This window comes from Zingiber officinale, chromosome 9B (assembly GCF_018446385.1).
Source record: "Zingiber officinale cultivar Zhangliang chromosome 9B, Zo_v1.1, whole genome shotgun sequence".
Lineage (NCBI taxonomy): Eukaryota > Viridiplantae > Streptophyta > Magnoliopsida > Zingiberales > Zingiberaceae > Zingiber > Zingiber officinale.
The window spans coordinates 6196045-6265605 of record NC_056003.1 but is presented as its reverse complement, the minus strand read 5'-3'; the positions used below and the strand labels follow the sequence as shown (position 1 = coordinate 6265605).

General features: G+C 41.7%; 7 protein-coding genes across 12 annotated transcripts in view; 4 read left to right on the top strand and 3 right to left on the bottom strand.

The window, feature by feature from the left end:
• LOC122023539 (probable inactive receptor kinase At5g10020) overlaps positions 1 to 3138 on the top strand; it is a 7653-nt gene extending 4515 nt beyond the window's left edge. The window contains exons 2-3 of the mRNA XM_042581682.1: positions 1 to 88; positions 2369 to 3138. The exon at positions 1 to 88 is cut by the window's left edge and continues 1556 nt beyond it. Coding sequence (XP_042437616.1) covers positions 1 to 88; positions 2369 to 2949 — 669 coding nt within the window. The 3' untranslated portion in view covers positions 2950 to 3138. The remainder of the gene's footprint in view (positions 89 to 2368) is intronic.
• A 14045-nt stretch (positions 3139 to 17183) lies between these two features.
• On the top strand, positions 17184 to 21302 carry LOC122025735. The gene is made up of 7 exons (XM_042584602.1): positions 17184 to 17339; positions 17563 to 17648; positions 18546 to 18686; positions 18784 to 18946; positions 19731 to 19839; positions 20406 to 20610; positions 20863 to 21302. The coding sequence occupies exons 1-7, from the start codon at positions 17219 to 17221 to the stop codon at positions 20962 to 20964; spliced, it is 927 nt and encodes a 308-aa protein (XP_042440536.1). The 5' UTR covers positions 17184 to 17218; the 3' UTR covers positions 20965 to 21302.
• An 880-nt stretch (positions 21303 to 22182) lies between these two features.
• On the bottom strand, positions 22183 to 28276 carry LOC122023776. 3 transcript variants are annotated; one of them, XM_042582091.1, is made up of 12 exons: positions 28038 to 28276; positions 27863 to 27950; positions 27569 to 27668; positions 27391 to 27464; positions 27214 to 27285; positions 26954 to 27031; positions 26146 to 26267; positions 24652 to 24724; positions 23909 to 23970; positions 23454 to 23837; positions 22680 to 22779; positions 22183 to 22595 (listed from the first exon to the last, which is right to left on the bottom strand). In XM_042582091.1, exons 1-12 carry the CDS (start codon positions 28121 to 28123, stop codon positions 22395 to 22397), a joined length of 1440 nt encoding a protein of 479 aa, XP_042438025.1. In that variant the 5' UTR covers positions 28124 to 28276; the 3' UTR covers positions 22183 to 22394. The 3 variants fall into 3 exon arrangements, 2 of the variants coding, with proteins under 2 accessions (XP_042438025.1, XP_042438026.1); XM_042582092.1 differs by having other exon boundaries at positions 22454 to 22595; positions 22680 to 22774; XR_006123229.1 differs by lacking the exon at positions 22183 to 22595 and having other exon boundaries at positions 22995 to 23837.
• A 190-nt stretch (positions 28277 to 28466) lies between these two features.
• On the top strand, positions 28467 to 38628 carry LOC122023777 (40S ribosomal protein S16-like). Of its 3 annotated transcripts, none has more exons than XM_042582093.1 (2): positions 28467 to 28986; positions 38488 to 38628. In XM_042582093.1, exon 1 carries the CDS (start codon positions 28540 to 28542, stop codon positions 28975 to 28977), a length of 438 nt encoding a protein of 145 aa, XP_042438027.1. In that variant the 5' UTR covers positions 28467 to 28539; the 3' UTR covers positions 28978 to 28986; positions 38488 to 38628. The 3 variants fall into 3 exon arrangements, with proteins under 3 accessions (XP_042438027.1, XP_042438029.1, XP_042438028.1); XM_042582095.1 differs by lacking the exon at positions 38488 to 38628 and adding an exon at positions 34412 to 34427; XM_042582094.1 differs by lacking the exon at positions 38488 to 38628 and adding an exon at positions 31018 to 31034.
• Positions 38629 to 41366: 2738 nt separating this feature from the next.
• On the top strand, positions 41367 to 42765 carry LOC122025018 (50S ribosomal protein L7/L12-like). The gene has a single exon (XM_042583775.1). It carries the CDS (start codon positions 41951 to 41953, stop codon positions 42497 to 42499), a length of 549 nt encoding a protein of 182 aa, XP_042439709.1. The 5' UTR covers positions 41367 to 41950; the 3' UTR covers positions 42500 to 42765.
• Positions 42766 to 44462: 1697 nt separating this feature from the next.
• On the bottom strand, positions 44463 to 55220 carry LOC122025146 (18S rRNA aminocarboxypropyltransferase-like). Of its 2 annotated transcripts, XM_042583913.1 has the most exons (11): positions 55044 to 55220; positions 54734 to 54771; positions 54097 to 54146; positions 53927 to 53992; positions 48071 to 48111; positions 47735 to 47871; positions 47149 to 47239; positions 46054 to 46125; positions 45080 to 45192; positions 44795 to 44928; positions 44463 to 44698 (listed from the first exon to the last, which is right to left on the bottom strand). In XM_042583913.1, exons 1-10 carry the CDS (start codon positions 55121 to 55123, stop codon positions 44798 to 44800), a joined length of 819 nt encoding a protein of 272 aa, XP_042439847.1. In that variant the 5' UTR covers positions 55124 to 55220; the 3' UTR covers positions 44463 to 44698; positions 44795 to 44797. The 2 variants fall into 2 exon arrangements, with proteins under 2 accessions (XP_042439847.1, XP_042439846.1); XM_042583912.1 differs by having other exon boundaries at positions 44463 to 44928.
• A 933-nt stretch (positions 55221 to 56153) lies between these two features.
• On the bottom strand, positions 56154 to 58804 carry LOC122022536 (zinc finger CCCH domain-containing protein 15 homolog). The gene is made up of 3 exons (XM_042580563.1): positions 58648 to 58804; positions 57115 to 57261; positions 56154 to 56413 (listed from the first exon to the last, which is right to left on the bottom strand). Exons 1-2 carry the CDS (start codon positions 58753 to 58755, stop codon positions 57127 to 57129), a joined length of 243 nt encoding a protein of 80 aa, XP_042436497.1. The 5' UTR covers positions 58756 to 58804; the 3' UTR covers positions 56154 to 56413; positions 57115 to 57126.
• Between the last annotated feature and the right edge of the window lie 10757 nt (positions 58805 to 69561).

The following is a 69561-nucleotide window of genomic DNA, read 5'->3' as shown; positions in this document are numbered from 1 at the left end:
AGGGGCTATTATTGGGGTCCAAGGGAGCAAGAAAGATTGATCATTTCTGACTACGTTAATGGAGATAGTTTGTCGCTTTATCTTTACGGTATGAGTTTCTTCAACTTTATTCTATGTCAGCCGTTTTTTGGATATTGATTATTGACATTGGTTGCTAGACTTTTATATGATCTGTGGGAAGGATTTTCCCCCTAGTGTTATGTGAACAATCTACCACTGAAACTTGTAGTAAACTTCTTCAGATAATGCCTTCCATTGTTTTGTCAATGTACCCTGTCATATAAAATCAATTAACTCAGCCTTGAAGCCTAGCATTAATCAATTATCAAATCATAAGCAAATATAAGACTAGAGGCGTCAGTATAATTTACTAAATCATTGGAAGGGATTTTGATCAACTTTGAATGAATAAAATAAAGGATTGTTAATGCACTTTTAGAACTTGTATAATTTGGTGACATTCTTATTTGTAAAGGACTCTTTTTTCTCATTAATACTTCACCTCCGTACCACAGTTTCAATAAGTTCATCATAAGGGTACCCTAAACAACACTCCATATCATAAGTTCAAGAAGTTCATCATAAGCGTACTGTCAATAACTCCCCATATTACTGGTTCAATAAATTTATCGAAGTAGTACTCTAAGTACCAATCGATATGAATATTTTGACACTTGATCAAATTTGATACTATGTAATAATACAACAACAACCAAGCTTTTTCCCACTAGGTAGGGTCGGCTGATACTACGTAATAATGAATATAATATTTTCATGGTAGAATTTTCAGTTGTTTGTCAATTGAAATGTAGTTTGTGTTGGTCCTTGGTTGGCTAATAAGAGGGGGTGAATTGCCTAGAAAAAGCAGACTGAGCTTTCTCGATCTTTTGAAATAATTTATACAAACACTTGTATAAAAAAAATAATAAACTAATTAATAAAAAAAAGAGACACATAAATTTACTTTGTTTGTAATCTTCTAATCCAAGACTATGAAAAGCCCACTTAGAATTCTCTTTCGGATGGAGTAGCCTCTTACAATGTCTACAACTCACAATTAAAGTAGTAGAACAGAAAATGAATTCGTGTACAAGTGAATGATCGAACTACTGAGATCAGGCTCTATTTATAGCCTGCTAGTTGAATTTGACCATTTGCTTACGTGCCAGCTCTGGGCGCCCAGAAGGGCTCTGGGAGCTTGAGTGTGGATAAAACTTTATCCACGCTGCAATGTTCGCAACGGCTCGATCAGGATAAAACTTATTTGCTCCGAGCGCCCGAAGCACCTCTGAGCACTCGAACCACCTTCGGGCGCTCAGACCGTACTGACATGACCCGTTCGAAGCTTGCCAAGGGAGGCGCCTTGGGGCTTTCCCAGGGAGTTCGGGCGCCCGGAGCATCCGGGCACTTGGAGGGTTGACTGCTCGTTTCTCCTTCGTTCCAACTCCGTTCGTTTGGGTGATTTCGGCCATCCGAAAGATGGCTCACCCGAATCCATTTTTCGGCCTTCTCCTCGAGCAAGCTTCCGCTTCTGTTTCTCGTCCCTCGGAAATGTTATATGCTTCCTTCTCATCTGCCAGCGTACTCTTCCGCAGCACCTCGTCTCTCGGACGCACCGAGCCCGACGACTCTCCTGTGTCATCCTTCTTGCTAGTTGCGTCTTTCGCTCGACTTCTTGTTCTCCTAAGTTCCTGCACACTTAGACATAAGACATCAAATACACACAGAATCTAACTTAACTCGGTTAATCACATCAAAACTACCTCGGGCTACCTACAGTTGGTTCCTTATCTATCTGGTGCTAGAAAATGAAGATTAATCGTAGACTAGAAGATGGATCAACATTATATTTTTGTTCAGTACTTGAGCTAGTTTTTCCATTCTTCTAGTGCATTATCAGCAACTATCACACAAATTACTGAATACAAAATAATTGAAAGAACAAAATCAGGCCGCAGATGGTCTAATGAGGGAATTTCAGACTTGTGAGATGGAATGTCGTAGACAATCTCGAGCAAAATGTCAGAATGGCTAAACATGGACATGTAAGAAGGTTGTTATAAGAATAGGCAGTTAATGAGAATGGTCAAGCATGCAGATTGAAAACACAATTATTGCTGTGAGTTTTCTTTTCCCTTGTGCTATATTGTTTGGTCTTTCACTTTTAACCAATTTTGTTTGCGCTTCTGTTTCCAAAGCACATTTATTTGGCCTTGTTACCTTATCTCCATTGGCTGTAGCTTAAAACTAGAAATTAGGTTGGTGATTGTGAAGTTGAATTGTATTTCACTGAATGAGGTTATCAAATATTTAAGCTTTCAAACAATGGGAGCATCTAATGTTGTGGTTAAATTGTTTCTTTATGCAGAGTCAACACCTAGAAGGTACTCCCGTCTCTCGGTTAGCCAAAGGCTAAAAATTGCCATCGATGTGGCTTGTTGTTTGTATTACCTCCATAATGAGAAGGGCCTAGCTCATGGAAGTCTAAAACCAACAAATATCCTCCTCACTGGTCCAGATCTCACTGCTAGGTTGACAGATTATAGCCTTCATCGTCTCATGACACACAATGGAACAGCAGAACAAATTTTAAACTTGGGAGCACTTGGGTACCGGGCACCTGAGCTGCAAACTGCAAGCAAGCCATCCCCATCTTTCAAGGCTGATGTGTATGCATTCGGCGTAATACTCATGGAGATGCTAACTCGAAGAAGTGCGGGTGATATCATCTCAGGCCAAACGGGTGCAGTTGATCTTACCGATTGGGTGCAAATGTGCAACAGGGAGGGAAGGGGAACTGACTGCTTTGACAGGGATATCTCAGGTTTGGAGGAAGCTCCGAGGGTGATGGACGAACTGCTTGCAGTATCGCTCCGGTGTATTCTTCCAGCAAATGAGAGACCAAACATCAGGACGGTCTTTCAAGATCTCTGTGCCATAACAATATGAAAATTTCTCCCCTAATTTCCTCCTTCTGTACATGTAGCTGGAATTTAATTTTTTCCCCACATTTTTTTTCGGGTTCAAAAGCCTTGCAACCCAAGGCACCTTCAAAATTTAGTGCAAAGAGCTTATCATTTGTTGATTGGATCAGTGCGAGTGTGTTGAGTTGAATTGCAAAGGATGATCTTTGTTTTACCAATTCTATGTCTAGATCATGTGGCCCTTTCAAGGGATCTCTTTCGTATCCATTTTGACAGGAACCACAAATCTCTTAAAACATATTGATATATTTTATTTGACATAGTTACAACTTTGTGGATTTGTTAGGCTTATAAAGAGTTTCTTCTAGTTCCCTTGCTGCATTATATGGTGCGAATCTTGAAATCTTATTTTTCACTTGTCAGATGTCGAAATTCATAAGAAATGGCATGAGTATAATCAATCATGTCTTCTTGTATCTCATTGCAAAAAATTAAATTATTTAAATGACTTAAGGACACTGCTGTTAAGTGGACATTTCCATTTAACACCCCTAAGTGTCTATTTAACACTCCTTTTCACTGTGAGTGGGCACGGGAGAGTGGGAGGTGGCCTGTGAGTGTGCGAGGTGGACGTTCAGAGGGAGAGGGATGAACATCGCCCTCTCCCATCTTTTTTTTTTTATTTTTTTATTTTTTTTGTTAAACTGTAATAATTTGATTTTAAAATTAATATTAAAAATAAGATTATTATTAAAAATAATAATAATAAGTTAAATATTTTAAAATATATTTAATTAATATGATATAATTTTAAGATGATTGAGTGGATCATGGAATCCATAAATAATGAGTGTTGATATTAAAAGGAATATGAGTGAAAGAGATATGCTCTTATAATGAATATGTGACAGTAAACTCCATGAATTTTGATGAAATGATGGATGTTATAATGGGAGTGGGTTGTGGATGAACATCCATATTGTTGTTAATATGTGGATGCTATAACATCTGATCCTGTCCGAACGCTGAATCAACGGACGCTGGACACGTGGTGCTCTCCGGACTGATGACGTGGATCTCCGGCCGATCGTAGGGGTCCCCGGCGAACCTGCAAGGAAGTCGGGCCGGGAAGGGGTTCCCGGCGACGACCCTCCGACGCTCAAGTCAGGCAAGAGGAAACTAGGAAGTGGCTTCGAATATCAGAGAATGCGTACCTCCGGTGAAGTGTGAGGACCCTTATATAGAGCTGTGAAGAGACTTATGCACACATACCGAGGCGAATACGTGTCCTCTTACCATACCTCAGTATGAGATTGTCAGAGGAGCTTGCCTGACACCATACTGCTACAGTCCGAGCACCTCTCTGATGGGACAGTAGAACCTTCCATCATGGGCTTCTGCGTATGGGTTAGTCGTCGAACACGCTTGTTGTCAGAAGATGTTCCCCGATGTTTCCCTTGTCCTTTTGTCTCTTCTGTCCCTGCGCCGAGCGTCCGGCCACTCGGCAGTCCCATCACGTCCGACCGGACATAGGTACTGATCCGTTCGGGAGATTCTAGGTCATGTGCTCGGATGAAACTGTTCACAGCATTACTGCTTTACGCCTCGGCCGAGCGGGCTACCCGCTCGGCCCGGCGACCCTATTCACCATGAGCGTCGGAGACCCGACTCCCCGTTGGGTTGTCTTTGCTTCCGCCTATACCCCGCTCGGCCGGTCGGTCCCCCCTTCTCCGGTCGGCTGAACCTCACACTGCCCTTGACTTTTGTCCTCCACGTGGCGTTGATTCCCCTCAAAGGGGGTCCCGCGTCCGTACCGCCGGATCACTTGCCTCCCCTTCAAGTCTAGTCGAAGGAGGCGATTAGTCCGACTGACTGGACCATCAGTCACGTCGAGCGGTGTCTATATGCAACTATCCTCCGCTTGGCCCCCATGGGGGTAGCTATAACGCCAGTCAACGCCAACATTCCTCGGTATCTTTTCGAAGTGTTCGCCAATCTCCATCATTAAGGTCGAGCACGCGCTCATTAAATGCGCCCCAGTAGCTGAACGCCACGTGGCGATGCTGCCGTCATCGTACGGCGACGGCGTGGTGTCCGACGGGATCGAGGCGGTTCGAAATGGATGGTCCGATGCGTGCTTCGATTCCCGTGACCTGCATCCGACGGTGGAGGCCGCTCGGGCTCAACCCTATAAAGCCTTCGCCTTCTCCCCCTTCGCCGCATTTCTACTCTCGCGTGCCCAGAAGCTTCCTTCGGCGTTTCAGTGCTCCGGCGGCTTCAGTTCTCCTTTTCCGGCGATCCCGCGTTCTTCGTCGATCCTCCTTCTTCTCTATAAGGCTCTTTTTCTGTTCTATCTTTGGTTAGCCTCGCGTTTCTTGTCGAGTTCTCGTCCTTTGCGCGCTGTTTCGTCTATCATCTTCTTCCTTCTACCATCTACTTTTCTTTGCCTTTTGTGATTTCGTCCGCTCGGACAATGGCTAGTTCCTCTCAGCCTCAAGAACAAACTCTCGGCCCATGGTATACTACCCTGGAGTCGTGCTTCGATCGGCGCGACGCCGATATTCTGATGGAAAATTTTGATATCCCCTCTGACTTTGAAATCATCCTACCCTCCCCCTCCGTCCGGCCACACAAACCGCCGCGCGGAGCCTTCTGTGTTTTCCGCGACCAGTTCACAGCCGGTCTGCGATTTCCAATCCATCCCTTCATCGTTGAAGTTTGTAATTTTTTCGGCATTCCGCTCGGAAGCCTAGTCCCTAACACTTTTCGCCTTTTATGCGGCGTTGTCGTTTTGTTCAAAATCCACAATATCCCCCTCCGACCGGAGGTCTTCTACTATTTCTACTACCCTAAACAGTCCGAGCTGGGCACTTATATGTTCCAGGCTCGGCCCGGTTTAGTTTTCTTTAATAAATTACCCTCTTCCAATAAGCATTGGAAAGAATATTATTTCTACCTCCGTCTTCCCGAGCGGGACTCCTTCCGAACCCAGTGGCAGATCGGACCGCCCACCTCCCAAGAGCTCAAAAGGTTCAAGACCCGACCGGATTATCTGCATGCTGCCAACATGTTAGCCGGTCTGAAGTTTGACATCAATAAGTTCCTGCCTGAAGGGGTGATGTACATATTTGGCCTGAGTCCGATCAGGACCCCCCTTCCGAGCGGTTTCGGTAAGAATTTTACTTGTGCATTTGTCTTGATTGCTAACTGATTTTCTCCTTTTTTCCTTTGCAGCGGATATCGTCATGGAGTCCGTGATGGCCGGCATTTTGAAGAGGAAAGCAGCGGCGCTCGAGGCCACGGCTGCCAAAGAGATGGAGGTGCTTGGCATCGAGCCGGTCGGCTCGCACGAAGGAGAGATCGACACGAATGCGGGGGAGTCAGCCGCTCAGGCTTCTCTCCCGGAGGCGGCGGCTGGCGTAACTTCCAGCCGAGGGCCTTCCGCTCGGGAGGAAGGCTCCGCTTAGGAGGAAGAGCGTCCTCTTCGACAAAAGAGGCGCCGAGTGGAGACACCGCTGCGATCAGCCACTTCCGCGGTGCAGCAGTCCGAGCGGGCCACCGCCGATTCTCGCGGCAAAGCCCCAGCGGTTGAGGCTATTTCGTCCAATCGGACTCCATCCCAACTGGACGCGTATGCGGACCCCCTCGAGGCCGTTCCAGTCAGCGTCCTTCCGCCCGCTCCACGCCGAGTCGAACGCTCGGCCATTTTGTCCCAGATGTCTGCACCGGCCTCCGATCCTTCCCCGGCTTCCGCCCAGACGACTCCCGGTCGGCACCGTACCATCAGGGTTACCCTGCATCTTCCCACCGAAGAGCTGCTGCCTGAATCCGATAGGCCAACCGCGCCCGAGCACCTGAACACAATGAAGGGGCCCCTAGCCGAAATGTGGGCTGACGCTCGGTCACGCGTCGCTATGATTCCGCTCAGCAATTTGGCCAATAGCCACATGCAACAGGCCACCGGGGTAAGTGTATTTTCTTCCGAAATTTTTTATGCATTATTTCCGATCGGCCATTAACAATTCTTGTTTATGCCAGAGATGGGTGGAGGAGATTGCGGTCTCCAATCGTCTGGCTATGGTGGACGAGGAGCTAAAGATGTTTAAGGCTTCGGGTGGCCCGGTCGGCTTCCAAGGCCCCTCTTACGCCGAGCTGCAGAAAGAGCTTAAAAAGACCCAAGATCTACTGACGGCCGAGCAAAAGAAGACGCCCGATCAGGCCTACACTCTGGGAGAACTTGAAAGGCAAGTGAAGACGCTTGAGCGGAAGAAAAACCTCGCCACTGAGTGGAAGAAGACGGCAATCTCCGATCTGGAGAAGAAGAATGTCGAGGCTCGGGGCCTGGAGCAAAAAGTCAAGGAGCTGATAGACCAGCTGGCCGGTGAGAAGGTGGCCCGATCGGACGTAGTGACGAAACTTGAGGCTGCCCTGCAAGAACACCAGGCTGCCGCCGACGCCTCCCGAGCGGCCCTCAAAGAATACCAGGAGACTGAGCCGAGTCAGGTCGCCGTCTTGAGGCAAAATTACATCTGTTCGGTCGAATTCTCCAAAAAAGTCTGCGAACGGATGTACACTGCCTTCGAGCTTGCTATGAATGCCACCACGACCTACTTGAAGTCCAAGGGTCATCTTCCCGACTCCGTCCTCATCCCGGCCCAAGACCAGGCGACGCTCATCGGCACCATCCCGAAGGATCTCTACGATTATCTAGAATAGAAGTTTATATGTAATTCGGTCGCTCGGCCAGAAACTATCCTTGTTTTGTAATTCGGCCGCTCGGCCTTAATTTCTTTAATGATATGCTTTTGTGTGCTTTTTCTTTTGCTAATCAACATGAGTGCTATCCGCTCGGCTCGCCAACTACCGTTGTTTATGTTCCTTCACTTCTCCTCGCTATTCGCTTTTCATCCCACCTTTCTTGTGTTCGAAAGGGGTTTTTTACGAAGTATTTTGTGTAGCCAGTCCGCTCGGCTGAATATATCCTGTTTCGCAAACGGGATTTCCGCCAGATGTTCGCGAAGTACTTTTGGTTACTTGGTCGATCGGCCAAACGACTTAAAAGTCGACCTCTATATTGTCTTCTTTCGGCCGGAGGGTTTATAGTCGCCGGGGCGACTCTCGATTTTTAACTTCGGAGCTCGACGGTCTTCCGGCCGGGGGGTTTATAGTCGCCGGCGCGACTCTCGATTTTTAACGTCGGAGCTCGACGGTCTTCCTGCCGAAAGGTTTATAGTCGCCGGCGCGACTCTCGATTTTTAACGTCGGAGCTTGACGGTCTTCCGGCCGGAGGGTTTATAGTCGCCAGCGCGACTCTCGATTTTTAACGTCGGAGCTTGACGGTCTTCCGGCCGGAGGGTTTATAGTCGCCGGCGCGACTCTCGATTTTTAACGTCGGAGCTCGACGGTCTTCCGTCCGGGGGGTTTATAGTCGCCGACGCGACTCTCGATGTTTAACGTCGGAGCTCGACGGTCTTCCGGCCGGAGGGTTTATAGTCGCCGGCGCGACTCTCGATTTTTAACGTCGAAGTTCGACGGTCTTCCGTCTGGGGGGTTTATAGTCGCCGGCGAGACTCTTGATTTTTAACGTCGGAGCTCGACGGTCTTCCGACCGGAGGGTTTATAGTCACCGGCGCGACTCTCGATTTTTAACGTCGGAGCTCGACGGTCTTCCGGCCGGAGGGTTTATAGTCGCCAGCGCGACTCTCGATTTTTAACGTCGGAGCTCGACGGTCTTCCGATTCGTCTGACGATGCCTTATACTTGTGCTAATTTCCCGATTTTTTACTCCTGCATTTCAAATATACAGCCGAACGAAAAATATACAATATTCATTACATTGGCGCACCTTTCACCCCTCCCGGTAAGGTTGAAGGTGGTTCGCGCTCCATGGTCGATCCAGTTGTCGTCCGTATTCATCCTCCAGATAATAATAGGCACCCGAACGGAGCTTTTCGATGACTTTGAAGGGGCACGCCCAAGGAGCCTCCAACTTGCCAACGTCTCCGACCGGCTTTACTTTCTTCCACACTCAGTCGTCGACCTGGAACGCTCTAGGGATCACGCGCCGGTTGTAATTCTGCTTCATCCTCTGCCGGTACGCCATCAGCCGGACGGACGCCTTGGCTCGCTCTTCGTCAATTAAGTCCAGCTCCACGTTCCTCCGCTCGGCATTGTCATCATCATAGTTCTGGATCCCGATGGACTCTACGCCGACTTCAACTGGATAACTGCTTCACCGCCGTACACTAAATGGAATGGCGTGACTCTCGTTCCCTCCTTTGGGGTCGTACGGATAGCCCATAAGACGCCTGGCAGCTCGTCCACCCAACTTCCTCCTATGTGGTCAAGTCGAGCCCGAAGAATTTTGAGTATTTCTCTGTTGGTTACTTCCGCTTGGCCGTTGCTTTGGGGATACGCCACGGAAGTAAAGTGTTGCTCAATGTCATAACTTTTGCACCATTCTTCGAGCTGCTTCCCAACGAACTGTCGCCCATTATCAGATATGAGTCGGCGAGGAACGCCGAACCGACAGATTATATGCTGCCAGATAAACTTTTTGACCATCTGCTCGGTGATCTTGGCCAGTGGCTCGGCCTCCACCCATTTGGAGAAGTAGTCGACCGCCACCAGTAGAAACTTCCGCTGACCGGTCGCCATAGGGAACGAGCCCACAATATCCATTCCCCACTGATCGAACGGACGGGATACCGTAGACGCTTTCATCTCCTTTTTCGATCGGTGGGAGAAGTTGTGGTACTTCTGGCAGGAGAGGCACGTCGCGACGGTCCGAGCGGCGTCTTCTTGCAGTGTTGGCCAGAAGTACCCAGCCAGCAGGATCTTCCTAGCCAGCGATCGTCTGCCCGGATGTCCTCCGCACGATCCTTGGTGCACTTCCTGGAGTATGTACGCCGTGTCTTCCGAGCTCACACATTTCAAAAGTGGGCGGGAGAAAGCCTTCTTGTAGAGTTGGTCTCCAACGAGTGTGAACCGACCGGCTCTCCTCCTCAATAGCTGGGCTTCCTCCCGATCGGAAGGTGTAGCACCCGAGCAGAGAAACTCCGTGATGGCAGTCCTCCAATCGCTCAGAAATGTGAGGCCTTCCATCCGGTCGATGTGCGCCACCAAGGATACTTGCTCAATTGGCTGTTGGATGATGACCGGTGATATTGCACTTGCGAGTTTGGCTAACTCATCTGCCGCCTGGTTCTCCGCTCGGGGTATCTTCTGGATAATAACTCCTCTGAAGTGGGTCTTGAGCTTTTCGAAGGCCTCAGCGTAGAGCTTGAGCTGAGCATTGTTAATCTCGAAAGTGCCCGAGAGCTGCTGAGCGACCAGCTGAGAGTCTGAATGGATTGTTACCCGACCGGCTCCCACATGCCGGGCTGCCTACAAGCCGGCTATGAGGGTCTCATACTCCGCTTCATTATTTGTGGATTTGTGGTCCAGCTGGATGGATAGGTGCATCCTTTCTTCTTGGGGAGAGAGTAATAATACACCAATCCCGCTCCCGAGCCGAGTGGACGATACATCCACAAATATTTTCCACATGGCTTCGGGCTCGGAATTTTGCACTTCAGTGACAAAATATGCTAAGGACTGCGCCTTTATTGCCAAACGGGGTTGATACTGTATGTTAAATTCACTCAACTCCGTTGTCCATTTAATGAGCCGGCCGGACGCTTTTGGGTTCAGCAGCACTCTTCCCAATGGGCTATTTGTCCGGACTATGATGATATGTGCTAGGAAATAAGGGCGAAGTCTCCGAGCGGCGAGGACCAAAGCAAAAGCCAGCTTCTCGAGCCCAGTGTAGCGAGATTCAGCGTCTTTTAAAATATGGCTCAAGAAGTACACGGGTTGTTCTTCACCGCTCGTCCTCACTAATGCCGAGCCGACTGCCCGCTCGGTTGAAGATAAATAAATACAGAGCGGCTCACCCACAGCTGGCTTGGCTAGCATGGGCAAAGAGTTAAGATATGTTTTCAGTTCTTCAAACGCCCGATCGCATTCCTCGTCCCAATGGAACTTAGTAGCTTTGCGCAGGATCTTGAAAAAAGGGAGGCTCCGGTCGGTGGTCTTAGAAATGAATCTTGACAATGTCGTTATCCGACCGGTCAGGCGCTCTACTTCCCTCAGATTTCTTGGAGGCGGTATATCTTGCAACACTTTTACTTTGCTGGGATTTGCCTCTATACCCCGCTCGGTCACTATATAGCCCAAAAAACGCCGGCCTTTTGCTCCGAATAGACATTTCTAAGGATTCAGCTTGACTCCATACTTCCTCAGCGTTCGGAAGGTCTCCTCCAAGTCCGTAAAAAGATCAGCCGCTCGGACGGACTTGATGAGAATATCATCTACGTACACTTCTAGATTGCGTCTGATCTGCTCCTTGAACACTTTGTTCATCAAGCGCTGGTAAGTTGCTCCCGCGTTATTCAGTCCGAACGGCATTACATTGTAACAGTAAGTGTCGTCGGCTGTGACGAAGCTGACCTTTTCTTGATCTTCTCGGGCGAGCGGTACTTGATGGTAGCCCTGATAGGCGTCTAGCATGCATATCAGCTCGCAACCGGCTGTGGAGTCCACCAGTTGATTGATCCGGGGCAGAGGGTAAAAATCCTTTGGGCATGCTTTGTTGAGATCCCAGAAATCGATGCAAACCCTCCACTTGTTGCCCGGCTTGAAGACTAGCACCACGTTCGCCAGCCAGCTTGGGAACTGGACCTCGCGTATGTGGTCGGCCTCCAGGAGCTTCTCGACCTCCGCTCGGATGATGGTATTTTGTTCGGCACTGAAGTCCCTCTTCCTTTGCTTCACAGGTTGAGCGTCCGGTCGGACGTGAAGCTCATGCTGTGCGATACTTGGCGAGATTCCCGGCAGCTCGTGCGTCGACCAAACGAAGACATCACAGTTTCTCTGGAGGCATTTGATCATCTCCTTTTTCTGTATTGCCTCCAGATCGGCCGCAATAAATGTGGTGACCTCCGATCGGGTCAGGTGAATCTGCACTTCCTCTTTTTCTTCATAAACCAAAGAGGGTGATTTTTCGGTAATGACATTTACCTCGATCCGTGGCGTCTTCCGAGCGGAATTAGCTTCGGCTCGGACCATCTCGACGTAGCATCGCCGAGCCGCCAGCTGGTCTCCTCGCACTTCTCCGACTTTATCTTCCACCGAGAACTTAATCTTCTGGTAGAAGGTGGAAACGACCGCTCGGAACTCACTGAGCGCTGGTCGCCCCAAGATAACATTGTATGCTGAAGGAGAGTCGACCACAACGAAGTTGGCAGTCCGCGTCCTTCTGAGTGGTTCTTCTCCCAGCGAAATAGCCAGTCTGACTTGTTCGACCGATAGAACTTCATTGCCCGTAAACCCGTAGAGGGGGGTTGTCATGGGCAGCAACTCGGTTCGATCGATTTGCAGTTGGTCGAAGACTTTTTTGAAGATAATATTGACCGAGTTGCCTGTATCGATAAAAATACGGTGAATAGTATAGTTAGCTATTACCGCTTTGATGAGGAGGGCGTCATCATGTGGCACTTCAACTCCCTCAAGGTCCCTGGGGCCGAAGCTGATTTCAAGCCCGCTTGCCCGTTCTTGACTGCAGCCGACCGCATGAATCTGGAGCTGCCTGATGCTCGCCTTCCTTGCTCTGTTGGAGTCACCTCCGGTCGGCCCGCCAGCTATTATGTTGATTTTGCCGCGGGACGTGTTGCTTCTATTTTCTTCCTCCCGTGCGGACGGCCTAGGCCACTCCTTAGCTACCCGGGGATTGTCCTCGTGCCTCTGAGGATGATACCGCTCGGGCAACCGTCGTCGATCGGCTTCACAGTGTCGTTGTCGCCTGTCGGATGATGGCGATCGACGGTGGCCACCCCGGGGAACGGGGTGGGCGATCAGGGGAAGGTTTCGACAATCTCTTGTGTTATGTGTGTCCGTCCGGTGGAACGAGCAAAACATCGGGGTCCATATCTTCTTTTTTGGTTTGGGCTACTCGGCAGCTACCTCTTGAACGACGTGGGACCTTGCGTGGTGGGGGCGGACTACTTCAGCTCGAGGTCCTCTGGGCGGCCGGTGGCCAGCGAGCGTCTTCCGCTCGGCGGGGGCTGGCCGCTTGGTTGGAGCTTCTTTTCTTCGGGCCGTCTGGGCTTCCTCCATATTAATGTATTCATTAGCCCGGTGTAACATATGATCGTAGTCTCGGGGCGGATTCCGAATGAGTGAGCGGAAGAAGTCACCGTTCACGAGGCCTTGTGTGAACGCATTCATCATCGTCTCTGAGGTGGGCGTTGGAATATCCATGGTCACCCGGTTGAACTGCTGGATGTAAGCTCGGAGCGGCTCCCTGGGCTCTTGTTTGATGGCAAACAGACTGACACTGGTCTTCTGATAACGTCGACTACTTGCAAAATGGTGGAGGAAGGTCGTGCGGAACTCCTTGAAATTTGTAATGGATCCGTCCGGCAGCCTCCGAAACCACCGTTGCGCCGATCCCGAGAGGGTGGTGAGGAACACCCGGCACTTTACTCCATCTATCTGTGTATTGATGTAGGGTAGCTGTGTTGTCGAACTTACCCAGATGGTCGTCCGGGTCGGTGGTTCCGTTGTATTCCCCGATCGCCGGTGGAACATAATGCTTTGGCAGAGGGTCCCGCAGGATGACCTCTGAAAATTGCCGGTTGATCCGCTCGGGGGATGCGTCCGTTCGGGGAGCCTTGCCTTTTTTGTTGTCTAGTCTGGGCGCCTCATCGGACGAAGATCCTCGGTCACGGTAAACTGTTGCGGCTTCAGGAGGAGTACGAAATAGGGCCCGATGAAATGGAATTGTTGCCGGTGGTGCTTCCGCTCGGCCTCCCGACGCAGACGTCGCTTGTTGCTCCATCCGCTCGGCTTGCACCTTCTGTTTCTGTTGTTCCACAAGCTTAGTTGCTCTTGCTTCGATCAAAGCGTCGAGCTCCTCCGTGGAGAGCATCACCGTATGCGGTCGTCCAGCTTCGTCCATTGCTTCCGCCCGGATGCAGGTGCGTTCCCACAGACGGTGCCAATTTGATCCTGTCTGAACGCTGAATCAACGGACGCTGGGCACGTGGTGCTCTCCGGACTGATGACGTGGATCTGCAGCCGGTCGTAGGGGTCCCCGGTGAACCTGCAAGAAAGTCGGGCCGGGAAGGGGTTCCCGGCGACGACCCTCTGACGCTCAAGTCAGGCAAGAGGAAACTAGGAAGTGACTTCGAATATCAGAGAATGCGTACATCCGGCGAAGTGTGAGGACCCTTATATAGAGCTGTGAAGAGACTTATGCACACATACCGAGGCGAATACGTGTCCTCTTACAATACCTCAGTATGAGATTGTCAGAGGAGCTTGCCTGACACCATACTGCTACAGTCCGAGCACCTCTCTGATGGGACAGTAGAACCTTCCGTCATGGGCTTCTGCGTATGGGTTAGTCGTCGAACACGCTTGTTGTCAGAAGATGTTCCCCGATGTTTCCCTTGTTCTTTTGTCTCTTCTGTCCCTGCACCGAGCGTCCGGCCACTCGGCAGTCCCATCACGTCCGACCGGACATAGGTACTGATCCGTTCGGGAGATTCCAGGTCGTGTGCTCGGATGAAACTGTTCACAGCATTACTGCTTTACGCCTCGGCCGAGCGGGCTACCCGCTCGGCCCGGCGACCCTATTCACCATGAGCGTCGGAGACCCGACTCCCCGTCGGGTTGTCTTTGCTTCCGCCTATACCCCGCTCGGTCCCCCCTTCTCCGGTCGGCTGAACCTCACACTGCCCTTGACTTTTGTCCTCCACGTGGTGTTGATTCCCCTCAAAGGGGGTCCCGCGTCCGTACCGCCAGATCAATATCCAAATAGTATTATAAATCAATGTGTATAGGTGTTATAGCTCGCACACATTAACAACGTTCAATTGAACGCGGTTAATGGATGGATTTTATATAAAAAATTTAAATAATGAAAAAAAAAATGGATATAAAGAATAAAATGAATAATGGATAATGAGACCTATAAATAATTAATATTAATATTAAAATGAATATGAATGTATATTGATTAAAAAAAATTATTAATATAACATACTATTTAAAGAGGTACATATATTAACTTTCAAATGCCTTAGTACAATTACAATTTGACAAATGCCACACTCTTCAATTGTAAAAATTTAAAAGAAATAAGACTATTTTAACTAATGATTTTTTATTATATTCTTACGGTAAATCAAAGTATCTAAATATCATTGTATTATATTATTAAAAAAATAATTCACCAACCAGAAAATGCATGATTATAAATGATCCATAATATTATTAAGTTCTTCATGAAAATTAGAGCATTTCAACCTATTTATGAGTAGAAAAAAAAATATTTTGATATGAATCTTATAGAAAAGTATAATATTACATTGATTGATAATTCAGGATAGAAATATGAAGCCACCTACCGTACACTGTCAATGAAAACTTTCTTCGGCAAGGATACTTCTGTTTGGTATATGTCATGAACAAATGGGACCAGATCTTCGGTCCATTAAAAAGGTGGACTAAGGAATAGTCTATTCTTAAGTGTAGTCGGATCATAATTATAATTCAATCATAATTATTTGTAATTTTTTCATGGATTCATCATCTCCAATAAATTATAGTTTGGATCGGAACGGACTGTCGAATATCACTTGAAGGTTGCCCCCGCTCAGCGTCGATAACTTGGACACTTGCCCATTTTTGATGGCCTTCATGCGACTTCCAGCTGTCCGTTCTGACCTAAATTATAATCTAATGGAGATGATAAATTTATGAAAGGATCATAACTAATTAGGGTTAGATCAAAATTACTATCTGATTAAAATTGAGAGTGAAGGATTGATTTTTTTTATCAGGGTTAGATCAAAATTACTATCTGATTAAAATTGAGAGCGAAGGATTGATTTTTTTTATCAGGAGTTCTTCTCTCTCAACAAATCTCAGAATTATTAAAATTGTAAAGAATTAGGAATTTTATGTCCCAACTAGTGTTTTATTGAATGTTAATCCGGTTAGTTGACAGTTAAATTGGTTAGTTGATATATTCTCATTTTAGACGTGAACCATATTTGAATTAAAAAGTTTATGATTGAATTGCACCAAACCAACACCTCCACTCTCTCCCTTCTCAAACTTTGATAGTCAAATTAGTCAGAGTTTCTTTATATGATTACGAATTGATAAATATAATTTATAAATTTTATTTACTGATATTATTCATATTTTTTATTTATAAATATTATTACATTTGTTTAAGGAAGTAAATGAATCATGCCTCTCATAAGTTATTTGAAGATAGATTCGATATGAGCTCGTTTAACAAGGCTCATTAAGATAAATAAATCAAGCTCAAATTTCATAATATTCGGCTCGTTAGCTCGTGAACATGTTCGTTACATTCATGAATCAATTTTTAAATAAAAAAATAATTTTGATATTAAATTTATAGAAACATATAGACAAATATATTAAATTTATTTATAAAAATAAAATTATAAATTTTAATAAGAATATTATAATTTTCTCTAAATATATAATTTATTTTTTATTAAATATTTAAATTTAAATTTATTAATTTCATTTAGACTTAATAAAAATTCGAGTAATCTCGTGAGACATGAATATTAAATAAAATTTGAGTTCGACTCAATTATAAAAAAATTAAACTCAAATATTCAAAATTCGATTCAGTTTGCCTGATTACACTCCTATCTTTATTGTGGATAACAATTTTCCTTTATTTTCCTTTATTTTCCAGCTGGAAACATTACGACGGGAATTAATTGACGTGCAGAAGAAATGCAAAGGAATTGTTGGTTTGACTTGCTGGCCTTTACCAAGTCAAAGCATTTCTTACGAATTGACTTTTGAGACCAAAACTTATCCGACCATATATTATAAATAATAAATAAATAATAATAATTGTCGTAATCCTACGTCAAATCTGAACTACTGAATTTACAATAACCCCCTCTCCGTTTTGGAAATGCAAACTCGTTGGGAATGGATCGTTACTTTCTACTTGAACTAATTTGCAATTGAACCCTTTTATCTTTTACATATATTTAGATGAGTGTTTAGTAAATCCATTTAGTTTAAGTTATTGAATCGCACGACCTTTTATGAAATATTCTATGGCAATAGTTTGTAACGGCAGCGACCCAAATTTCAAGGGGCTAATTGAATATTGCTTATTTAAATCTATATATTCGGGTTTGAGCCGGGGAGGCTCTTTGCTCTTGCTCTTCTTCGCTTCTTGGTTAATGGCGGAGACGAAGGGCTCCCTTGTGGCGTCCGAGCCCCTCGATGCTCCCGATGAGGTAGACCAGCTGGAGGCTGGGCGGCTGAGTCAAATCCTTTGCCGAGTCTGCCTCAGAAGTGATGGTGATTTTCTTCCCTCAAATCCCTTCTCCCAATCTTTTCTCTCTCCTCTTTCGGTTTTTCGATCAGTCTTGGTTCATCCACTTGAGTTCTAATGGAGATTGAAAAAAGAAAAAAAAAATGATAAGCCAGAAGGGGGTTTATCTTTTGTGGTTTGGATGACGGGTTTTTCGAGAAAAAATGGGTTTCTGAATTGTTTCGGATTCTTCTTTTGTAAATTTTTCAGGAAGGGATCTCATTTCACCCTGCAAATGCGAGGGATCTTCGAAGTTCGTCCACCGAGAATGCTTGAACTATCATAGGGCTGTAAAGGTGAGTTAAGAAAAGTACTAATCCTTCTTTTTTCCTAGAGAGATCTGATTTTTATTTTGGTTGAAATTAAAGATGGTTATTTGCATGTTAAGCTGTGGTGTTTTTTTTATGGATATATTAGCACACAATATGCTCGCTTCTTTGATAAGCCAAACACTTGAAAAGATGGAATTACATACGGATAATCTCATGGTTAATTGTGAAATAATTTTTTTGGCGGAATTTTTCAGTGCTTGAGGTGTGAAGAATACTCGAGGGGAGTGACAATTAGAAAAATTTGAGAGTCATCACAAAAGATATCAAGATTGGATGAGAAAGTTTTGAATTTCTTTTTTCTCAATGGTTGACTGGTTGCTTTATGCAAGACTATTAAGAGTCATATTGGCGTAGACTAAATAATAATTAACTTTGATTCCAAACAAGGGCTTTTAGTTAGTTTTTTTTTTTGATAATAGGTAGATGGCCTTTTCTCTTAGTTCCCCTAATTGGAGCACAACTCATGCACACTCAGAAGTCAACCTCTAGAATATTCGTACCTAGTGGGAACAAGTGCTTTTAGTTGATTGCTTGGACTATAAACATATTTCAAGCAATAAACATAGTCATGCATTTAAAGAGAAATAACTTGCATGGAGCATGGGTGTTGACATTTGGGTATGAATAATAGTTACAGTAGTTTCTCAGTCTCTCTGGTGTTGTTAAGGGAATAGACTTGCTGATTAGTCATGAAATGTCAAATTCAAGAAGGAATATTAAGTAATGAACTAGATCTTATTTGACAAAAGCCATCTTAGCAATTTTTGTATTTGTGTTATGGTACACATTCTCTGTTTTATTTCTTTTGTAAAAAAAATGTTCTCCCATTATATCTGAGTGCAGAAATTTCTTATTGTTTAGGAAAGATATGCATTTGCCAACTGTACAGATTGCAAAGCTCCCTACTATCTAAGGATACATATTCATCCAGAAAGAAAAGGGAGAATTCTCCAGTTCCTCAAGTTTCGAAATATACTATGCTTATTTGCAATGATTCAAATTGTAGGTTTGCTTTCACTTGGTCCTATTAATTCATTATTATGTAGAGAACATCATATCTTGTTTGTTTTTCTCACATGACCGCATTGTGTTACTCCAGACAATCTGTTTATTGGCAAGTATCGGGTATTTGGTTTGTGGAACCCAGACTTATTTTGGCAGATTCAGTTACTCTCATGGTAGAACTTTTTACGACTATTTCTACTATTGGTGGCCGTTAGGCAGGGTTTATGCTACAGAATTCAATGTCTATTATGGTCTTGGTATGTTTCCTCTATCCATTCTAATGCAATTGCTGATGCTGATGATTATGATGACGAAATCATAATGATAGTTAACACAATCCAGTTCTGAATTTTTGGTGAGACATACATTTTTTTCTAGGAATAGAGTGATGTTATTTTAAATGTATTTATAAATTGGAATTTTGTTCGAAGGAAGTGCAAAATCAGATCCAAGAGTTGGTCACTCTTAATTTAAGCAGGAATTGATGCTAATTAACCTGCAAACACCTAACGGAAATGCCCCTCTGTGGAAGGGAGAGTAATCAATAGTGTTTGTTGTGATAGCTGTTTTGATCTTGATGTTCAAACAAGAATTAGATGGGAGCATAACTGGCAAACAGGATGAAGCATATACCATTTCTATGATAGAGTATGCTCGTTTAGGCCAAATAGTTAATGATTTCAGATCCATGGAAATCAAGATGCATCTTTATATGTAGTCAGTCAAGTCAACAAATCACTCTTGAAGACTCTTGAAACAATGGATTGTGTTGCATTTAGATCACTTTTTTTCTTTAAAACTATGAAAAGAATACTACACTAGCTGATTTTAGATTTATTATTGCTGAACTTTCACTAAAACGAGCCATAGAAAATTCTCTAACTAATTTAGTCCTTTAGAGGAAAAATCTGTCTCTAGAAGATATATATCTAGCATATATTTATGAATTGGAATCTATTGGACTCTTAAACAAATGTTGTTTTAGAGAGTACTGCTCTATTTTTGTAGTAATGTTCTTACTATTTGTTCTTGTATTCATAGTGGTGCTACTGTGTTGCCTTCTTCTTGGATTTTCCGGATTCTTCATGGCTTGCTATAATCTAGGAATACTCAAGCGCAACCCTCAATCATATCAAGACAACATATCCTGGTATTTATCTGACTTTTTTTTTTACTTATTTCTGAAGTCAGACATTCATCGTAGATGGAATTCTATCTTGGAATTTCTCCTGTAAATCTTTATATCCATGTTCTGCAATTTCTGAAAGATTCTTTTATGGGCAGTAAAGTCAAACCATGGTTGATTTAGAATTAAATTTGATCTGTAAATAACCTTATTTATTAACTTATCTAAAATCTTATTTCATTATTTCATGCAAATATATTAAAAATATTATACATATCGCACAATTTCTATATTTTTATATTATTTACAATATATTAAAAGTGAGAAAATAATAAAATTTATTTATTAGATCATTATTCTGACTAACTTTTAAGCACGACAATGACTAATTGAGCTTTGATAACAAGCTCAATTTTGATAAGTATTTTGCTAACCAAGCTTGAGCTCAGTCAAGCTTGGCTCAGCTCATTCATTGCCCTATCCTTAAGACCTTAACCCATCTGATTGCTACATCAATTTGTTTACTTGTTTCCCTTTTCAGCTATATACATGTCTTTGTTGTTCAAGGATTTATTGGACATATTCTGCAGGAGTGAGTGTATCAAAGCATTTTACTATGGATCCATGGCAGAAGTTGATCGAGCTTGGCTAGAGTTGATGTTCATTATGGAGTTTTTTGTCATAGTGATTATCCCCTTCATGAGCATATTGTACGCCATTACCATCGCATCAGTTTTCGGCCGACAAATTTGGAAGCACCATTTTTACACACGCGGAAAACAATTGCTGATGAGAGTGAGTCACCCCTTTTGCATACTAATTAGTTCGCCTATCACCTTTGATCATTTACATTCAACAGTGATATACAGACTCGTTGCTTTAGTAGTTTCCAGCATAAATATTACCTAATGATCAAACTGTTTTATATTATATTTTTCCAATTGTTGCTTCCAGCAACAGTTTTTGTGACCTTAAAGCTATGTTTTTGATTCTTTTTTAAGTTCCTTCACGATGCCTGATCATTTTTTTTCCAAACATAAAAAACAGGAGTATGTAGTCGAGGATGTTGATGGTTTAGTTAAAGATTGGTGCCCACCACCCCTTCCACCTGCTCATGTCAAAGAGCTAGCAGGACTTGGATTTCTTTAGTTCGATACACCAAAAACCGTCGAAGGCTACTAGTGTTGGATAGAAAGCTTCTGAAGGCAAAACAACACTTCTTCAGCTCTTTTTTGAGTGCAATTAATGTTCTATAGCCAACTATTTCAAAGTGTCGTCATGGTACTTCCATGTTTCCAATTCAAAATAAGGTTGTATAGGTTTTAGAGCAACCAATAGTGTTCTATACTAATACCTAGATCCTTGAAATGCCGTATATGTAATGTTGTGTAGGCATTTGTGTACGTATGTATATATTGCAACTTATACCAACAGAAGGCGATGGTGATTGTAATAGATAAATGATGAGCATCAATTTCGTTATTTTATATGGAACATGTTTCGATGACAAATGTCTCCTCGGATGGGTCTAGTGGCTAGCACATGAAGTGTTGTCACAATGAGGTCTAAGGTTCGAATCTTAGCAAAATCGAGATAAATATTTTCTTTGTGCTAGTCACTATTCTAAAAGTTAGTAGCCGTCCGTGATTTATCTCCTTCGTATTGACCTTGGGACGGGCTGACAGGAGCGCTGGGGACGAGCGTATTCATTTTTTTTGCCACAATGTTTTGATGACGAACTGTCTAATTGATCCACGAAATATTAGTGTAAAATAATAATGATATTATTATTTTTAAATTGAGTATTTTATAATGAAAATATTTTCTCCTTTTAGTATTATTATGAAACAATTGATGATGCCAAGACCATGGATGACATTGATCAACACAGCCCCCTTCTGCCAGGTGACAAATGATGAAAAGTATCGAGCGACCTTAGCGATCAACAAGGTGTCAATTTCGACTTAATCTTGACGAAGAACAGTACGTTGTTATTCTGCATCATAGCCGAGCGAACAAGTAGAATTCAATGGTCTGTGAGGAGTAAGCTATGAAGAAAATAACTTCCACCACTGCCTCCAACTAAAAAGAAGTTAATTGATTATGATTTTCCCAGAAGTCAAATACTAGCAAAAACCATTTTTTACGAAACAAATTCCACTCATTTCCATTACATGACCAAAAAGTTAATTCACTGTGATTTTCCGTGAGGCCAACCAGTACAACACTTCAAACAAACATTTTTACAACCTATTGCAAGAAGCTTCACTACGTTCTTTACTTCTGTACGTGGATGAAGGAGTTCAGTTTACCATATCTTCTACTATGCACACAGTGGCAAAGCAATTGCAACTTACCAGTGAGTTATTTTATCTACATGATTGGTGATTTACTTCATAAACCATAAACATTTTACTGTGGCCTGACGATTCCAGTTTCAGAAAATGCCACAAACACGGCCATCACCTAATCTAAAGATCACTAGCTATTCACATGAATGTAGAATATTTTTTTTCGGTTGGAAAAAATGGATACATGAGATAATAATGAAGATTATGGACAGCAGGACAAAGATACCTCTATTTCTTTGTGACATCTATGTACATAGCCCGCAACCAGTGCTCAACGTCCTCGGTCTCTGATAGGGGTGGGGAAAATGTAGGATGTTCCACGATGTCCCACCCTTCCTCGAGGCTTTTGGGCTTTACGTAGTCAATCATCTCGGCTGTGCAGATGAAACTTGAGTTGGAGTTTGAGAGGTCGTTATCATCAACAGTTGACTGATCAGCAGAGAAAAACAAAGTTAGACATCTTATCTATGTTATTAGTGAAGAACACAAAGTTTGCATGTTACTAAAGCTGACCAGTATGGACTGTTCGCCCTCGACTACGCTACTTGAGGGACTAACTGTTGAGCTTTCGTTCCACATAGAACTCTTCAGCTGCTGAGCTTGTTTTTCTGAGCTGCATAGAAGTGATGTCAATAATTATTTAAACAACTGATTGTAATTCAGATTAAAATATCAGTTCTGTCAACTTCTCTAAACAGCATTTTGCAAATCTTTCGGTTCTGTCAGTGCCTCTAAACAATAATAACTTGGACACAAACTACCTACAACTCAAAAGGGGCTTGTAAGTTGCAATTGAAACTAGAGAAATGATGGCCATTATAACTTAACATGAAGGGATAAGCTTTGCTGAGTCAATTTCTTCAATCATGCTACCAATCATCCTAATCTTCCCAAGAAAAAGCTGTGATTCCTAAGAAGAAGAGCACATCAAAGTATAAACCACGGCGTTTGGTTTGCCTGCTAAAACAGCATAATAAATCATTTGACTTCAGCATTAATCTGCATCTCCTCATCTCAGAAGGATTGAAATAATGGTCAACAGCAAACATCCGATTAAGACTGCTTCCACAGTGTCACTACCTAATAAGATGGTTATTGTACAATGAAGGCAAAAATAGCAAAGTTATATACCAGTGAGCAAAATAATCAGAGATAGGCAAACTATTTGTAGATGCAACCATTCTCTTAGCTATGGTGACTACAAAAATTAACAGGGAAAAAGCCGAATGAGTTCCAAAGACATGTATAGTCCACAAGATCATGGTAATTAAAACATTGAACTCACACCTTGAGCAAGCCATCTTCAAAGAGTTTCTGATCAACTGTAATTCCTTTGAAGATGATAGAAGAACCAACAATTTACCAAATGTTTCAAAGGTAGAAGCTTCTGAAGGCATATCCAGATCCAAGATATTATACCAATATGTTGTGATGCCTGCCACACTTTTCTTGAGTAAGGAAATTCCTTTCTGCAGGTCCGTGTGATTTTCAACAGAATGTGGTGAAGCAAGGGAATAATTAAAACTACTACTTCTGGAACTCTCTAAATAAGGTCTGCTTTCAGATTCTACTGAAGCAACACCGAAATTTGAGGAGCTTCTATCAGACCACAAATTTTCTCCACCTGAAGTGCAGAAACTCTGTCGTGGTATGAAAAGTGGATATTCCTTGCTGCAAAATAGAGAAATCAAATGTGTTGTATAGTCAGTAATATAGGATAAAAATTCCTTCAAATTTAGTACCTCTGTGAGAATGGGCAAGCATCCCAATATGAGGCTCGTTGCCATATCCGTGAACATGACCCCTGTAGAAAGAGATAAGTTTACACTGAAGGAGATATGATGATATACAGTAGCAGAAAGTGTTGTAATTTTCTTTTTACTTTGGTCCAGCAGAAATGATATAGCATTAACATACTAAGATACTTCAAATGTACAAAATATGCTACAACATCTACCATTTGATTCATCAACTTGCAAGCGGAAAAAATAAATCATAAGTGTTCGATCAAAAGTAAATTTAGCAATGATGAGCATAATAAATCAGGCAAGCACTACGTTTTGTCACACTTTCACAAAGGGCAGCCTAGTGCACGAAGCTCCTGCTAATATGGGTCCTGAGGAAAAGTCTATTATATGCAGCCTTACCCTGCTTTTTCTAAGAGTTTGTTTCCGAGACTTGAATCCGTGACCTCGAGGTCACACGACAACAACTTTACTGTTGCGCCAAGACTCCCCTTCTTTTGCCACACTTTCATATTAATTAAATTTTATATGATTCTGAAGAAAACCATAAATAGTATTTCAGGCATTAACTTCATCGTGAAAAAGAATGTAACAATTGTATAGAAGTATCCAACATTAAGTAGTCTTTTCCAGGAAAAAAAAAATGTTAGCTTGTCTTTCAGGTATGAAGCAAGAGACCTGAATAAAGTTACTGGATCTTGGTTATTCATTGGTAGTTGTAATGAGATAATATAGCTTACCGCAAAACCAGAGTTATGAAGAACTGGAGCAGCCAAAATTGGAACAATCAGATTCAGCAATTGAATCATGTACCTGTTTGGAATGCAAAACAATATCTAATTCAGAAAAATAGAGCTATGCACCATCAAGAATACGCAAACACAAATATTTGAAGGTAGATAAATTAACACCACCTGAAGTTGGTAAGAGCAGGATAAGTTGATGCAGCAACCGTGTGCAAGCATGTAATACTAATTATTTACCAGAACTTAACATAGCAAATGCTGCAGATTCTCTACATGTAACAGTTAACAAGCAGATGTGTTTTCCTACTGCAAGAGTTTCATACTGTAAGAGGAAAGATCAGGGATATTTCCCAAGTTAGTCCCCTCTGCTGATATATATTATCCATCAATGTAAAAAATTTACAATCCTCTACTATTAATTGTAATTACATAAGTGTATAGTAGTAATGGGATTTATAATAAGGTTTATAAGGTTCTCTTGAGGCTCTTTCAGTATAAGTGGAAACTTAGCTTGTCATAAATGCTCTCAATTTTAGGATCCTTTAAGGATTTTAAAAAATACAATATAGCCAATATTAGAGCAAACAAATGAGAATGGCACTTCTATTAGACTACACTTTCCCTCACATGAAGTGGCCGTTGAGCTCTATGTGGTTTGTTCAGTTCCTTTAATCTTAGAGGTTATGTGGATTGCAACTTGACTATCACAATACAATTTCATTGGCTTTAAAAGAGCATGTTTAATGTCCCAACTTTTAGTCATCATCTTTAACTCACATAAAATAATACGTAGCTAGGGTCTTACTTATATTCTACAATTGCACTCAATCAAGTTATGATAGTCTGTTTCTTGTCTTTACAGATGTTAGATTACCTCATGAAAGAATGGAGTAGCCCGATCTTGATCATCTAGAGAAGAATTTATTAGATAATCCTGAAACATGAGATTTCTAATGACTAATTGCTCGTACTGACTGAAATATCAGGTCTTGTAACTATGGTAGTTCAGCACTCTAATTATCTTCTGTACTTTCTGTAATAAATTAGTGGCTTCTATCCTCGTACCAATCTGCCACTAGGACTCATAGGAATGTCAACTAGTTTGGTTCCTAGCATGCTAACCTTCTCAAGTATATGCTTCCATTGAGAAATGTAAATGCTTTTCCTTTAGTGTAACAAGCTCTATACTGAAGAAGTTAAGGTTATTCAAGTGTTTAATCTTGAAAGTCCCAATAGAATCATCACTAATAGTAATGATAATATCATCCACATATATAATAAGAAAGATACATTTTCCTAACTAAGTACTTAGGTGAAATAGTGAATGATTCTACAAGCTTCTTTTCATGCCATACTAAATAAGTGCATAGCTAAATTTTTTTAAACTAATACCTTGGGAATTACTTCAATTCATATATATATTCACATAGAATAAGAATCATGAAAAAAGATACGCATAAAACTTAACATGAATTCATGGAGAATTACCCTAAAGAAGCTGCAAGCTGTTCAGGAGGTACAGAATGTGGATCCAATCCTCTAGGTAAGCGAGCATTGCATATTTGGTCACACATGCTATTTGATCCATCTTTTTTTCCATCTGAGCTCACCTGTAAATCAATAAAAGAAACACTATCAGTCATTTGCACATTAGACATATTAAAATTGTAATAAGTAATAGGAAATGGTACACCTGCACATGCTCAGATCATTACAAGAGAAAGAACCTATAACTAGATCTTCAGAAATAAAATATATATATATTTTTAAACAAAATAGCAATGAAAGAAAGATGTGAACCGAAATACAATAGATAAGATTAAAAAACAAATGTTGGGCATCATTGTTCAAAAACTCCATGCAATTAAATAAACACACATCCTGCTATAGTAGAAAAGAAAAAGATACATATTGTAATTGGTTACTTCATTCAAAATGTATCACTTTAAAATTAACAAAAATGTCATTTATTGTCTTGGTAATAGATTCTATATGCAGTTTTCTGATGCATAAATGATTTTGTTCATCTTTCTAAATGTAAACTCCTCCAAGATGTTTACTTTCCATTTGTGTTACTTGGGCAGATAATAAGACAACCAAATATATTATAATGTAGATAGCAAAATGAAAACTTGTTAAATACAAGGAAAACTAAAATAACATCATGTTCTCAATAAGCACTTCATCAAAGGACAAGCACACGAACATCCATTTAGGGCTATATCTCCCTTAGCAAATGAAGCCAATCCATCACATCAACAAAAGTCATCATGTCAAAGAGTCAATTAGTACTTGCCTTGCGCAGAGGGAAGATCTTGCAAATCTGTTTTACAATCACTGACTGCCGATGAAAAAGTTCAGAAGTGATAGCCACCTGCAAAAAAAAAAAAAGTTCTTTCATGTCAGCTAAAACAATAATAGGCAAAGAGACAATGAGGATAAAACATACGAGAAACTAAGAATAGTGAAACCACAGAAGCAACATGTTGTGTTTAACTTTAGAAGTCTAAAAATGCATTTAAATTTTAAACATCACCATTTAAAAATGGATCTTACATAAGCTGACCGCTGGCTGTATATCAGATCAGTATTGAATTTATCCAATACATCTGTGCGCTTCTTTTTTATCTAAAAATGGTAAGTCAGAAGTAACGCAAGGTTCAGACAAAGCTTCATATCAATGCAGAAAATATAGAATCAGAGGGCGCAAACAGTAAAAGGTCATTATCTCACTATTTCAAATGCTAATTCTAATGACTCGTATTTCGACTTCAGATCATTTGATTGTTCAGCAACCTTAGCCTTATCTGTAACAGCAGTAGAAAAGTTCAAAAAAATAGGGTGTGAGATAATGAAGCATCCTTGACACAAGCAAGGATGCTTGACGTTCATTGCCTAGAGAAAGACCAACCTTCTACACGTTTCGCCTTTAAGTAGGTTAGCCGCAGCTCCAATTTCTTGAGTTTCTCATTTTGATCCGATATCCAATTATTTTGCTCATCTGCTATTCTCTGTTGACCAAATATGAAAACAAATCAAACCTAATTATCCACCAAAAGAAAATTAAAATAGAAGATGAATTTATGCTGCCAAAAATAAATTTTTAAAGTGAGACAATTATTTGCATGATGATATAATTAAGAAGGGCGAAATGATCAAAAGTAAACTGATTCGAACCACAATATCAATAGGCACGATAACGAACCTTCTTCTCAAGAAAATCGAAGAGCTTGGAATAGTAAGATTGACGGACGATATTCAGAGATTTCATCAAGGCACTGTACTCATTTAATCTGAAATTTTTCAAAGCAAAAGCATAAGCATAGAACGACAAATTTCCATAACTGCCCAATTATATGTGGCCAAACTAGCGCAGTCACCTATAGTTAACGCAGGGCGCACAAATTGACGCAAGATTGGAACCCTCGCAGATGGCGCAGCAGCTGTTGCTGGATTTCCTCGCCATGAATTACCACCACCAATGAAAATGATCCTAAAAATGCTTGCTGGCAACCGGAAGGAGGCTTCGCTTCTGGATTCTGCGAACGCGATGTAAACCTAGGTTTTCTTCAGGCATTGAGATCGGAAGGATTGTGATTGGAAGAGGGAAAATATGGATCATCTCAGGTTTCGTATTTTAATGATATTGCATTTACCGTTTACACAGCACATGGAAGCCCAAGTATTAAACTTGGGCCGTGATTGAGTCCAATAAATCGGCCCACGAAGTATTTTGTTGGCTCGAATTAGGGCTTCGCCGAACACAATCATCTATATATACACGTGGATTTGTTGAGCACTTTCTCTGCTACGCGAGGCGCCGCGCCGCGCCGATCTCATTTCTCTTGTTGGTTTGCTTTTACTCGAGCTCGTGCGGCGAAGATGGCGTCGACGGCAACTGAATCCGTGCAGTGCTTCGGCAGGAAGAAGACAGCCGTCGCGGTGGCGCACTGCAAGCGAGGCCGTGGCCTGATCAAGGTGAACGGCGTCCCCATCGAGCTGGTGACGCCGGAGATCCTCCGCCTCAAGGCATTCGAGCCGATCCTCCTCCTCGGGCGGCAGCGGTTCATGGGAGTTGACATCCGCATCCGCGTCAAGGGCGGTGGTAAGACTTCCCAGATCTATGCCATCCGCCAGAGCATCGCCAAGGCCCTCGTCGCCTACAACCAAAAGTACGTTGACGAGCAGTCCAAGCAGGAGATCAAAGACATCCTCGTGCGCTACGACCGGACCCTTCTCGTTGCTGATCCCCGCCGATGCGAGCCCAAGAAGTTTGGTGGTCGTGGCGCTCGCGCTCGTTTCCAGAAATCGTACCGGTAGATCCACAGGGTCAGCAATTTCAAACCTTTCCTTTTTTTCTCATGCTTGTATTTGCTGTTGCTTCTTTGAACGTTGGTTTTGGATCATGTTTAGTATCTTGATTTTGAACTAGCTTAATCATTTTTTTTGTTTGATGTTGTTAAAATTAGTTTAAACAAACAATTTGTGCCTTAAAAGATTTCTACAAGTTAGGAATCCGTTTTTGTGTGATCATAAGCGGATTAAAGTATAGCTGTTGCTTTTTGAAACAAGGGGAGGGGATGCCCCCAAGAGTGTACTCTGGTTAGCAGTTTCTGTGAATTCTGGAGCTAAAAACTCTTACATTGTCCTTGCTACATGATCCATAAACTGCCTGTTTTTGTTGAAGATCAAAATACATTACTATCTTTAGACATTTCTAGCTTTGACATCAGTTTTCTGCGTCCTCATTCTTTGAGCGCAATAGTATTGATTGCATAAATCAAAAGGGGTATTTGCCATCTCAAGTGACTAGTTCAAGATCTTTATCCTTGTATATCAGGATGATCTTATCACTTATATAATGTTTCATATAGGTTAATGTTAAAGAGTTGTCCATTTGATGATGATAATGAAACAATCCGTTTGACTGCATAGTTTTTGGCTATAGTGTTGTTAAAGATGTACACATATCTCAGTTCAGTAGTCCAGTTTCAAAACCTCTGATTGGAGTAGACCAACCGCGGGCCGGATTCAATGAGTAAAAGCAAATTCCGATCGCTAGATTGATGGTTTTGATTGTTGGGGTGAGGTGAGTTTTTATTTTTTAAAACAGTTTTTATAAATTTATAATTTTTAAATATTTTTTAAATAATAATACTCTCAAATCGTGAATCGAGCCATGAATCGTAATCGTTTTGGACAGTTAAAGTTAAGGATCGATTTGTTAGGATTTGTTGAACCATCAATTTTGAATTGTGATACTGTCGGTTCTGAACGGTGGAACTGTTGATTATGAACTGTGGTCGGGTGTATGCTAGGGTCAACCGACCCATATTCCAAGGACCTATGTTAGGGGCTTGGAGAGCATTCTATGATGATCATGTTAGAAAGCCTGAGGTGTTTCAGCAATGTTGGCAAAATGGTTGACAGCATGCCCTCCTAGGCCGCGCCTAGTTAGGAGGCGGAGGTCATCTGTCTCGCTTTTACCAGAGGCGGCCTTAAAAGGCAGGGTAAAACATAGGTTAAAAACAACCTTTATCTTCATTGTCTTATGCCTTTTGCCTTCTCCTCCTTCCGCCTGTAGTCGCTTTGCAGCTGCCGCCGCCATTGTCATCATGTAAGGTTTACAAAAACTTAGATTTTAAAGTTTCTCCGAGATTCCTTCGGAGGCTAGCGCGAAGAATGCCACGTTGGACCCGTCGCAAGGGCACAGACACGTCGCCTGGGCCCAGCGAGGCTTCCCTACACACATGACGAGTCCGATGAGCGTCTGTCACGCGTTCTCACGTGGAACAGAAATCGGGCTAGGGATTTTTTTTGTTCTGTTTTATTTTTAAACTTAGGATTTAATTAAATTTAATCAAATATTTTTATATTAATAATTCTAATTGAGATAATTTATATAAACATAATTAAAACCTAATTTACACTGCATATCCTGTCTAAACCTAAACTATATTTGTAGTTAAAAAAAAGTTAATGCTTAATGCCATAATCTCTAACCTCTAAATTCTAAAGATAAAAATTCTAAATGGCAAACCCACAAAATAAGAAAAAAAAAATTTAGAAAAAACTCAAATGCAGGGATCACATATTCCTAACTATTAGTCTATTATATGTTTAATTTTCTAATATTTAGATTAAATTGTTGCGCTAACTTTTAATTCTAATTTTTTTTTTATTATTGAAGATTAATGGTGGAAAATGAGAAACAATAGGAGGTAGAATTGAAGCGGAAGTCTAATGATATTATTTGGGATTATGGGGTACTTTATTGTAAAGAAAAAAAAAATCGGTTCACATACAAATTATACAAGAGGCTTATCAAAGGAGTTTATTGGATGAAACATCATATTGCAGGTATTGTAGGACAAGTTGAAGTATGCCCTAAAGCATCTGATGAAGACAAAAAAGAGTAAGAGCTTATCTTGAAAATAACAAGAATAAGAAGTGAGAAAGGGTGGAAGAACTAAAAGAAAAGAGGATGTAAGTAATATAGGTGTTGATGTAGAGGATGAAGATTATCCAAGTGAGAGAGATTCTTTTTTTAAAAAAAAGTGAAAGCATCTCGGGCCTATTGATAAGTGGACATTTGCAATCGATCCAGCAAAGGCAAGACAACAAAACATAAATGATGCATTAAAGTTAAAGTTTACAAATAATGTGCATGAGTACCTTGCAAGATGGATTTATGAGACGAGGATTCCTTTTTATGCAATCGATAATCAAGGCTTTAGAAAATTTGTAGAAGTGGTTGGTCAATTTGGTCTGGGCTACAAACCTCCAAGTTAATATTTTCTAAGAGAACCACTTTTGAAACAAAGAGTTAGAGAACCAAATTATCTTTTAAAAAGCATGAAGAAGAGTGGATGGAAAATAGATGTTCAATTATGATTACTGTATGGACTGATTACAAGAGGAGAAGCATTATGAATTTATGTGTTAATTGCAAACTAGGTACTTCATTCTTTGGTTCTACTGAAGAATTCATGGAGGCACGCTTCGGGGCTTACATCTTTGAGTATGTGGAAAAATGCATCAATAAAATCGGCCCTCAACATATGATTCAAGTAATGACAGACAATGTAACAAACAATATGGCAATCGCAGAGTTGTTGAAGGTTACACAACCTCAAATTTTTTGGACCTTTTTTGCGACTCATACAATCAACCTCATGCTTAAAGTAATTGAAAAGCTACTCAAGTTTAGCAGAATACTTGAAAAAGTAAAGGCTCTAACAATATTCATCTATGCATATCATAGAACTTTTTTGGCTATCACGAGGAAATATATCAAGAAAAGGGATATTGTGAGACTTGAAGTGACTAGATTTGTTACTTTTTTGACATTATAAAGTCTTAAAGACAAGAAAGATCAATTGAGACTTATATTTACATCTGAGGAGTGGAACAACACAAAATTAAGGAGTAGTGTGAAGGGGAAAGCAGCAGAGGCGACAGTAACAAGTATTTCTTTTTGGAGTGGTGTTTCTTTAGATTTGAATGTTTTCACCCCTTTAGTGAAAGTTTTATGCCTTGTTGACGGTGACAAAAAGTCCTCAATGACCTTTTTATTAGGTGCGCTTAAACAAGCCAAGGAAGAGAATAGAAAGATTTTCAAAAAAGAAGAAAATGTCATTCATATTTTGAAGATTATTGATGAGAAGTCTAAAGGTAGACTTGATAGTCCTTTGCATTATGTCGCTTACTTGTTGAATCTAATTTTTTACTTCAAAGACATTGATAAAATGATAATAATGTTATGAATGAGTTCTTAAATTGTATTGAGAGAATTTTTCTCGTTGATGAAGATGTACAATGTACCATTTCTAATGATGAATTGTTGAAGTATAAGAGTAAATCTGAAAATTTTGGAAGAAAAATGGCGTTCATGTGGCAAAAGGTGATTCGCTCGCCCCCAGCGCCCTCGCCAATCCGTCCCTAGGCCAACACGGAGGAGGTAAATCACGGGTGACTACTATCCATTAGTGCAAATGGCCAAGATATGGGAGAGGTTATGCTCGGTCACGCCGAGTTTCGACCCCAAGACCTCATGTGGCAACACCCCATGCCTTAACCATCGCACCGCCTTGAGGGGACTAGAAAAATGGCGTTCATGACATATGAGAAGATGTATGTGTATCATGATTTTAATCCAAGTATATCTCTTTTCTTTATTTCTATTCAGTAGCATACAAATCTCTTTTATTTATTTTTGGATTTATTATTATTATTTTTTGCTTCTTTACTTTTTTAAGTTGGATGATGGTCTAATTATAGTAATGACACTCTACACTTAAAAAAAATGACAATGTGATTTCTCTCTTTAACAAGTAGTTCATCGGGGTGTGAAAGAAATTGGAGCTAATTTGATGGGGTACGTAATAATTTATAAATTATGTTATATATTCTCTGTTTTTATTATTTTAAATAATTTTCTAATTGTTTAGATACATACTAAGAAGAGAAATAGGTTCGAGACATCAAGATTGAATGATCTTATATGTCAAATTCAATGCTAATCTTATGAAGAAAAAGAGTAAAAGAGAAATAGGTAGAGATTTATTTTTATCCTCTCAAGCTAGTGAAGCTCAATGTTGGCTTGTTGATAGTAGTGGTGAAGATGAGGTCGAGTCGGGTTCAGGACTTATTTGGAGAATGGTAGCAGAGTCCTCGGGAGCGAATGAAATGTTACAACCAAGGAGCGCAAGGAACATCCTTATTAGAGAACTTGATGAGGATTTAGATATATCGGAAAAGAAGAATGAAGATATTGATTTTGAGTCTGATGATGAGAGGATCATGAATGTAATTGATGGTGCATGAGTAGATGATTTAGAATCTTGGATTCGAAATTTGGCGTTGTTAGTACCCTAAGGTAGTTTTGATGTGATCAATCAAGTCAGGTTAGGTTTTGTTGGTATTTAATCTCTATGTCTAAGTTAAGAATACAAAAAGTCGAGCGAAAGACGCAGCTAGCGAGAAAGATGGCATGAGAGAGAGTTGATGTGCTCGGTGCGTCCGAGGGACGAGGTGTTGTTGAAGAGTACGTTGGCGGACGAGAATGAGGCACGCGACGTTTCTGAGGGACGAGAAATCGAAGCGGAATACTACTCGAAGGTTGAAAAATGAGTTCGGGTGAGCCTCATTTCGGATGACTGAAATCACCAAAGTAAGTAGAATCGAAACAGAAGACTGGCTTTCTCGGTCTGGATGCTCGGCGAGCGAAACCGGAGCAGAAGATTGGGATAGAAAGTCAACAAGAAGTTGATTTTCTCGGTTCGAGTGCTCGGAACCCTTTCGGGCATCCGGAACAAGAACTTCATCTAAACGTGACGTGGCACGTTTTGTTGCAATGAGGATAAAATTTTTATCCCTCTCCAGGTGCTTGGAAGCCTTTCAGGCACCCTAATCAGAACTATAAATACAATTCTGGTCCCACTAGCTCAGAACAACACTTGTTAACGATTCCTCTTTAGTTTTATTCTATTATTAAGTGCTTCAACTGCTGTAAGAGGTTTCTCTGTTTGAAGGAGATTGTTTAGTGAGTTTCAACTTCCTTGGATTAGCAATCCCCTGATTACAAACTAAGTAACCTTTTTATGCCTCTTTTTTCTAAATAGTTTCTTGTTTCGTTTATGCAAGTGTTTAGTTTAATAAAACTTTAAAGTTTGAGAAAGGTTTGTTTATTTCTTGTGTATGTTATTCACCCCTCTCTAGTCAACCGCTAAGGGACATATAATTGGTATCACAGCCCAACGGCATTAGAGCCCAACGGCTTCAGGAGAATTAATCGTCGAACGAAGCACAAGAGATGATCAGACCGAGCATCAACCCACCGAAGTTCTAGGGGAAATTCGCGAACTAGAAGAAAAAGATTGAGGTATTTTTAAGATAGATTTTGATTTATTATTAATCATGAAATTTGATTTTGTAGCACCAGAGGACAAAGAAAAATACCAATGGATAAAGAAGGAGCAAGTCGATTTCGTGAAAAATGACAAAACAGAGTTCCATCTGTTTAGCGTCTTACCATCTCAAGAAGTCAATCAGATTGGAGCTTATAAGTTGGCAAAGGAGCTTTGAGAGAAATTTCTAGAACTACACGAAGGGACCTCGGAGGCAAAAACTCGCGAAACGGGATCTATTTAGGAACTAGATCAGCAACATCAAATTAGAGGAAGGCGAAATCGTTGTACACCTTCACTTAGGAATAAAGGAACTCATCACCGAATTTATAAATCTTGGAGAAAAGGTAACCAACCGAGATTCACTGAGGTGCGTTTAACGCATTTCCTAGAACTACTGAATGAGCATCATTAGCAGATGTTTATTATATCTCTAAGGATCTAGAAGTAAGTACTTTAGAAGAATAATTTTCAACTTTTAAAGTTCATGAAATAAGATGTGTAGATATGAAAAAAGGAGCCTAAGCATAATATTGCCTTAAAGGCAAAATTGGACAAACCAGATTCTGGATCTTCTGTCGATGATGATGAACTCATCATCGAACTCATGAATCTCGGAGAAAAGGTAACCAATCGAGATTCACTAAGGTATGTGTTTAATGCATTTTTTAGGATTACTGAATGAGCATCATTAGTAGATGTTTATTATATCTCTAAGGATCTAGAAGTAAGTATTTTAGAAGAGTTATTTTCACTTTTTAAAGTTCATGAAATAAGATGTGTAGATTTGAATGAGCCTAAGCTTAATATTGCCTTAAAGGCAAAATTGGACGAACCAGATTCTGGATCTTCTCTCGATGATGATGAAACGACATACATGATAAGAAATTTTAAAATATTATTTAAAACTAATAAATTTAATTAAGTACAAGGTAATAGAAGGAAGAGAAAGATAAGATATTATCATTGTAATGAAGAAGGGCACGTGAAAGACAACTGCCATATATTGAAAAGCAAGGACAAGAACAAGGACAAGGAGAAGAACAAGAAGCCAGCTCAGACCAACTATAATCTAAAGGCGACGTGAGATGAAATGTCGTCCGAATCAAAAATCAAAGTCATCGCCGGACTTGCGTTAGTGGCAAGTCACTAGAAAGATAGACGAAGCAAGCTCATTCTCAATGAGTATCGAGAATATAGGATCGACAAGATAAGTCAGGTACGGTCTCTACCTTCTGATAAGTTATTTCTCTTTATAAAAATATTATCAAACAATTCTTGCAAATTAGAAATAGAAAATAAAAAATTATTAAAAGAAAATAATTAATTAAACTCTAGTAATGATTTGTCGATTAGAGGATTTTAACAAACTAAAATTAGAAAATGGAAATTTAAAGAAACAAATATAAATTTTGAAAAATTATTCTACTTGCATTCCTTCAAAATTTAGAAATAATTCAGGACTTAAGTAGCATCTTAGATATCACATGGGGCAAATTAAAAAAATATCACAAAAATATATCCTTAAGAAATTTTTAATTAATCCAATAGGTATGAATTTATATTAGGTTTCAAAAACATGCTTAGATTAAATTGTTATGTTATAAAGTTAGATCAAGAGTTTTTAGAAAGAAAATTAAATATTTAATTTATTTAAAAGATTTGTTTTAAAAATGATTGTTCAATAATCAAGAAAGTTTAGTGTCTCGTCACAACATGAAAGTTAAAGTACTGAAATTAATATTTAATTAACTAATCGTTAAGCATGTAATTAAAAATGATCTAATGCTTTTAAATAAATTATTTGTCAAAATTTAAATTATTTAGAATTTAAATTTTTAATTATTCAAAAATTTTAAAATGTTTTATGTTAAATTTTTTTGCGAAGTTGTTTTCAAATTTTATTTTTCTATGAAAAATTATCATTTTTCTGAAAAGATTTTTTTTGAAAAAATTTATATTTACCCAACTCTTAGTAAAGTTTTTTAAATTTTTTAAAATTCATTATAAGATTTCAGATTTTACAAAAAAAATTAATTTTCTGAAAAGTAGTGCTTCCCTTAGACTTTGGTTAGATTTATTTTTCAAAGGATTTGCGAATATCCTAATTTTAATATGATCAAAGGAGGAAAAGTTAAAATTAAGTCTAAAGGAAGGGTGACATTAATTATTGCACATTATTATTTGTAAAATTTACTTTGTTATTATTGATTTATGTTTTTTTCTCCTAACTTAACTTGGGTTCTTTACATCAAAAATGCGAATATTATTAGTACTCCAAGGTAGTTTTGATGTGATCAATCAAGTCAGGTTAGGTGATATTAGTATTTAACTTCTGTGTCTAAGTGTGCAAAAACTTAAAAGCACAGGAAGTTGAGCGATAGGCGCAGTTAGTGAGAAGAACGGTACGAAAGAAAGCAGGCGGGCTCGGTGCGTCCGAGGGACGAAGCGTTGCGGAAGAGTATGTTGGATCGATCGCACTTGAGAGGAGGGTGAATTACATGAATGCAATTTCCCTCTTTTGTTCTGCAAAACAATATTAGTCCAATAAACCTACAAAACAAGCGTTAGCATAATTATAATTAGATAGTAGTAATTAGTTCCTGTTCTCCCTAGGCTAGGAACTAGTCAAGATCTCAGTTTAGGGATCCAAAATGGACTTAAATTGGATCGATGTCTACTGTCCCCTCAACCGGGATGCGTCCTCACAAAGTCATTCTCCTTCAGTGACTTACCTTAACTTATCAACTTGTTAGATATTCGTTCAGCTCGTTGACCTGTATGGACTTCATGTCAGCTATCCGGTCAGTCCGTTGACCTATTTGGACTTCCTCAGACCTGTCCACTCTTGCACATTGAGTTAGTACAATAGATAAAATATTAAAGTAAAACAGTGTCAACATATTTTAGGATTCGCTGGTCCGGTCGGTCACACATTATCTAAGGTCACCTCCCTAGGGTTGACTAGCTTCACTCACTAGGATTTCCATTACCTGGTTTCACTCATCATGATTTTCTCCATCTAGCTTCATTCACTAGGGTCTGACTTCACTCACCAGGACTTCCATCACCTAGTTTCACTCACTAGGGTCTGGCTTCACTCACCAGGACTTCCACCACATAGTTTCACTCACTTGCTTATCCTTCGGTTAAGACTTATCATTGTTAATCATCTAGTTCTGACTAGATTACTCTCTTTCAAATATCAAGTCTTGTTTGAATTAATCTTTGGTCAAATTGATCAAATTTGAGTGCATTGTCAAACATCGAACCCCTATAGGTCAATTACACCAATAGAATACATTGGCGGACGAGAAGGAGGCGCGCAGCGTTTCCGAGCGATGAGAAGCTGAAGCGGAGACTGCTCGAAGGTTGGAAAATAGGTTCGGATGAGTCATATTCTTGATGGTCGAAATCACCCAAGCAAGTGGAACCGAAGCAGAAGACCCGGACCAATGCTAGCGGAACCGGAACGGAAGACTGAGATCGAAAGTCAACAGGAAGTTGACTTACTCGGTCCGAGCGCCTAAACCAAGAATGTCATCCAAATGCGACGTGGTGCGTTTCATTGCAACGGGGATAAAAATTTTATCCCCCTTTGGGCGCCTGAAACTCTTTTAGGCTCTCCGATCAGGGCTATAAATATAGTCCTGGTCCCAGTAGCTCAAAATAATACTTGTAAACAATTCTTTTTAGTTTTGTTATGTAATTAAGTGTTTCAACTGCTTTAATAGACTTTTCCGTCTGAATGAGGTTGTTTAGTGAACTTCAATTTCCTTTGATTAACAATCTCCTTATTGCAAATCAAATAACTTTTGTGTACCGCTTCTTTTTAAACAATTTCTTAATTTTTTTTATACAGTGTTTAGTTTAATAAACCTGTAAATTTCGTGAAAGATTTGTTTTTTTTTTTCTTATGCAGGCTATTCATCTCCTCTAGTTGGCCGTCAAGAGACCTACAAACGATTCCGAGCATGCTTCCCCCTCATATCTTGTCATCTGCACTAATAGCTAGTAGTCATTCGTGATTTATCTCCTCTGTGTTGCCCTAGGGACGGGTTGGTAGTGGCACTGGGAGTGAATGATTCGCCTTTTGCCACATGTATAGATGATTTAGAAGATTAGTTATGTTTGGTTCAGTCATTGTTGACTTGTTATTACGTTGAATTGAAACTTCAATTTTTTTTTACTTGCACTTTTAGTATAAATAATGATATTATATTTTTATTATTAATATGAAGATGAATTTTTATTAATTATTTTAGTTTATCTTTTTTTATTGTAGAAATTTTGAAAATTTTCAAGTACTAAGGTGGTTAAGACAGTAAGCGGTCACTGACCACCTCGTCACCATCTATCACTTTTTACAATACTAAATTTAAATAATCATTTTTTACTATATAATATATCATCTTCTCTAAAATTTTCATTATCTTTATTTTTATTATTATTATTATTATTATTATTATTATTATTTTTTAAATTTTTTCTCTTCTCGTAGTGATTATCCAATCCATTTCTTTTATTTTTTTCTCCTAAATTAAATAATATTTTAATATTTAGAGAATATATTTTATTTAATTTATATTAACTTTTCCTAAATATAAAATTTATCTTTAATTTTATATAAAGAAAATCTTTCCATTAACTCCTCTATCTATTACTTAATATATTTAAATTTTATGGATAATATTTTTTTAAAATTTAGAAAATTAAATTTATTCTTTCAATATTAAAATATTATTTAATTTAGAAAAGTTAAGTAAAGTTGATGAATTAGATTATGAAAATTAGACATTACAATGGAAAGAAAAAAAATAATAAAAAAAAAGTAAAAGAGAGTGAATAAAATAATAAAAAAATATAGATATTGAAAATTAATATAGATATTGAAAATTTTAAGATAACCGATATAAGTATATAGTGAAAAATGATGGTTTAAATGTAATAAAGAGAATGATTTATTTTAAATTTTAAAAATATTATAAAGAAATTGATGTGGATATTTTAAGAGTATTTACATCAGTTTCCTAAAGATATAATTTATCTTAAATTTTATATTTTACATAAATAAAATATTTACATCAATTATACTATTCATTTTCTAAATTTAGATTTCATGAATATTTTTTTTTTTGTAAATTTAGAGAATAAAATTTATTCTTTAAAGGTTAAAATATCATTCAATTTGGGAGAGAGAAAAATAAATTAAATGTATTGGATAATGAAAAATAGATATTATATAAAGAGAGAAAAAATAATTAAAAAAATAGAAGAGAGAATAAAATAATAATAAAAATAAAAATAACAAAATTTTTAGTTAATAAATATTATGTGTAATGAAAAATAATTATTTAATAAATTTAATAAAGTAAATAATTTATTTTAAATTTTAGATATATTTATAGAAAAATTGATGAAAATATTTAGAGAAGTATTATTTATGAAAATTTAAATTAAAAAAAATAAGTAGTAAGGTGGGTGGAAGGATTTTTTATTTAAAATATAAAATTGTAGATAATTCTGTGTTTTTAAAAAAAAAAGTTGATATGCGTGTCGTTATAATTGCCTCATTAGGTCCCTTCAAATTTAAAATTACGAATAAATAAATATGTAAGATAATATAAAATTAACTTTATAAAATATTTATTAAGGTAGACCTTTTAAATTAATTACGATGACTTGGCCAAGTCATGTCATGACTCATATAACTCGTTCATTTTTCTTATGGAAGACACGTCACTAATGACAGTTTCGATAATTGATCGACACGTTACCTGTCGGCCCGACCCCACACTACGCCTAAGGTCCTACCACACACGGCCACGCTTCCAGGAAGGTGGCAAGCGTATTGCTAATAATAATAATATTATTATTATTATTAGAAAAAATTTTATTTTACTATCTATAATTTGTTCACATTTCTATTTTACCCATTGTTATTTAGAGTATTCTGCTATGCCCATCATAAGATGATCAATAAAAGTACAACGTTCCTCCCGTGGATCACGTTACATGCACTAGGTGCCCCCACAGGCTAGATCAGCTGGAAGGGTGTCTGACGTTTACAACGAAAGTTGAGGAATCGAGGATCGTCAGTTGCACACGGACATAAAACCTTGATATGTTGCATTTTAAATTCCATTCGACCTCAGTCAGTCCTCCTGCCAATCTTAATCATGATTTACCTCCACTGAATATATGTGGGGCTGAACTCAGGGGACCACTAAGATGGTGGTTTCAAATTTTTTTTTTTTTTTTTTTGGCAGCGTTACATGCACTAGGCATTTTCATCGAATCAGAATTAAAAGATATTTCGAAATGCCCACGTTTTTGTCGCCTTTTCAAAATTATGTTATCAATTACCCTTACGTTTTAACTACCTTCTAAAGACCCTTCGTGATTTTGATATTGTTAAATTGCCACTAAATTTTATGTAATATTATTTTAAATTACCAAAATTGCTTTCTATGAGAGAGGGGGGGTTACGTAATCTTTCTTATGTCATGAAACTACTCGTTCCTTTGTGTGCAAGGTTCTCCCTCAAAATTGTATTTAAACATGATTTGATGAAAAACACCCTCAACTATCCTGACATCACATGCGAGGGGTATCTGAAAAAATAGCATTTTCATTTGGAGCATGTTGTTAACTATCGAGATAAAATTTAGTATTCTAAAGTATAGAGGGGGTAAAATAAAAAGTTTCTATAATTATATTACATTGCATTTCAAAACCAGAAGCAGCTCCACAGGAAAACCCGAAGCAAGCCCACAACAATTGCAGTGGTCAGTGGGCAGTCGGTCAGCGAGCAATAACCAATAACGCTACAAAGCCTAACCGATCTCATCCTTATCCGAAACCCCACCGACCTCCTCCTACGCTGATCTCACGCTCTCCGAATCCCCCCTATAAAATCCACGCCTGAGTCCCGATCCATCGGCGCACAGCATCACGGTTGCTTCGGGCTTGACGGAGAGCTGCAGGCGAGGAGGAGGAGGCGTTCGCGAAAATGTCCGACATAGCTCTTCTGGTGGCCGAGGACTACGAGGAGAGGAGGAGGAGGAGCAAGGGGTGGGAGAAGGAGGAGAAGCGCGTCCGCTTCTTGGCTACCTTCTCTGCCATGGAGGTGGCGAGGAAGACGGCGGCGATGGCCTTGAAGGGTGTGCGCCGGGCGGTGGAGCCGAGGAGCTCCGTCGGGTCCGCCGCCTCCGACGGGATCTTCTCCGCTTAGTGGATCCATCGTGGAATTCAAAATCCAAATCTGGTTTTGAAAGGGGGAAAAAACAGGAGACGTGTAAATATTTCTATGTTTCTGATGTAAAAAATATGGAACATAAAGCGGAATAATTGCGGTTAATTTAAATAAAAAGAAGAAATCAGGGATGTTATCGGATCCGGATTTTACCCGAATCGCCCTTTTACATAGCAGAGAGACAAGAGAGCGGATACCTCACAAAATGGTACCCCTCCGTCGCCTACTCTGCGCCGCCGCCGCCGCCCGCCCCTTCTCCTCTGTGGCGCCCGAGGCCCGCACGCAGAGGATCCAGCAGATCGCCGATGATCTTCTTTCCCTGACGGAGGAGGAGCGCAAGGACTACTCTATCCTGTTCCGTCTCCGCCTCGGACTCCACAATCTGGTGCAGTCCGGCGCCGGGCTGCCCTCCGCTGCGCCGGGTCAGGCGGCCGAAGCTGCGAGCGTGGTCGAGGAGAAGGAGAAGACTGCGTTCGACATTAAGCTGGAGAAGTTCGACGCGGCGGCCAAGATCAAGGTCATCAAGGAGGTGAGAACGTTCACCGATTTGGGGCTGAAAGAGGCCAAGGAGCTGGTGGAGAAGGCCCCCGTCGTGCTCAAGACCGGGGTGACAAAGGAGGAGGCGGAGGCGATCGCTGCCAAACTCAAGGCGGTCGGCGCCACTATCGCGCTGGAGTAGAAACATAAGTCAAGGTCTCAATTTTACACCATTTTCATGTTCATTATTGCCTATCTTCAGCAAGGAAACTGGTCGAACTAATTGAATGCATTTTTTTTTTCGAGCACAAACTAAAAGACTTGATTCTGTTGGCCTGTTCTCAGTTTTCTCCTAAAACATAGTCCTTCAGTGTAGAATCAATGGTTGCTGCAAGTTCATTATCTTGTTTTAGCTAAAGTGACACTAATTGGTATTTTAATCTAAGAACTAAGCTTCTGTATTGTTCATGTGATGTTCATTCTTAACCTAATTAACATGTTGCCTTCCATATTGTCATATTTCTCACTTCTATTATCTGTTCATTCTGATCTTTCTTTGATATTTGCTCTATGCATGTAAGAATCATCTTATCTTACTTGAGATGAAAATAATATGCTTCCTTTTGTGTTTCTTCTATGTTAGTATCAGATATCTTTTCATTCCAGTCTAAGCATGTGTATATTTCATTTTGCTCATATCTGATAGCTGCTACAAAGTCAGTGAAGAAAAAGGTTAAGAGTTGCATTAGGTTAGTCCAGACGGATGCCCTCAAGATTATTTAAACCCTGGATATAGATCTTAATCCTTTTTTTTGTTTTTTTTGCTTGGATAAGATTGTCATGTAGCTGATTCCAAATGGTTGGGACAATCAATTACGTGGTTGTTCAAAATTACAGTGTGGATAATAGGTACAAAGTCACTGTCTCGGTGAATGATTTCCTTTAGTGTAGTTAACTACTCAATCAGGGATCTCTCACAGTCCGTCCCTGGATTATGTGAAGGGAAGAAAATCACAGGGTCAGTTTAGAGTCAACCGCCAAATGGTTAGGGGTTGGGAGGAGTTTTTTCCTGATAGCATGCGTTCGTCAAGAATTAATCTCTAGTCCATTGTAACAAATCTGCCATCCTCTAACAACTGCATATCTCACGGGAACTAAGTAACTAGTATGTGCCTCAACTGAAATGTGATCAATGGTTAGTTAATCCATGGTTTAGGATTTTTCATCCAGGAGTTTGGTAGCTTTGTACAAAGTACTTGAACGCCTAGTAGTTAACTGAGTCTGTACCACGACTGAGTGCAAACGTGATCGATAACAAGTGAAACATGGTTCATGATTTTCCAATTTCCATTCAGAACTGAAGTTAGTGGTAAAGATTACTGGAAGCTAGAATCATTTTAGGCCTGCTTTAATTTTTAGGAAATACGATGAAAGAATCAGTTTGCTTGAATGTAGGCTCCAAACTGCAGATCAAGCTGGTTTTGGCATTACGCAATACCGATATGTTTTCTGTGTTCATAAACCTTGACATGGAGGTGTAAATGGCACTCGAGCTTCCGAGCTAAAGTTCGGTAACTACTAGCTAGATGTTGGGATTCTATTTAAGTGTTGTTTGCATACAGTTACTTTGCGTTAAGCATCTTGTTGGTGAAATGGGTTTCCCAAAAAGAGCAGCAACGCTGGATGTTGGGCAACACACCGCTGCTCAAAACTTCAATGCCAACATTGCTTTGAAGGTTCCTTCGGTCAATGCTTCCAGCGCCGACGTCGTCATCTCCAATTCTCATCCTTTGCCTTTTAGTGAGAAACAACGAGGAGAAAGCAAGAAAATTATGTATACTAACGAAACAAGCAAGATGAAACAACACAATTAATAATAAAATAGAAAAGTACTTAATAAGGGAGATGGAGACTGAAATTCAATGGTCAAAAGAGAAAATATCCTTTTGCTGATTTTGAAGATAAAATTTGTTGTTTGTTTTTTTATTTTTATTTTTTTTTTTCGCCAAATTTGAGAAAAAAAAGGAATTTTAATGCTTAAGCAATATTCGGCATATTTTTTCTATGGCAACAAAATAAGCCCCACTTTTCCCGTATTGATGAAATGTCATGTGTCACTGAGAGAGAATCATTGAAAGGATAGTTATTCCAAGTGGCAGTGAAAGCAACAAGAAGGAAGAACATGCATTGAAATTTACAGTAAATTGATGCAGTTTTTTTTCTATTCCATCAAAATAAATATCATTCGAATTTATATTACAAAACTATAGTGCAAGTGAGCAGTTGATACAGTAGGTCAATTATTTTATCCTAAATGTTCGCTTTCAACTCTGTAGCCATCGCAGTCATGAAGGAAGCATGAGATATCCCAGCTTTATCTCAAGATTCTCTATAATAATTTCTGAAATTTTGAGTATTCTTCTCATGAATTTTCTAACCTCCAAAGCTTAAAGTTAATAGGCAAATAGTTCGGATAAAATTTCAGTGATAACTCCACCTTTCATTCACTTTCTTCATCACTTTCTCCACTCTCTTGTAATGTCATGTGGTTCAAGTTCTCTTCTAGCGGCGGCAATCCTTCTTCAGAATCACTACCAGATGGATCAGAACATAGAGATGCATTGGGTGTACCTGCGGTGTAGCAGATGACAACTCATTTAGGTTTTGACTTGCATCATAATGTGGAAAACTAACGAGATAAAACAGTCTCTTGTCGACTTCAAACAAAGCTTCTTGTAGAATATTTCTTCACGCAGTAAGAAACCATTGTATCATGATGTACCTTCTAGGCATGGTGGTTGCTTCGGAATTCGTGAATTACTAGCTAACCAGGAGTTCTGGAAAGATATCACCTCAGATCCAGTCTGGCAATTGGAATATGCATTAAGTAGCTCTCTGCAGACAACGAACATAAATGATTAATAAGTAGCAACATAATAATAGCATGTTAGACTCTCCATAAAACAAAAATCAGTTTGTCAGCTACGTAATACATAGTTGTGGATTGCATTAACAGTTAGGTAGGCCTGCCTATATTCAACATAATCGTTTTGACTAAAAAAACTCCCTGTAACAAAGGCTTTTCAGTTCCAACACAAAAGAGTAGTCATCCGATAACCATAGTTAGAATCACACTTCCAAAAGTAATAGTTGGAAAAGTAAGCAGTGATCATGAATTTTTTAGGCATTGACCTACATTAGAAGTTAGCAAGATTTTCCTCAAAGTATAAAAATGAATTAGTTTGGCAATAAACATGAGAAAAGCAAGCTACCAGGACTAGTTCCACAATGCATGACGTAGACAAAGGAGCTGCCTTAGGGTAGGGTACTTGTCATACTGTTATGAAAAGACAACAACACCATGGCTACTCTCCTGCACCAAACACTATCTGCCAATTGTTGCACTGATTGAAGCAATTTTTTTGAAGGAAAAAAAAAATCATTAAGATAGGCACCATGGTGTAATTCTGATGGTAATTTTTCATTATAATGTATCATTTTCAATAGTCTCTCCGAGCGACTATATTTTCTTGCTCACCTAAAACAAAGAAATCCCACATCAAAATTAACACCTTTCCAAAGAATCATGCATTTTACATCCCAAACTGATCAATGTTCATAAATGGTTAATAAACACCTTAATAAGGAATTAACATTGCAGCTAAAGAGGTTTATTTTTTAGTTAATGGAGGCATAGCACTTAGATATCGGCAACTCAAACTAATTTTAAACAGCATCTCAAGTCAGTGCATATACCTGTTGAGAGACAAGAATGAGTGCCCCCACTTGAATTTGCCTAACAGCAGATTTGCTGTGTCCTCCTCACCGCTGACAAAAATGTGGAAGCAAAAATTGAACTTATGTACATGCTTTCAAATTTTTTAAAACCAAATATTTCACTTGAATTGTACTTCAGAGATGGACATTATATACTGCAAGCACCATAATCTTTTAGAAATTTTACATGTTGCAACAAGCAGAAACTGGATCATGCTAATTTCTAATTTCCACCTCTTTCTATTCTATGTAAAGAATGAAAAAAAAAAATAAAGCACAACAAGAAGCAGAAACTGGATCATGCTAATTTCTAATTTCCACCTCTTTCTATTCTACGTAAAGAATGAAAAAAAAAATAAAGCACAACAAATCTGTATAAAGGCATGGTCTTTTTATTTTGGGCATTTAGTTTAATGTTTCTAATTTATATTCAATGGGTATGGTTAATGCCAAGAAGTCATCATTTGGGCTCATTGCAAATTAAAAGTTGCTTGTGCTACTTTAGCTGGAGGCCTGAACATCATAAAAAGGCATGCTGTAGAAGTTGTCTTACCCCACAGTTTCTTTTATGAACCTTTTAGCTCTAGAACCAGAGAGGATGTGAAATTCTATTAATTCAGACTCAATGTGGTTAAATCAGCATAAAATGCCTATCATTAAGAATTCTACAGTAACAAAAACTCGAAGGTCACAAAGGCACCCACAACTGTGCTCATCAGATCAGCTATCCCTGATAGGTAACAGTTCAAAATCATCTTACATTCAACAATTTTTTCTAAACCACTTAAGTAAACATTGATCCATAATTTGGACCAGCCATGGGCAATAGTTGATGTATGCATTACTTTCCTGTAAAGATTTGCTGTGTACAAAGAATGTTGGGTGAAATGAGAATATAGCTCTGATAAATCAGTGGGAAAGATAACTAACACAACTGAATTGATGTCGCAAGTCATGAGATTGATGTTGAATCCTTGAAAGTACCAAAATTCATTTGTTTCCGAACCATAGATCAGAAAACATTTTAAACTAAACTTGACATCCACCACAACAATCTAACAGAAGAGTTAGTACCAGATTATCAAAGCGGCTGACAGAGCCTCAACACAAGATAATTCACATGGACGGCCATAATTCACTGGATTTGCTGCCACCAGCCAAGGCACTGCATTAATCAAAACAAAAATAACTCAATCTGAATGCCAAAGGTTTATAGGCTATAAGAACCTATAATATATAGAAACATGAAATGTGATTGGACATATCTGTTACACATGCTTCTGTAAAGTTATATATCAAGACATAGCCATTAATTATAAATTTCCATGGAATGTGCACTTCCATAGTACCATTCAACTATGTTTATATCAAAATTTAAAAAAAAAAAATAGAAGAGAAAATATCTATTCATCCCGCACAGATGAGACTTTGACCATGCTACACTTGAGCAGTGAACATGTCGACAGCTCAAGAATTAAAAAACATTTTTAAATCATGTGTTATAGCATTTTTAATATTTGGAGTGTCAAAGCCCCAAAAAATAGATCAGAATCAAATCATCATTTTCCTTAATGAATACTAAAACACTAAAAGAAGATACTGATCTGTATTATGTCAAGAAACAAAAGATACAATTGCTAATGGATATTTCAGGTCTTACAAAGGCGAGGAGCACCACAGCGAAGTTTAATAAAAGGAACATCATCCAGGCGTGCCCATGAGCAATCCACCACAGCAAGTCCTTTTCGCTCAATCAATTCCTGATCTTCCTTGGATACACATTGCTTCCCAACAGGACTGCCAACAAATGCAAAAAAGAGAGAGATAAAAAATTGTGTATTTTAGAATGCAAAACTTTATCAAGCTCTAAAACTGTAGGATGAGTAATGATCCACTAGATCCTTATCATATAATTTTATTGAGAACATTACATGTATGTATCAACACTGATATGTAGGAGATTAGAAAAGTAAAAGATGACTTTTCTAAGATGTACCTTAAGACAACACCACCAAAACCATTATTTACACGAAGTTCCTGTAGGATATATTATAAAATTGTTAGTAAACTATGGTAACAATTTATAGTAATGCATCAGCATAATCAACCATTCTATTTGCATTGCCACTGAATGAAAGAAGAGCACATAAATTTGGCTTGGCTATCTTGGTTCTTTATTTGTTAATGGTGGTTAATAATTATTTTGGAAATAAAAATGAGCAGAATACCTTGCCTTGGTTAAATATCAGAAATAAGGTAAAATTTCTAAATACAAGATTCAAATATTTACTGCCAACAGTTACTGCCATAAAAAAGTATACATAAATGCATGCATAATTCTGTGAAATCATAAAGATGCACACTTAGCCAATTTCACCCCTTTACAGCGTGCCAAACTTAACTCCCTCAATAAGCACCTTGAATGGTGGGTGATCCTGTCCGAATCGCTGAACCAAGGGACACTGGGCACGCGGCACGCTCCCAATCGTTGGAGTGAACCTCCGGCTGGTCGAACGAAGTTCCGGCGATCCTGCACCAAAGTCTAGCGGGGAAGGGGTTCCCGGCGACGACCCTCCGACGCTCAAGTCAGGTAAGTGGTGGAGAAAGTGGCTGCCAAATTTTTATTATGCGTACCTTCGGCGAAGTAATAGCCTCTTTATATAGGATGGAGAAGGAACTGATGCACGCCTACCGAGGTGCGTACGTGTCAGCAACCCATACCACGGTATGCACTTGTCAGAGAGCTTACCTGACACCATGCTGCCACCGTCGAGCATGTCCTTTGATGGGACGTCTGCTGACAGCCGTCAAGTCGTATGGCTATGCCATACTTCTAGTCTGACAACCGTCGAGCTCCGACGATAAATATCTAGAGACGAGCCGGCGTCTATAAATAATCCGAGCGGACGCGCCGACGAGCCCCGTCGTTAAAAATCGAGAGTCGCGCCGACCGGCTATAAATATCCGCGCCGACGAGCCCCGTCGTTAAAAATCGAGAGTCGCGCCGACCGGCTATAAATATCCGCGCCGACGAGCCCCGTCGTTAAAAATCGAGAGCCGCGACGACCGGCTATAAATATCCGTGCCGTCGAGCTCCGACGATAAATATCTAGAGACGAGCCGGCGTCTATCCGTAACGAGCACCGTCGTTAAAATCGAGAGCCGCGCCGACCGCTATAAATATCCGCGCCAGTCCGTCGTTAAAATTCGAGAGCCGCGCCGACCGTAAATCCGACGAGCCCGTCGTTAAAAATCGAGAGCCGCGACCGGCTATAAATATCCGTGCCGAGCTCCGACGATAAATATCTAGAGACGAGCCGACATCCGCGCCGACGAGCCCGTCGTTAAAAATCGAGAGCCGCGGCCGGCTATAAATATCCGCCCGACGAGCCCCGTCGTTAAAATCGAGAGCGCCGACCGGCTATAAATATCCGTCTTGCCGAGCTCCGACGATAAATATCTAGAGGCGAGCCGGCGTCTATAAATAATCCGAGCGGACGCGCCGACGAGCCCCGTCTTTAAAAATCGAGAGCCGCGCCGACCGGCTATAAACATCCGAGCACGAAGTAAAAGATGGTTAATCAGAATTAAAAAATGCGAGCAAGTGAACGAGCGCCATCAGTGGTGCCGAGCGGAAGAGTTTAAAAAAAAAAAAAACACTTAAAGTTGGGACGAGGGAAAAATTTCTCGCTAAAATAGGAAGGAACAGAAGATTGTCTAATATGCAAGCCAAAAAAGTCATTTACACAGATAATCGGGGCCGAACGGCGGGAATTCAAAAAGAAGTTAAACAGAAACGCTCCTCACACATCAAAATCAAAAAGAGCGTCGGGGATGGTGCCCATCACGCTCGCCAGATCCTCGTCGGGGATGGTCAGCTCGGCAGACAGGTGACCTTTGGTCTTCAGATAGCCCACCGCCGCCTTAATGGCCTCCTCGAACATGAGAGATATCTTGTCGGTAAACTTCTCTCCGAAGTCTTCCGAGCGGAGGAACGCCTTCCTCACTTCGTCCGAGCGGGCCGACTCCCCCTCTTGATACTCTTTGAGTGCGGCCCGTGCAGCATCGCTGGCGGCCGGAAGGTCCTTCACATCGCCAGCAGATCGTTGGAGGTCGGCCGAGCGGCTCTCTTTCTCGGTGGCTAGCAGGGCGTCGAGATCCTTGATGCGTTGCTCCAGCCCCCGGATCTCCACCTTCATGTGGTCCATATCGTTGATGGCCTGTCGCTTCCGAGTGGTCGCCGTCTGGATCTCCTTGTCTCGTTGTTTAATCATTGTTTCGAGCCGAACGACCTTGCTCGCCAGATCAGCAGCTCGTTTCCGCTCGGCTTCTAGTGATTTCTTGGCCTTCTCCAGAGCGGCCGTTGACTGCCTGGCATCCCCCGCCGTTTTTTGTTTCTTCAGTTCCTCCTCCAGCTCGGCCAACCGATCGCTAATGGCGATCTGCTCCACCCAGTTCTGCTAGCAAACACGAGCAGGTTAAAAACTTCAAATAAGAGAGAAAGGAAGGGGAGGGGCTATACCCCGGTAGCCGATTGAAGGTTGCTGTCGCCGAGCTGCCCGGGAGTCAACTTGGCTATACGACTCCGAGCATCTATCCAAGCTTGCGCGAGAGGACCCGTCAGGGTGATCATCTGCTCAGGAAACACCGGCCGATCGGCGGCAGCCATGTACGCCTCTGAAGGGAGGCGCAGAACGGTTTTAAGTAGATTCTGGCCGCTCGGCCCGCTCTGAGATGGCCCGCCAGCAGAAGAGGTGGGTAGCTCGCCTAAACGCCTGAGACGTCGTCGAGTCCTCGAAGGGCCGGACGGCGGCACTTCCAAGCTGGCCCTCGGAGAATCCTGAGGGGTAGGGGTACTCTCGACGGAAACTGTTCCGGACAGCACCGGCGCATCTACACCCTGCTCAGGTTGGGGCTCATCAAGTGTAGAGGCAGGTGCAGATTCCGGTCGCCGGCGTTTCCGAGTGCGCAGCGGCACATCATCGGCCGAACGACCCTCCACTTCAGCTTCACTCGCAGGTTCTAGATTGCCCGTGGCCTCATCAGGAGGGGCAGGGGCATCCGGGGCATCCGGGGCTTCCGGGACCGTTGGCGTCCCCTCACCTTCTTCGCCGGCCGGATCAGCCGGAGCAAGACCCCGTTCGGCGGCCTCCTTGCTCGTCACCGCCTCAATCCGAGCGGCCTTCAGTTTGAGCTTCTCGGTGGCTCTGGCCTTCCACATGACCTCAGCTGCAGAAGCAGAGAATAAATCAGTTAGAACAAAATAAAGGGGGAGATAGGGAAGCTTACTCATGCTACAAGGCAGATCGGCTGGTGTAGAAGACAAGCCGAATATATGCATTACTCCTGGGAGAAGCATCTTGTCAATGTGATAGCGCTGACCGACTAGCTGTTCGGCTGCGTGGAGATAGTCTGCGTCACCTCTAAACTTGCCGAGCTCCGGTTGCGCAGGCATAGCCGTCTGCCACTTGGTGCGGAAAGTGGGCCGCTCGGGAAAGCGTATGTAGAAAAAATGCTCCTTCCAGTGTTTGTTGGAGCTCGGCATATTATCGAAAAGGACGAAGCCTATCCTAGATTGGAAAACAAAGGTGCCCCACTCGGCTTGCTTGGGATAATAGAAGTAGTGGAAGATTTTTGGGGTTAAGGGAATGCCGTTCAGCTTGAACAAAACTACCACTCCGCTCAGCAATCTAATAGAATTGGGAACTACTTGGCCGAGCGGAATGCGGAAATAGTTGCAAACTTCTAAGAAAAACTTGTGAGGAGGAAAACGTAGTCCGACCACGAATTGATCACGGAAGAAGACAACAGTGCCGGACGGAGGATCGTTAGGCCGATCGGAAGGCGTGGCTAACACTATTTCGTGGTCGGTCGGTAGGTCATATGCTCGAGTAAGGCGCATGGCGTCTTCCTCGTCGAACCGACTTTCCATGTTCGAGTACCAAAGACCCGGAGCACCGCCGGTTGACTGCGAGGTACTGGTCATGATCGAAAGGCCAGAATGCGGGATAGAAGAAGATGGTTCAAGCGATGGAAGAAAACCGACTGACAAGGATGATTAACAGAAAGAGGAATGCGTCTGGAGCGAGAAAAAGGATCTTACAAACGAGGGAGATGATCGGAAGTTGCCGTGTGATCGTCGGAAAATCTGAGCACAAAGTCGCCGGCGAAAGGAGGAGTGACAGGAATCTGGAAACGAAGAAGACGAAATGCGGCGGAAACCGAGTCAAGGGTCTTATATCGCCGCCCGGAAACGATCTCCACCGTCCGATCCAGGTCGTCGATATCGAGGTTGTCATCGGATCGTCCGTTTCAAACGGCGGCTGTCCCATCGGAAGTGACGCAACCGCCATACTCTGACAAATGCACGGTCGCCACGTGTCAGCCGGTTACTAGCCGCATTTAATGAGCTCCTCTTACCGTGCGCAGAGCACGTGATGGGTAGTGTGGGAGAACAACGGACATCGATTCCAAGAAAGTACAAGGCATGGACAGAGTATCGCCGAACGGAAAGATATCGCCGCTCGGCTGAGCATCCTTATGCATGGCCGAGCGGCCTAAGGCAATGATCATTGTTCGACAGATCGGCGGTCCAGTCAGTCGGACTTTGCCTCCTTCGACTAGACTCGAGAGGAAGGCAAGTGATCCGGCGGTAAAAATCCGGAACCCCATAAGGAGTCAACGCTGAGGGGAGGTCAAAGGGTCTAGTGGTTCGCCAGAAAAGGGCAAGCCGACCGGACTCAGAAGAAAGGGAAATCCGATAGTAAAAGGCACCCTGGTAGGGACCAGGGTTCCGACGCTCAAATAAAACAGTGTATAATGACCGAGCGGAAGGAGGTGCCGCCCGGACGGCGCAAAGAATCAAGCCCGTCCGGACGACGTTCATCGCCCGCTCGGCGGGCCGGGCACCCCCGTCAGACGGTGGGTAAAAGACGGGGACGTCTGCTGACAGCCGTCAAGTCGTATGGCTATGCCATACTTCTAGTCTGACAACGGGTGGTCCTGCCGTCCCATCAAAGGACATGCTCGACGGTGGCAGCATGATGTCAGGTAAGCTCTCTGACAAGTGCATACCGTGGTATGGGTTGCTGACACGTACGCACCTCGGTAGGCGTGCATCAGTTCCTTCTCCATCCTATATAAAGAGGCTATTACTTCGCCGAAGGTACGCATAATAAAAATTTGGCAGCCACTTTCTCCACCACTTACCTGACTTGAGCGTCGGAGGGTCGTCGCCGGGAACCCCTTCCCGGCTAGACTTTGGTGCAGGATCGCCGGAACTTCGTTCGACCAGCCTGAGGTTCACTCCAACGATTGGGAGCGTGCCGCATGCCCAGTGTCCCTTGGTTCAGCTATTCGGACAGGATCAGTGGGAAAATCTTAAAGCTTACCTTTGAGGTAAATGCATAGCACAAAAAAGAACTTTGAAACCTAGGAAAGTTATATATCAATAAAAAAAATTTTAAAAATAATTCACAGGGAAATGGACAGAAGGCAAGGGGTTGCTAACTTGCTCATTTGCTAATTCTAGTTATGATGCTTCTTTGTTTAGTATAATACTTCATAAATATATAATCCACAGGGAAATGGACAGAAGGCAAGGGATCGCAAAATTGCTCATTCTCAAATCCCTGTTCCAAAATACAATTTACCAAATTGCTAATTCTAGCTGTGATCCTTCTTTGTTTGGTATATATGTCATAATTCTCAAAAAGACAAAACCAGAGTCAACAAAAAAAAAACTGGAACCTCAAACACAATCCACCTATGGGACAGACTAATTTGGCCACAATCGACAACCTAACCTAAGATTTGCACTCCAAGAAAACCATTCAAATAATAGAACACTTACCCTCAATAATCCAAATCTTGATAGTTTGCGACCAGTACATCTTTTAATGTCGCATTGTCCAAAATCCTGATTTAGCCAAGACATAGAAAGAGTGTAGAAGATGTCTAGTTCAGGCGGCTTAGAAGTGCACATATTAAAACTGTTAACATCCTGCATAGTTTAACACATACCCACATTGCAAGCTTAATCCTTGGAGTATTAGTTTCTTCATGACCATCTTCTGCAATAATTGACATATATCATCTTGAATAGTTCCAGTTAAAAGAAAGAAGCTAAATTTCTCAGAAGCCTATATGTCTATCCAAAACTCATATATGGTATAAAACAATTAACTGAGACAACACAACTCCCAAGAATTTGATGATAAATGATTGCTGAAATTTTGCTAACTGGGCATGCAAAGATCAATATATCGCTTGCTATTGTTAAATCTAATTATACAAATTAGCTGATATGAATACTAATATCATCTCAAAAGCTCAAAAATGAAAAATATGGTGAAGGACAATCATTACTACAAAAGGCTGTAAAGTAGAGTTCACAGAGCACAAAACAAAACATGTTTTTTTTATAAGTTCATGTCCATGATAATGAACTTTAACTCTTTAAGGTGCCTTGACAATACACAATCTTCTTGCTATTAAATATATGCAGCATAACCCCATTACAGGATCATCATTGCCTTTTCATTTCTAATTTCGAGGATGGAAATCATGTCCAATAAAATACAGACAGTACATAAGTGCACACGAATATGATGATACTACTAGTACCATAAGTCTCATTTACCAAGTGAAAACTAAATACCTTCATGCGTTCGCAGCGAACTGTTCAGGTCCTCATTCCTGCAAAATATCATTCAGAAGAAAAAGTCATACATAGCTATAGCTATACATAATCACAATACCACTAACCAAACCAACGTAACTATAACCTTGCCGGAATCTATGAGCTAACACAAAGATTCAACGCAATTATTGCAACAAATTTAACTGTCTGAGAAAATGTGAATTGAGAATGGACATCTAGTTCGCAAAGTCGCAAGTGGAGCCACCGCGCCACTTACGAAGCGAATCCCTAAGTTTAGAGGAAGAGGAAGAGGAGGTGCAGGACTTACCACTGAGTTCCTCGGCTAGTACCTGCCTGCCCTCGACGATCAGAGCGGTTCCCAGGGCGGCGTGATCGGTTGTATCCCATCGGAGCTGGAACGAGCGGCGCCACCGCCTCAAAGCACAGCAGAGCAAGGGTTTCTTAGGAGACGAACGAGTTGAACCGGTCCTCACTGAACCAAGACCAGTTTAATAGTGGTACAAAAGCACCGTATCAGCCGATTTAAGTCTCAACGGATCGAGTTGGTTCGGTTTGGGTTAGAAATTCAAATCGTTTGTTGGGCTTAATATAAAAAAATTAAGGAGATGTTTAATAAAGATGACCAAGTTAATAAACAACAATATTTGTTTGGAAGAAATAGTTAATTGTAAATGAATAAAACATTATTTGATATAGTAAGATTTTATTTACAAGATCAATTAAATAATATATTTAAATAAACTCATGAATAAATTTGTATGCGTATATATTTTAATGAATACAAATTATGACTATTTGAAATTAATATTTATGAATCATGTTTGTTAATAAATCTCTTATCAAATTTTTAAATAAAAAAATAAAATTAAAATTTTATAATATTAAATTCACTAATCAATTTAATAAATAAAAAATGGCATGTTTTAAAATATTATATAGCACATTTCGGCATCCATCACGTTTTAACTAAAATTTTATTAGATGTAAAAAATTTCTTTAAAAAGGGAGAAAATAAAAGATTATAAGCCTTATTAGAGGTCAGTAAAGGATTCATTAATTTTTTAAAAATTCATAACTTAATGAATCAAAATTTAAAGTGCATGAGTAATGTCTTAATAAGAGTCATTGGTCTACAACTTTATTTTTGCACCAATTAAAATTTGATTGAGTGTCGAAATATATTACATAATTTAAAAAAAAAACATATCAAGAACTCTAAATAACAGTATAATGCAACCAACCTTTTAAATTTATTTTAGATTTTTGTTCTTCACTCAATAAACTTTTGACCAAAACTCAATCGATGCTGAAATAACTACATATTAAATAACTATAAGCTACATGTTTTTCTAAGCTTCAATTTAAAAAATAATAAAAGTTGAGGGTATCTTGAGAAAAAACAAATTTTGGCAGAGCATTGAATGAAAATTGTTATTTCTACTGTGCATGTTAGCAAGCATGAACCTCAGGTTACAATGCTTCTCCAACCTTTACACTGCATTTGTTGAACAAAGAGGTTCTTTTACTGAGGCTTCAAAATGTCTCAGGTTACAAACTACATAAATTGGTAATTCATCCAAAGTACATACTTCAAATTTTAATATTGTGTCACGTTTTACCACCAACTCGAAATCCTCTTTGATGACATATTTCTTTCCTCTCTTGTTGCTTGAACACCTGTAAGTAGTAGCAGTAACTTATTAGACTATTTAAAAGGTACAGCAAATTAACTTCAAGCATTCAAGGTATAACTTCAAAAACTGTCATTGATGAATCCTTATTTGTTCAGTAAACATCACACAGTCTGAGGACCAAGACGAAATATGCTATTGCCTAATTGATTCAAGAAAAAAAAAGAATTAGCGAAACAACTCATGTATGAATTTTGCATGGGAATCCACTATATACCAGTCAAGGATAAACCTGATATGACAATAGTAATAAATTGATGTCAGTGTGTTCCATAATAACCGTAAAGAAGACACTACCAATAATTTTAGTAACATGACTTGGAAGGTAAATCAAATGAGAACTACATTGAGTAGCCAAGGATCAAGCATTGGAGAGGAAGCAAGGAGCATCGTGCAACATTCTATGCGATCCGGTGTGCTATTAACAAACATCCAAGTATGAATATCTTCAAGTCCAAAAAGTCATCCAGCTGGTCTTGGCCTAATCCCGATTCCAAACCACCCTTGAAATTTCTATCTCGCAAAACTAATAAAACTCTACTAAGAATTACTACACAAATCTTAACTAGGAATAAGTGTATCCAAAAGAAACAAATGCTGCTATACATCCAGCTACGACCCTAATAAAGAGAAAGTCCACAAGATAGGCAAAAAGACAAAGGAAGTTAAGTAACAAACCACACTAACCTCTGATGAAAATCAGTATTGATCATTATCAAATACCCAAGGCTCATGGTGAAAAAGCTCACGGCCATTCATCTGAACTGTTCCTGCAGCTATGTCCTCTGCACGTTTTTGAGCTGCTTCAGCTTTTCTTGCTGCTGCTTCAGCATCCTGTTTATGAACATTAACTTGAGATTTGGCCAACAATAATAATTTGGTTAAGTAGACCAATAAGCAATCAAGTGAGCAAAGTAAATAACTTGCATATGCATTCACCTATATGAATTACACAAGAAGCACATGCCTAACAGCCTAAGAGCAAATGTGCATTAATTTAGCAATCAGATAACTGGAGCAATGGTGCTCCAGATGAAAACCAAAGTAACTAACCCCTAAAATATTAATGAAAATTTACAATGAGGTGAACCGCAACACAAAATGTTCATTATGTTTGGTGTATCTAAGATAATTCAAGAACTAACTTAAACAAGAAAAAGGGAGGGTAAAACTTAAGTAGCTACCTAAATGGCATATGACATTACAAGGTACAACATATAGAACTATATCCGATATAGCCCTTGTTCACAACAACAAGGTCGAAATAATTGGAAGAACACTAAGTCGACAAGTTCAAGGGTTAAGTACTGTAAGAGCACATACATATATGTATACTCCAAGTTTCTCTATACTGAAAACTATTCAAATTGTAGCAAAACTTAATTTCTCATTTCACAATACTATCAAGATTGCATACATCCAGTGTGTCATTACAGATGCCTACCAGTATATTCACTATCTCACTTATACAAACATTCATTTAAGTCACTATTGGTTATTAATCATGCGTAATTGGATCTTAAGTATGCATCTCAGGCAAGATATGCGGGAAAAAAAACAACTTCCATAGTACAACTAAAAAATAAAAAACACAAGAAACCATATGATACTGCAAATTTTACAAGAGAAAAGCTCCAACATAAGTGTAAACCTCCCAACAGACAATAGAGTTTCTAGCACTCTACTCTGTCTAGGACTCGTGAAACAAATGGAAAGGGATAATGGCGTATAAATCCCAAAGTCAAAACTAGTCGTAAGTACGATAGTAGAGAATACAAACATTGATGCTAAAAAAATATGACCTATTTTCTTTCAGAAAAATAGTCGTATTAGTATTCACTTCTGATGATCGAAATGAACTATCCTGAAAGAGGGAAACGAAATAAGTATCATAAAAATTAAATTTTTCCTTGAGAAAAAAATTATAAAGATGGAAATCGAATGAAGTGCGAAAGATATAAGCCTCATACAACCAAAATTCCGCATTATTACATAGAGATGGAGAAAATCCCCAATGAAACGATAAACAAACAAAAGAAGGCAACGAATCAAACAATGAGAACGAACGAGTAATGATGAGAACTAATTAAATAAATGTCGAGCACAAAGAGAACAGCAGAAACTCCAAGCAGGCTCACCCTCCAACAATGAAATTCAGAAATATAAATCCATGTAAGATGAAATTGGAGTGAAACAAGATGAACACGAATAATCAAAAACCTTTCGGCGCTTCCACGACAGGAACTGGGCCTCAGAGATGGGCGTTGGAGTCGCCAAGCCCCCGACACCATTGCCAGCTTTCTGCGGCTGCTGTTCTTCGGCCCCCATCCGTCGAATCGAGACAAGAAGAGAAGCTCGATTTCCTTCTGCCCTAATTTAACGCCCTGGACATATTTGCAAAAGAATCCCTTAACTATTTTACTGTTCGCCCGACCCCGCCAAATAATAAAAACCCATCCAAAGACAGGAATTTCGATGCATAAAAAAAAACTTCTTCAAAACCAAAATCTCCTCTCTCTTCTCCTCCTCTTCTCTCTCTTCTCCCTTTCCCTTCTCTTCTTTTCCTCCTGTTCCTTCCTTTTTCTCTCTTCCCTCTTCCTCTTCTCTTCTTTCTCTTTCCTCTTATTCTTCTCCTCCCTTATCTTCGTCTCTTTCTCCCTTCTTTTCTCTGCCTTCTGTTTCAACTTCCGGGCCTCCTCCTTTGTCTGCCTCTTTGCCTTCGGAGGTTTCTGTCCAAATGTGAAGCACATCATACGAGTGAGCGTGCAGAATGATTCAGTTGTTGATCATGGGGATGTATTTATATTGATAGGAGATTTGGCTTTTGATTTCGCTTTGCTCAACTGTTGGAGAAATCGAGGTGCAATTTCATGCGTGGTACCGCTTGTAGCCGGCTATCTCTTTTAACCCGTCACGTTCATTGCAAGGATCTGTAAAGAAGCATATGGAATCTGACACCGAAATATACATATATTTTATGAAAATGAAGAAAAAATAAAAATAAAAAAAATTGAAAAAAAAAAATAAAGAGACACCGAAATATACCTTTTTGATTTTTTTTTTATAAAGAAATTTTTTATTTGTTCCTTCTTTCTATTGTTAAAGAAGGAATGGGAGCTCTGACTACCCCGGACAATGCAGAAGGCCTTGGACAACCTGATAAATCTCACAACCCGCATTACCAGAGCCACAATCACTGGAAGTGCAAGCCCCCCTATTTTTAATAAAAAATACGGGCTTCTGCCAGTGCCTATGCAGTGTAGGACTGTTTAGCTAAAACTAAAGATATAGCACGGGAAGGATCGATAGCCTTTCTTAGAAGTAACAAACTAAGGACTAGATGCTTTAGTCTTCGGATCTTCACAATCACAGGAATTAAAATGGAGTGTAAAACTCATGACTTAGTACCTAGCAAATTGAGAAGCGAGTGTTTTTTATTCAGATTTTCACTGCATAGAAAGAAGGGGGAACAAAGGGGACTACCCCTCAGTACATGACCTGAAGAAGGCCAGTGCTAAGGAGGCTGCATTGTTGCTCCTGCATTTGAGACAAATAGTTATTATCTGCAAAATATGGAACCAGATAATATTGAATCTGGACTATCGATCTTGTCTTATGGAAATTTCACACCGATCGTCAAGAGAAATCAAAAAATGCACAGTAGACGGTTTTAAAACTTAGCATCTTATGGTTGCTCGTTTGATTTTAAAAAAAAATCTCTATAAATACATCGTATCTTAGAATCAAATTATAAATACTTGAATGACCACCATTTAGCACCCTTATGCTTCACCAGGGGTGACAAAGAGCCTTCTCCAAATTTAGAAGAATGTTGAAGATCAAGATGCTGTAGGCAGAATATATTGATTCTAGCGGAACAATTTGGAAAGACTAAAGCCCTTATTATGCAAATTAAATATGAAAAATGAGTTGAGAAGATTTGCAAAAGCATCATTTTATAACACACCATTGCATAAAACAGATTTTTAATGTTTACTAGTGATCGTGCACGCATCGCGTTTATAATATAATATGATCCTGTCCGAACCAGGAGTCAACGGACACTGGGCACGTGGCACTCCCTGCTGGATCCTCGAGCGCTCCGGCGAACCTGCAGCAAAACCGAGCCGGGAGGGGTGTCCCGGCGACGGCCCTCCGACGCTCAAGTCAGGCGAGGAATAACGAATAGGTGGCCTCAAGATGAAGATTTTTCTCCCTCACGCGTCCGATCGGCTTGGCTCATTGCATAAAGTCCGAGCGACGAGGCCTACTCGCTCTGCACGTATCCTGCCTGCGTGAAGTCAACAAATGCCGAGCATCGAAGAACCAACCCCCAATCGGCCCTGAATGTTTTAATATTTGTAGTTTCCGCGGTTTCTTACTCTGATATTCGTTCTTCGGCGCGGATGTTTATAGCCGATCGGCGGCGCGGATGTTTATAGCCGATCGGCGCGGCTCTCGATTTTTAACGACGGTGCTCGTCGGTTTTCCGCTCGGTTTTTATAGTCGGTCGGCGCGGCTCTCGATCTTTAACGACGGGGCTCGTCGATTCGTCCGCTCGGATTATTTATAGACGCCGGCTCGTCTCTCGATATTTAACGTCGGAGCTCGACGGCGCGGATATTTATAGCCGGTCGGCGCGGCTCTCGATCTTTAACGACGGGGCTCGTCGGCTTTCTGCTCGGAGGGTTTATAGACGCCGGCTCGTCTCTCGATATTTAACGTCGGAGCTCGACGGCACGGATATTTATAGCCGGTCGGCGCGGCTCTCGATCTTTAACGACGGGGCTCGTCGATTCGTCCGCTCGGATTATTTATAGACGCCGGCTCGTCTCTCGATATTTAACGTCGGAGCTCGACGGCACGGATATTTATAGCCGGTCGGCGCGGCTCTCGATCTTTAACGACGGGGCTCGTCGATTCGTCCGCTCGGATTATTTATAGAGCGCCTCGTCTCTCGATATTTAACGTCGGAGCTCGGCGACACGGATATTTATAGCGGTCGGCGGCTCTCGATCTTTAACGACGGGCTCGTCGATTCCGCTCGGATTATTTATAGGCGCCGTGTCTCGATATTTAACGTCGGAGCTCGGCGCGCGGATATTTATAGCGGTCGGCGCGGCTCGATCTTTAACGACGGGCTCGTCGATTCGTCCGCTTGGATTATTTATAGACGGCTCGCTCTCGATATTTAACGTCGGAGCTCGGCAGCACGGATATTTATAGCGGTCGGCGCGGCTCTCGATCTTTAACGACGGGGCTCGTCGATTCGTCCGCTCGGATTATTTATAGGCGCGCTCGCTCTCGATATTTAACGTCGGAGCTCGGCAGATATTACGGCCGGACGGTAGCGGCTCTCGATCTTTAACGACGGGCTCGTCGACCGTCCGCTCGGATTTATAGACGCGGCTCATCTCTCGATATTTAACGTCGGAGCTCGGCGGCATGGATATTTATAGCGGTCGGCGGCTCTCGATCTTTAACGACGGGCTCGTCGACCTTCCGCTCGGATTATTTATAGACGCCGGCTCGTCTCTCGATATTTAACGTCGGAGCTCGACGGCACGGATATTTATAGCCGGTCGGCGCGGCTCTCGATCTTTAACGACGGGGCTCGTCGATTCGTCCGCTCGGATAATTTATAGACGCCGGCTCGTCTCTCGATATTTAACGTCGGAGCTTGACAGCACGGATATTTATAGCCGGTCGGCGCGGCTCTCGATCTTTAACGACGGGGCTCGTCGATTCGTCCGCTCGGATTATTTATAGACGTCGGCTCGTCTCTTGATATTTAACGTCGGAGCTCGACGGCACGGATATTTATAGCTGGTCGGCGCGGCTCTCGATCTTTAACGACGGCGCCAATTTGATCCTGTCCGAACCAGGAGTCAACGGACACTGGGCACGTGGGGCTTGGGTAGAGGGTCTCGTAGAATAGCCTCCGAGAATTGGCGATTGATCCGCTCGGGAGATGAGTCCGCCCGGGGAGCTTTCCCTTTTCTGTCATCCCGCCTTGGCATTTCGTCTGAAGAAGAGCCTCTATCTCTCCGAGCTGGCGCGGCTTCAGGGGTGCGAAATAAGGCCCGGTGGAATGCGACGGTGGCTGGAGGTGCTTCCGCTCGGCCGCCCGACGCAGATGTGGCTTGTTGCTCCGGCCGTTCGGCCGCTGCTTTCTGTTTTTGTTCCACAAGTTTGGCAGCCCTTATCTCGACTAGAGCTTCGAGTTCTTCCGTCGAAAGCGCCACCGTGTGTTGTCGTCCAGCCTCGTCCATCGTTCTTGTTCGGATGCAGGTGCGTTCCCACAGACGGCGCCAATTTGATCCTGTCCGAACCAGGAGTCAACGGACACTGGGCACGTGGCGCTCCCTGCTGGATCCTCGAGCGCTCCGGCGAACCTGCAGCAAAACCGAGCGGAAAACCGACGAGCACCGTCGTTAAAAATCGAGAGCCGCGCCGATCGGCTATAAACATCCGCGCCGCCGATCGGCTATAAACATCCGCGCAAAAGAACGAATATCAGAGTAAGAAACCGCGGAAACTACAAATATTAAAACATTCAGGCCCGATTGGGGGTTGGTCCTTCGATGCTCGGCATTTGTTGACTTCACGCAGGCAGGATACGTGCAGAGCGAGTAGGCCTCCTCTCTCGGACTTTATGCAATGAGCCAAGCCGATCGGACGCGTGAGGGAGAAAAATCTTCATCTTGAGGCCAGCAAAACCGAGCCGGGAGGGGTGTCCCAGCGACGGCCCTCCGACGCTCAAGTCAGGCGAGGAATAACGAATAGGTGGCCTCAAGATGAAGATTTTTCTCCCTAATCCCCTCTATGCCCTCTCCTGTGATCCGGATCACAAGCCTCCCCCTCAAGTCCAGTCGAAGGAGGCGTGAGTCCGACTGACTGGACAGTCAATCACAAAGAGCAGAACCGCTCTCGATGTCAAAGCCAAATCGCTGAATATAATATCCCTTGAGCGATCGCTATAATAATGGTGTCATAGGAGATGGTAACGATACAGAGCGGACCAAGTCTGTAATCGCACTGATGTTGAGTGCGCAGCCGCGAAGATACTGACCGGACGATCGAAGTGATGACGATCGGGTGGATAGACGATCAAGCGTGTGGCCGAACGGATGATCGGAAAGATGTCGATCGAGTGAGTAGATGGCGAGCGGACAATACCGAACGGGCGACAGAGAAAATGACGATCAGTCGATCATGAAATGCTGGCCCGACGCACTGAATGAGCCACACCGAGAATGGTCAGCGAGCAAACATAAAATGCTGTTCTGGCAATCGAGTAGCGATGAGTGGGCAATGCTGAACGAGCGATCGGACTGATGCCGATCGGATGGATAGATGTCGGACGGACTATGCCGCGCGTGCGCCGGGAACGATGTCGATCAATCGGATAAATGCCGGATCGATTGGATAAATGTCGGGCGGACGATACCGCACGTGCGACCGGAATGACGTCGATCGGTCGGATAAATGCCGGGCGGACGACAACAAGCTAAGTGATCGACATGTAAAATGACAGTCAACCGAATGACACGTGGGATACCGAGTAAACCGAGTGGACCAGCGATGCTGTGTGTGACCATGGAGGTGCCGAACAAAAACATCTCTACGAGCGATGACGATGCTGGGCACAAGACAACGAAGATGCTGAACAGGCGATCTGAATGATGTCGATCGATCGGATAGATACCGGGCGGGCGATGCCGCGCGTACGACCGGAATGATGTCGATCGATCGGATAGATGCCGGGCGGGCGATGCCGCGCGTACGACCGGAATGATGTCGATCGGTCGGATAGATGCCGGGCGGGCGATGCCGCGCGTGCGACCGTGGTGACGTCGATCGGTCAAATAGATGCCGGGCGGACGATGCCGCGCGTGCGACCGCGGTGACATCGATCGGTCAGATAGATGCCGGGCGGACGATGCCGCGCGTGCGACCGTGGTGACGTCGATCGGTCAGATAGATGCCGGGCCGCGAGGACTGCTCGACCCCGAACGGGGGAGATAGATGTATGATATACTGGTCCGATATACTGGTCCTCCCGGCCGAACGGCTCGGGGGCCTTCGGTCCTCGAGCCTGTGGCTCGGATATAAACCTCCCGGCCGATCAGCTCGGGGGCCTTCGGTGATAACTCGACCCCGAACGGGGGAGATAGAATATATGATATGCTGGTCCGTGCAGAGGTCTTCAGCCCGGGAGGTTTATAGTCGCCGGCCCGACTGCGTCCCGACTCTTGGTCGGTCGCCCGGGAGGTTTATAGTCGCCGGCGCGACTCTCGATTTTTAACGACGGTGCTCGTCGGTCTCCAAGTGAGACTACACACCCGGCCGAACGGCTCGGGGCTTCGTCGTCGAGCGCTTGGCTCGGAAAACCATATACCCGACCGACCGGCTCGGGCCTTCACATCGAGCGCTTGGCTCGTATATAACCCTCCCCGAGGTAGTCTCGGCTAAAATGTACCTGGCCGAGCGGCTCAGGCCTTCGCTCCCTGAGGTAGTACTCAGCTAAAATGTACCTGGCCGAGCGGCTCAGGCCTTCGCTCCCTGAGGTAGGACTCAGCTAAAATGTACCTGGCCGAGCGGCTCAGGCCTTCGCTCCCTGAGGTAGCACTCAGCTAAAATGTACCTGGCCGAGCGGCTCAGGCCTTCGCTCCCTGAGGTAGCACTCAGCTAAAATGTACCTGGCCGAGCGGCTCAGGCCTTCGCTCCCTGAGGTAGTACTCAGCTAAAATGTTCCTGGCCGAGCGGCTCAGGCCTTCGCTCCCTGAGGTAGTACTCAGCTAAAATGTACTTGTGGCTCGGATATAAACCTCCCGGCCGAACGGCTCGGGGGCCTTCGTCATCGAGCCTGTGGCTCGGATATAAACCTCCCGGCCGATCGGCTCGGGGGCCTTCGTCTTCGAGCCCCTGGCTCGGATATAAACCTCCCGGCCGATCGGCTCGGGGGCCTTCGGCTTCGAGCCGCTGGCTCGGATATAAACCTCCCGGCCGATCGGCTCGGGGGCCTTCGTCTTCGAGCCTGTGGCTCGGATATAAACCTCCCGGCCGAACGGCTCGGGGGCCTTCGTCCTCGAGCCTGTGGCTCGGATATAAACCTCCCGGCCGAACGGCTCGGGGGCCTTCGTCATCGAGCCTGTGGCTCGGAGGCCTTCGTCATCGAGCCTGTGGCTCGGAGGCCTTCGTCATCGAGCCTGTGGCTCGGATATAAACCTCCCGGCCGAACGGCTCGGGGGCCTTCGTCATCGAGCCTGTGGCTCGGATATAAACCTCCCGGCCGATCGGCTCGGGGGCCTTCGTCATCGAGCCTGTGGCTCGGATATAAACCTCCCGGCCGAACGGCTCGGGGGCCTTCGGCTTCGAGCCTGTGGCTCGGATATAAACCTCCCGGCCGATCGGCTCGGGGGCCTTCGTCATCGAGCCTGTGGCTCGGATATAAACCTCCCGGCCGATCGGCTCGGGGGCCTTCGGCTTCGAGCCTGTGGCTCGGATATAAACCTCCCGGCCGATCGGCTCGGGGGCCTTCGTCTTCGAGCCTGTGGCTCGGATATAAACCTCCCGGCCGAACGGCTCGGGGCCTTCGTCTTCGAGCCTGCGGCTCGGCGATAAACCGATCGGCTCGGGGCCTTCGGTTTGAGCCTGTGGCTCGGATATAAACCTCCCGGCCGAACGGCTCGGGGGCCTTCGTCTTCGAGCCTGTGGCTCGGATATAAACCTCCCGGCCGAACGGCTCGGGGGCCTTCGTCCTCGAGCCTGTGGCTCGGATATAAACCTCCCGGCCGAACGGCTACAGATCATATAACTAACCGAGAACAGATAACAGAAAAACTGACCGTGGTCATGAGGATGGCAGAACTATCCGGCGTCGTTCATCTTCACGTTCCAGATCAGGCGCGTTCCCACAGACGGCGCCATTTTAATCCTGTCCGAACCAGGAGTCAACGGACACTGGGCACGTGACGCTCCCTGCTGGATCCTCGAGCGCTCCGGCGAACCTGCAGCAAAACCGAGCCGGGAGGGGTGTCCCGGCGACGGCCCTCCGACGCTCAAGTCAGGCGAGGAATAACGAATAGGTGGCCTCAAGATGAAGATTTTTCTCCCTAATCCCCTCTATGCCCTCTCCTGTGATCCGGATCATAATACATTGAAATCACATTAATTTTTTATAATGAAATTATATTAATTAAAATATTTTAGCATTAATATGTTAAAGTAGAGTCATTAGGGTAAAGTACTTGATTTTTAAAAATCTGAATTATTTGGGTCTTTGAAAATCCGAATTGTTTAAATTTTCGAGTGTCACATTTACGTTCAGAATCAAGAATTAATTATTTGGATAAGATTCGTCAAACCCATGTAATAGTGCAATAGTGTAATAGTGCAAGGGTGACGCTAGACACAATAGTACAATAATACTATGAATTTTTCTCATTATTAATTTTCTCTGGTTATTTTATATAAAAAAATATAGTTCTCTTTTGTCTCACATCTTAGATCACTAATTGTTTCGCTTGTAAAATTATAAATCTCGAAATTATTTTTAATATGAATAGAAAAAAAATATATTAACATAAATTCATTTTAAACTTCATCAAAATTAATAAAAAAAAAATTAATAAAATAATAAGATAATACACAAGATATACAATGCCCACTTCCCAGAAACTGCAGCTGGAGGGCCCAGTTTAGAAACAGTGCCATGAGAGATGGTCGATCAGCTTTTTCTAACAGCCGGTCGATCATCCAAATCGACCCTTTTTTACAAGAATAAGACAAATCACGAATGTAGAGAAGTCTCCCTAATATTAAATAAATTAATGATCTTCACAATGACATATTTATAGTTTTCAGTATCTCAAAGCAAAAAAATATCTATCACACAACAAAAAAATGTAATACCATTTACAAAAGGTCCTCTTTAGTAAAAGGCTCTTAGTTAAATACTAATTTTGATTTCTTTCTAATTTTAGGACCTGACCTAGAGGCTAGACTTTACACGCTACCCACCCTAAATAGGATGAGTTTCACGTGGCATGTCACCTCCAATCTCATCAGGTCACATCTCATCAATTCCGTTCATCCAGTTTCCAATGGGATTTGATGGCCTCGATTCCGTTGACTTATTAATAGTTGACTATGCCCTACCAACACTAACATCGATAATTCAAATATATACATCTGAGCTGGCAGAAAGGCTCTCGATTTTAATAGCACGTACGCATACACGTGTACGCTTGTCGCCACGTCAGCGCCATTTTGCAGGTCTTCAGGGAGGGAGGGAAAAAAAACCTGCATTGGACGTTTTCTGCTTGTCTTGGGAATCCATCCATTTGTCGCATCTCCAGCTTCATTCTCTTCTCTGTTTGCCTCTTGTTCTTTTCCTGAGACCGCGACGACAAGGACTTGATGGGAAGTCATGAATCGATCAGAATCACAGTGGACCTTTTCAATTCTCTCGTCACCGTTCCTTGTTCTTATCACTCTTTTGGGGTTGTTTAAAGATTTAAATCGCCGGCTGAATAAAAAGGGTGTGTGAGTGTGATACAACATCGAGGAGCTCCAAATGATGAGACATCGAAGGAACAATGATTGAACTACTCATTCCCATCGATACTGAATCGAGAAACTATGAATCTGGTCCACGGAGAAATCACAGGAGCAATAGTACCGAATTCTCTGCTTCATAGTTCATACCGATATATATCATGGTGCTTTCGAGCAATGCCTTAAATTTGCCTAAATATTGTCATTGTTTGTCGTCCTCGGCGGGGAGAAACAAAGAACACGCACAAAAAACAACAGAGGACCCTCTTCCACTGCGACCGAGTGCGACGACTGACTATTCATCTACCCAAGTGGAAAAGAGCACAAATGGACCGGACAATTAGCCCAAGGAATGATGCAAAAGCTTTCTCCCTCCCTGCAATTACTACCCAAGCAGCGACGACTTAATGGAGAGTAGACGAGAACAGAGATGGAACGAAGACAGAGACAGAGGTACGTGATGGGATAAGGAACTAAACTAGTCCCTATCTCTCTCTCCTTCTTCTCACCTCGGACGCAGAGCCCTGCGATGGCGGAGCTTCAGCTTTAGGCAGAGGCCTCATCAATTGCGGGAGCTTCAGCTTTAGTCTAAAACAGGGGCTCGAGGCAAATGTCAACGCTGGGATCACAACTCCTGCTTCACCCTCTTCGTCAGTCGGCCTCATTTATTGCTTCATCGCGCGCTGCTCATGTTTGAACCTTTAAGAGAATGGTTAAAAGGGTGCTTGTAGAGGGAAAACGATTAACAGGTTTAAATGGTCAAAAGGTGGAGCAGAGACTTGTATTCTGTGTTTTTCAAGATTTTTTTTATATATATAATTTATCAATTGAGGTATTTTAAGTTATAACACTGTTACTGGGAGATTGGCTTTTATGATTTCTTAAAATACGTATTTATTTTTCATTTTACCCTCCCATTAATTACCATGGTATTGCATTCAAATGGTAACTGCCATAGTGATGTGGTGCAAACTTTAAAATTAATAAGGTGGTCACGGGTGATCTTAAAGGTAATGTAAAATAGTGGTTAAAATAGATAGTAATGAGAGTCAGAATAAATGTAATTGAATGAATTATTTTTATCAAGATTTAGCTTCTCACTCCTTAGCATTAATACATTTAGTATATAGTTGATGGATCCAAAAGTTGATTAAGTTTCTTATTCTTCACATACAAAGTTCTCAATATATCAAGTCGACCTCAATACCAGTCAAATTTATGAGGTGTAGATTTCCATTCTTTAAATATAAATTTACGGGGTGTAGATCTTCATTCTTCAAATATAAATCTCTCAGCATACGATCGATCGACTTTAGAGTTTGTCGGATTTAAGGGACTTAGTTCACTGCTCTTATAATACAACTCTCAGTATATAACTGATCAGACCAAAAGTCGGTCAAACTTAAAGGACTTAGCTTCCATTCTTACAATACAAATCTCAGTATATAGGCGATCGACCTAAGAGCTGGTCAGACTTCCAAGATGTGGTTTCCCATTTCTTAGCACCAAGACACTCTATATATGGTCGGTTGGCTATGAAGTTGGTCGAACCTATAGAGCCAAGCTCTCCAC

What these genes read in the sequence shown, in the direction of transcription:
- LOC122022536 (XM_042580563.1), bottom strand. Translation starts at nt 58,755, where the DNA reads ATGGGGGCCGAAGAACAGCAGCCGCAGAAAGCTGGCAATGGTGTCGGG. An exon ending in TGTCGTGGAAGCGCCGAAAG is followed by an intron (nt 57,262 to 58,647) that starts GTTTTTGATTAT and finishes GTTCATAAACAG; the next exon opens with GATGCTGAAGCAGCAGCAAG.
- LOC122023776 (XM_042582091.1), bottom strand. Translation starts at nt 28,123, where the DNA reads ATGGCGAGGAAATCCAGCAACAGCTGCTGCGCCATCTGCGAGGGTTCC. An exon ending in GCGCCCTGCGTTAACTATAG is followed by an intron (nt 27,951 to 28,037) that starts GTGACTGCGCTA and finishes GAAAAATTTCAG; the next exon opens with ATTAAATGAGTACAGTGCCT. An exon ending in AAAGGCGAAACGTGTAGAAG is followed by an intron (nt 27,465 to 27,568) that starts GTTGGTCTTTCT and finishes CTGCTGTTACAG; the next exon opens with ATAAGGCTAAGGTTGCTGAA.
- LOC122023777 (XM_042582093.1), top strand. Translation starts at nt 28,540, where the DNA reads ATGGCGTCGACGGCAACTGAATCCGTGCAGTGCTTCGGCAGGAAGAAG.
- LOC122025146 (XM_042583912.1), bottom strand. Translation starts at nt 55,123, where the DNA reads ATGGGATACAACCGATCACGCCGCCCTGGGAACCGCTCTGATCGTCGA. An exon ending in CAAGATTTGGATTATTGAGG is followed by an intron (nt 48,112 to 53,926) that starts GTAAGTGTTCTA and finishes TATATCCTACAG; the next exon opens with GAACTTCGTGTAAATAATGG. An exon ending in TTTGGTGGTGTTGTCTTAAG is followed by an intron (nt 47,872 to 48,070) that starts GTACATCTTAGA and finishes ATTTGTTGGCAG; the next exon opens with TCCTGTTGGGAAGCAATGTG.
- LOC122025735 (XM_042584602.1), top strand. Translation starts at nt 17,219, where the DNA reads ATGGCGGAGACGAAGGGCTCCCTTGTGGCGTCCGAGCCCCTCGATGCT. An exon ending in ACTATCATAGGGCTGTAAAG is followed by an intron (nt 17,649 to 18,545) that starts GTGAGTTAAGAA and finishes CTTATTGTTTAG; the next exon opens with GAAAGATATGCATTTGCCAA. An exon ending in CAATGTCTATTATGGTCTTG is followed by an intron (nt 18,947 to 19,730) that starts GTATGTTTCCTC and finishes TTGTATTCATAG; the next exon opens with TGGTGCTACTGTGTTGCCTT.
- LOC122025018 (XM_042583775.1), top strand. Translation starts at nt 41,951, where the DNA reads ATGTTATCGGATCCGGATTTTACCCGAATCGCCCTTTTACATAGCAGA.